Here is a 72,089-nt window from a genome sequence, read left to right as displayed (position 1 = left end):
CGGGTCAGATACAGCAATGAGCTCTCCGAACCCTTCTCCATTGACAATGGAGTGAAGCAAGGCTGTGTCCTCACACCAACCCTCTTTACTATCTTCTTCAGCATGATGCTGAAACAAGCCATGAAAGACCTCAACAATGAAGACAGTGTTTACATCCGGTACCGCACGGATGGCAGTCTCTTCAATCTGAGGCGCCTGAGAGCTCACACCAAGACACAAGAGAAACTTGTCCGTGAACTACTCTTTGCAGATGATGCCGCTTTAGTTGCCCATTCAGAGCCAGCTCTTCAGCGCTTGACGTCCTGTTTTGCGGAAACTGCCAAAATGTTTGGCCTGGAAGTCAGCCTGAAGAAAACGGAGGTCCTCCATCAGCCAGCTCCCCACCATGACCACCAGACCCCCACATCTCCATCGGGCACACAGAACTCAAAATGGTCAACCAGTTTACCTACCTCGGCTGCACCATTCCATCTGATGCAAGGATCGACAAAGAGATAGACAACAGACTCGCCAAGCCAAAGCAAATAGCACCTTTGGAAGACTACACAAAAGAGTCTGGAAAAACAACCACCTGAAGAAACACACAAAGATCAGCGTGTACAGAGCCGTTGTCATACCCACACTCCTGTTTGGCTCCGAATCATGGGTCCTCTACCGGCATCACCTACGGCTCCTAAAACGCTTCCATCAGCGCTGTCTCCGCTCCATCCTCAAAATTCATTGGAATGACTTCATCACCAACATCGAAGTACTCGAGCTGGCAGAGTCCGCAAGCATCGAATCCATGCTGCTGAAGACCCAACTGCGCTGGGTGGGTCACGTCTCCAGAATGGAGGACCCTCGCCTTCCCAAGATCGTGTTCTATGGCAAGCTCTACACTGGCCACCAAGACAGAGGTGCACCAAAGAAGAGGTACAAGGACTGCTTAAAGAAATCTCTTGGTGCCTGCCACATTGACCACCGCCAGTGGGCTGATATCGCCTCCATCCGTGCATCTTGGAACCTCACAGTTCGGCGGGCAGCAACCTCCTTTGAAGAAGACCGCAGAGCCCACCTCACTGACAAAAGACAAAGGAGGAAAAACCTAACACCCAACCCCAACCAACCAATTTTCCCTTGCAACCGCTGCAACTGTGCCTGCCTGTCCCGCATCGGACTTGTCAGTCACCAACGAGCCTGCAGCAGATGTGGACATACCCCTCCATAAATCTTCGTCCGCGAAGCCAAGCCAAAGAAAAAGAAAATCTGCAATGATATGGTTCCAGGATGCTCCATTTGACTCTCTGGGCATCATTGATCTTTTAAAAGTCTGTACAAAATGCTCAGCTTCACCATTGGTATAAGGGTGGTATGGGGCCGATAATATGTGTTTCACATTGGGTTTTTTTAAGGAATCGCTTGAAAGCATCTGATACAAATCGAGGCCCATTATCCGAGACCAGCTGTATTGGCAACCCATACTCTGTGAACACACTGCGTAATTTCTCAATGGCCTTTGCTCTTGTTGTTGATCACATCAACCACTCAAATAGGACATTTGAAATGTGCATCCACAATAATTAGGAAGATTTCTCCCATGAATGTACATTCCGCAATGGTGGAGAAATGATGGAAAGTCCTTTCAGTGCAATATGGCCCCAGTGATAGTGTGTGACACCTCAGGTCTCATGTACCACTGAGTTTTGTTGCAGAGAGCCTTAAGATAAAACTTTATTTGCTGACTTTACTCGATCCCCCATGTAATGGGTTTACATAGGACGTAGAAGAAGAGATGACTCACGGAACAGTTTTCCAGTATTTATTTGCTCCTTTTTAGAAGACAAAATAACACAACCATTGGCTTCTGAGTTTTCTTCATTTTCTACTCATTTTTTTTTCTCTTTAGCAAGGTAACAGCAGTGTGAGAGATAGGAAGGGTGGGGCTTAGGAGGTGCACAAGAGATGTGCACTGCTGAACTCATTCCCACCGGAAACATTATTAAAATGACAGCAAATACAAGTAACTCACTGGGATAAAATTCTCAAATATAAAATTGAAAATAGAAATTATTGAAACCCATTATTAACTCTGTTACACCCACACCACTCTCTGTAGAGAATTTGTGTCAATCCTCAATCCAGGTTCTGGGGTGAGGTCCAAATCAGAAGTCTACTCATTTGAGGAAATCAAACTTTTTCTTCAGCCAATTCCCTTTATTACACACAAGCTTGTGGGATGTCCATCATCTTTATAGAGTATTGAGGAGCAATCTGAGCATACAAATGCATGGGGTTAAATTCTCCAACACTATCTGACATTAACCAATCTCAAAATAGTCACTTCCTTGGCAGCAAGCATTATCCTATTTGCATTAATGTCCATCTGCATAATGTGGACCAATCACATACACATGTCCCCCTCTTCTCAGGTATTTTTTACAGTTTTGTTTCTCCTAATTCTTATTAATCATAGGATTTTAGAGAGAAATGGAACTGTTGAAAATTTATCAGCTAGGCTGTTGTTATCAAGCAACTAACATCTTGGAGCCTCCCGCAGATATTAGTCAGGGCTAGTGGAATTTCAGTTTAGCTGTCACTTCCAGGAAACACACGTCCTGTGCCCCTCCTCCCCCCCCCCCCCCCACACCCTCTCCCCTTACTGCCCTTGCACCTATCCTGGCATAAACATTAACAAAGTTGTATTTGTGCATTACTATTTAGGTTGATTAATTAATGTGTTAATGTATTTGATGTGCTAATCAGCATCAATCTAAACTAGAAAGACCCTTACTTCTACAACTTTTCTCATCTGAGACCTTTCACTGCTTGTACTTTATTTTGCCATTTAACTCCTCACCCCCCAACTCATTCTCAACTCACATACATCACACATTTGCATGTTTGTTAAAGCCACTATGGTATAATGAAAATAATTTTGAATCAGTGTGATGCAATCAATTACAATGAAGCTTTTCCCTAAATGTTATCCATAAAGTTACTGTCATATATTGGATTGAGGAACAGAGGGGTGAAACTCTTGAGTGGAATCTGCCATCAGCCACTTTCAATGGATTAAAAGGATGCACTCAGTAGAAGCTACCCAAATGGAAAATATGGAACAAAATATGGTTGCAATGAAAACTAATAAAAACTCACTAGCAGTCACTCGCACCTCTTCATGTTTGTAATTTTCCATGTTGACTTGGAAACCCGCCACTGCACAATGGGGATGTGCTGCCTCAATGGTGGAAAGTGGCTCAAGTCTTAATGCAGAGAATCAGATATCCACTCAGAAATTCCACAGTGAAACTCTTACCATTGATGGGTATCTCTAGACTGCCAGATACCAACCTGTGTGCCAGGGGCAGATCTTGAGATCTTGAGAGAGCGTGGGGTCTCAGTTCCCACACTGCCAAAGGATTCTTCTAGCATACGATTGTCAACAGGTGCTTGTTTAGTCTCGCTGTTTATGCGTCCAAGGCCGGGGATTGGGAACATTACAAGAAATCCAGGTATGACCTGCGGAAGCCCACCTCTGAAGCAAAGTGGCAATTCTGGAGGAAACTAGAGACAGAGACATGCCAGCTATGGCAGGGAGTGCAGGCCATTACAGAGCGAACACTATAGAGGGCTGCAATGCTTCACTACCTTCTATGCCCACTTTGGGAATGAGAACCAAACGGTGCTGACGAGAATCCCTGAAAAGGCTCAGGACCCTGTGATATCTGTCTCTGAGGGCGACGTCAGAGCATCATTCAAGAGGGTGAACCCGCACAAGGTGTGTCAGGCCTTGCCATCAGGGTACTGAAAATCTGTGCCAAACAACTAGTCGGAGTGTTCAAGGACATTATCAACCTCTCATTGTGGCAGTCAAAGGTTCCCACATGCTTCAAAAGGGCATCAATCATCCCGGTGCCCAAGAAGAGTAGGGTGAGCAGCCTCAACGACTATTACCCAGTAGCACTAACTGACTGTTTTGAAATGCTTTGAGAGGCTGGTCAGAATTAGCAAGCAATTTGCCCATCGTCATAATCGCTCCACAGCAGATGCAATATCGCTGGCTCTCCACTCAGCTCTGGATCACCTCGAAAACAGCAATTCATACATATGACTGCTCTTTATTGAATACAGCTCAGGTTTCAATACCATTATTCCCTCGGTGTTGGTCAAGAAGCTACAAACTCTAGGCCTCTGTACCCTCCTCTGCAACTGGATCCTTGACTTTCTCATCAGAAGGCCACAGTCAGTATGAATGGAAACAACGTCTCCTCCTCACTGATTATCAACACAGGTGCACTCCTAGGATGTGTGCTTGATCCACTTCTCGACTCATTATACATCCATGACTGTGTGGCCAGGCACAATTCTAATGCCATCTACAAGTTTGCTGATGACATCACTGTTGTCGGTAGAATCACAAATGACAATGAGATGTCTCAGGAAGTTTGGTTTGTCACTATAGACTCTCGTAAATTTCTACAGGTGATTCATGGAGAGCATTCTGACTGGTTGCATCACTCCCTGGTATAGAGGCGCCATCTCTCAGGTCAAGAATAAACTCCAGAGGGTTGTCAACTTGGCCTGCGACATCACAGGCACCAGACTTCACTCCATCAGGACATCTACATGAGGCGGTGTCTTAAAAAAGCAGCCTCTATCCTCAAAGACCCCCACCACCCAGGCCAGGCCCTCTTCACTCTGCTACCATCGGGGAAAAGGTACAGGAGCCTAAAGACGAGCACTCAGTGACACAAGGACAGCTTCTTCTCTGTTGCCATCAGATTCCTGAATAAGGGGGAGTCACGTGATGGAGTAGTGGCCGGTAAGGGAACTCCAGCCCTCTCCAGAAAAGTTAAAAAAAGATAGAGAAAAAACAAAGGCACAAACTTAAAAACCAAAACAAAGTGAAAGTAAAAGTGTGAAGAAAATGGCAGCGAAGAAAGAAAAAGCAAAAACAACGGGAAGAAAAGAAGAAGGAAAGACGTCGGAAGAAGAAGGTGAAGGCCTTACCTGTCCGAAGAGGCCCGCCGCGGAGAGAGAGGCCCGCTCCCACAGGTCAGTGGAGGTCCTGGGCTCGGGACTACTAAAAGTGCGCAACCGTGCATGCGCGACTCCTCGCGCATGCGCGATGCGCATGAAAAAAAACACTGACGGGAGGGGGGAACAGCTGCGGAGTCAATCTCCACAGCTGAGAGAGACACCTGCAGCACAGCAGCAGGTGCAGAACACAGACAATAACGACAACAAGAAAGAAGAGGGTAAAAAGAAAACAAGGAAACAACAGATGGTCAATCCAGAGGAAGAAGAAGAAGAAGAACAGAAAGAAGTGGAAGAAGAAAAGAAAAGCAAGACAATGGATGTAGCTTTTTTTAAAGAATATATGGAATCAGTGAAAGAATGGTAATTACAAGAATTTGATGAGATAAAAAGAAGAATTAAGAATGCAGAAGAAAGAATGAATAAAATGGAAGTGGCCATATCAGAATTGGCAAAAAGAGTGGAAAATATGGAAAAACGAGAAACATTTGTAGATATGGAAGTAAAAGACTTAAAAAAGAAATTGGAAGAATCTAATAAAAAAGCTAAAGAAGCACAGGAGCTGTTAGATCAGAAGATAGATATGATAGAAAACTATAATAGAAGAAATAATATAAAGATAGTGGGCCTTAAGGAAGATGAAGAAGGCAAGAATATGAGAGAATTTATAAAAGATTGGATCCCCAGGGTCCTGGGAAGACCAGAATTACAGGAAGAAATGGAAATAGAGAGGGCACATAGAACTTTAGCCCCGAAACCACAACCGCAGCAAAAACCAAGATCCATTTTAGTAAAATTCTTAAGATATACAACAAGAGAAAATATATTGGAGAAAGCAATGAAGAAAGTAAGAGAGGACAAAAAGCCACTGGAATATAAAGGTCAAAATTTTTTTTTCTATCCAGACATAAGTTTTGAACTCCTGAAGAAGAGGAAGGAGTTCAATACAGCGAAAACGATCTTATGGAAAAAAGGATATAAATTGATGTTAAGGTACCCAGCGGTACTTAAAATAATTATTCCAGGGCAACAAAACAGACTATTCTCGGATCCAGAGGATGCAAGGAAATTTGCAGAACAACTACAAAACAAGCAGAGAGATGAAGACATGTAATAAGAGTAAAAATGACCACGATCTATATGTATGTGTGTAAAGGGGTATATGTGTGTGTATATATATATAGTGTGCATACATGAATGTATCTGTATTTAGAGGAAAATATATAGAGTATAGACAAGAATTAATAAGGGAGGGAAATGGAATAGAGGGAATAAGGAGGGAATTAAAAGAGTGACCTTTGTTACATATGAAAATTGAAATCTTTTCTGGGGGGGGCTGGGTGGGGAGGAGTTACGGTCACTGCAAAATCAGCTGACGTTTGCGAGTGAATTCGCAAATCCAAATGGAGAGGGGAGATGTGGTTGTCCGACAAGGGATAAAGGACAACTCAGGAGGGGGAGGGGAGATTGGGGTTAAAGAAGTTTTAAATAGGAGAATAGGTAAAATGTTTGATGTTTTAGAAATGTTGTCTTATAAAGTGTTCGAAACAAGAAAGCAGAAATGGATAAGAAGGAAAGGTAATGATGGAGAAACGGAAAGGGAAGATAAACAAAGTATAAAATGGCTACGCTGAACTATATGACTTTAAATATTAACAGAATACATAACCAAATTAAAAGGAAGAAACTGCTAAATTTACTGAAAAAAGAAAAAAATTGATATAGAATTTGTGCAAGAAACACATTTAACTGAATTGGAGCTCAAGAAATTAAAGAGAGATTGGGTAGGACACGTAACAGCAGCGTCGTATAATTCAAAAGCAAGAGGAGTAGCTATATTAATTAGTAAAAATGTGCCAATTAAAATAGAAGAGGAAATAATAAATCCAGCAGGGAGATATGTAATGATAAAATGTCAGATATATTCGGAGTTTTGGAATCTACTCAATGTATATTCACCTAACGAAGAAGATCAAAAGTTTATGCAAGATATTTTTTTGAAGATAGCAAATACGGAGGGGAACATATTAATAGGAGGGGATTTCAACCTGAATTTGGATTCAAATATGGACAAAACTGGGAAAAAAATTAACAGAAAGAACAAAGTAACCAAATTTATAATTAAATCGATGGAAGAAATGCAACTTTTGGATATATGGAGGAAACAACACCCAAAGGAATAGGAATATTCATATTACTCGGCTAGACATAAAACATACTCAAGAATAGACCTATTTTTGTTATCAGCTCGTATGCAAGATAGAGTAAGAAAAACAGAATATAAAGCTAGAATATTATCGGACCATTCACCCTTAATATTGACAGTAAAGTTAGAGGACATCCCTCCAAGAATGTATAGATGGAGATTAAACTCCATGTTACTCAAAAGGCAGGATTTTAGAGAATTAATTGAAAGACAAATTAAAATGTATTTTGAAATAAACACTGAATCTGTGAAAGATAAGTTTATACTATGGGATGCAATGAAAGCATTCATTAGAGGGCAAATAATAAGTTATGTAACCAAGATGAAGAAGGTCTATAATCAGGAAACAGAGCAGTTGGAAAGGGAAATAGTAAATATAGAAAAAGAATTAGCAATGAAGGAAGATACAATTAAAAGAAGAGAATTGGCAGATAAAAAAATAAAATATGAAGCACTACAAATATATAAGGTGGAGAAGAACATAATGAAGACAAAACAGAAATATTATGAACTAGGGGAAAAAACACACAAAATTCTTGCATGGCAGCTTAAGACAGAACAAGCTAAGAAAATGGTATTGGCATCAAGGAAAAAAGACAAACAAATCACATATAATCCAAAGCAGATCAAGGAAAACTTTAGAGAATTCTATGAACAATTATACCAAACTGAAAATGAAGGGAAAGAAGGGAAAATAGATGAATTCCTAACTAAAATTGAACTACCAAAACTACAAATAGAGGAACAAAATAAATTAACAGAACCATTTGGAATAGTAGAAATACAAGAGATAATAAAAAAATTACCAAATAATAAAACACCAGGAGAGGATGGATTCCCAATAGAATTCTATAAAACATTTAAAGATTTATTAATTCCTCCCCTCCTGGAAGTAATAAACCAGATTGATAAAACACAAAGCTTACCAGATTCATGTAAAACAGCAATAATTACAGTAATACTAAAGTAAGGGAAAGATCCACTCGCACCAGCGTCATATAGATCAATATCTTTACTTAACACAGATTATAAGATAATAGCTAAACTATTAGCAAACAGATTAGCAGAGTATGTACCGAAAATGGTAAATCTAGACCAAACTGGATTTATTAAAAAAAGACGCACAACAGACAATATTTGTAAATTTATTAACTTAATTCATGCAGTAGAAGGGAGTAAAGCGCCAACAGTAGCAGTTGCTTTAGACGCAGAGAAGGCCTTTGACAGAGTAGAATGGAATTATTTATTCAAATTATTGCAAAAATTCAGTTTACCAGAGAAGTATATTAATTGGATTAAAGCATTATATAAGGGACCATTGGCGAAAGTGACAGTAAGTGGATATGTATCAAAGCAATTTAACTTAAGCAGGTCAACACGGCAGGGATGCCCACTATCACCTTTATTGTTCGCGTTAGCTATAGAACCACTAGCAGAATTGATAAGAACAGAAAATAATATAAAAGGGATAAAAATAAAAGACAAGGTATAAAAAATCAGTTTATTTGCGGATGATGTTATATTATACTTAACAGAACCAGAACTATCAATAAAAGAATTATATAAGAAATTGAAGGAATATGGAGAAGTGTCGGGTTACAAGATTAACGTAAATAAAAGTGAAGCAATGCCTATAAATAATGCGGATTTCTCAAAATTTAAGAAGGAATCACCATTCAGATGGCAAATGCAAGCAATAAGATACCTAGGTATACAAATAAATAAAAATCTCGGCCAACTATATAAACTCAATTATTATCCACTAATGAAAAAATTACAGGACGATTTAGAGGATTGGAAAGATTTACCATTAACACTAATAGGAAGGATAAACTGTATTAAAATGAACATTTTTCCAAGGATATTATACCTATTTCAGGCATTGCCAATACACCTGACAGAGAAATTCTTCAAAGAGTTAAAGAAAATAATAAGGAAATTTTTATGGAGAGGGGGGAAACCAAGGATAGCACTAGATAAATTAACAGAATGGTATAAACAAGGAGGCTTACAACTGCCAAACTTTAAAAATTATTATAGAGCCGCACAATTAAGATACCTATCAGATTTTTATCAAACAAGGGAAAAGCCAGATTGGACTAGATTAGAATTAGATAAAATAGGGGAAAAGATACCTGAACACATATTATATAAATGGGATGAAAAATTGGTACAACATGGAAGTTCTCTAGTATTACATTATCTACTCAATATTTGGAAGAAGATTCATGTAGAAAGAAATAAAACAAATTATCAATTACCAAAACTAATATTGACGCAAAACAAGTTATTCCCTTTTACAATAGATAACCTTTCCTTTAGAGAATGGGAGAAAAAAAGGGATCAAAAGAATAGAAAATTGTTTTTCAGGGAATAGATTATTATCCTTTGAACAAATGAAAGATAAATACAATATAACTCAAGATACAGTGCTGGCATATTACCAATTGAGATCCTACTTGAAGGATAAATTAGGAAGCAGTTTGAGTTTGCCAGAGGCAAGTAACCTTGAATATGTGATTACAGATACAATGATAATCAAAAGATTTATAACAAATATGTATATTAAACTGCAAGAAAAGGAGAATGAGGAAACAAATGGTAAAACTAAACAAAAATGGGAACAAGATTTAAATATAAAGATAAAAAAGGAAACATGGGAGAAGTTATGTTCTGGAACGATGAGAAATACAATAAATACGAGGTTACGTATGATACAATATAACTGGATACACAGGCTATACATTACACCTCAAAAGTTAAATAAATGGGACCGAACAGTATCTGATAGATGTTTTCGCTGTAAAAAAGAAATGGGAACAACAATTCATGCAATCTGGACATGTGAGAAAGTAGAAAAATTTTGGGAAGATCTAAACCAAATATTAAATAAAATTACAGAAAACAATATACCAAAGAATCCAGAGATCTTCCTCCTAAGTAACATAAAAAACAAAGAATTTGGAATTGATTTGGAGGATGCACAAAAAAGATTTGTTAAGATAGCTCTAGCCATAGCAAAAAAATGTATTATGTCAACCTGGAAATCGGAAGATAATTTGAAAATACAACAATGGTATATAGAAATGAATAAATGTATTCCATTGGAAAAAATAACATATAGTTTAAGAAATAATATTGAAATATTTGAACAAATATGGGAGCCTTACATGAAACACAATAGCGAAAACCTAACGGGGACATTCACTACCTAAATTAACGAAAGGAGAAGGAAATGAAAAGAATTGACTCAGTGGAATTTCTTGTTTATTTTTATTGAATGACAACATTGTTTGACTGGTTTAATGTATCCTAGATTTTGTACTTTAAATGGATGGGAGGGGGGAGGTAGGAAGGGTGGGATGGGAGGAGGGAGGGGGGGGGAGAAAATGGCACTGTATATATTTGAAAAGGAAAAAGTATGTATGATGGTTAACGTGGTTTATGGTGTGAAAAATAAAAAAATTAAAAAAATGATTCCTGAATAATCAATGAACTAAATACACTGCCTTACCTTTCGTACACTATTATTTTCATTTTTTTGTAGTAATTATCATGAACAGTTATAATATGAATATTTTCATTGTGACGCTGCTACAAAACAATGAATTTCATGATAATGAATTCTGATTCTGATACTGAGGTTGAACAAATGTCAATGTGACCATGGGCCCGATGCAATAAGCAGCAGCATGGCGCTGGAACACAACATTCTCCCTGATAGTAACAATGGTGAAGAGCCAGCTGGTCTCTCTGGGACTGGGTCAGGTAAGTGGAACCCTGCTGGATTGGAACTGAGCCTCCATGGGGGCAGAAACCTATTCCCTCAACAGCCCTGATCCTTGCCATTACATTCCACAGAAGAATGAATTACTTTCATGATCTATCTGATTATGCACCAATTCTTGAGAGAAGGGTAGCATGTTACCCTTTATCTGTTCAAGTCACATAATGGAGGCCAATCAGAAAGAGTGTTTACCCAAGAGTTTTCTCTTCAATTGTTTTCGATTAAGGGACTCATTCAATCACCCTCCTCCCTGCCTTGAGTCTTTACTGATAACTAGATGTCTTCAGTGGAACTAAAACAGTGCTTCTCATTTCCCCTTCCTGACTGTAGCCCACAAATGGATTAGCTCCACTTCTCTTTCCTACCTGACACTCACCTTCCCACCACTCATCAAATCCATCATAGGAAAGCACTAAGAAGTGTGATGGAATGAACATAACATTGCGGCCTTCTTGGATGAATCCATGGAGCAGGTGTATTCAAGTACCACTGAGTTAGTATCTACAAGTTAGCTGTGGTCAGTGTGTGTGTTCGAGTCAGAGTGTGATTAGACAAGGGTTGGGTCTAGAAATAGGATGTTCTTCATACCATTTAAGGAGGAAGTATGGCAACCTTATCTGAGATATAGTGGTACGCAGATATTACTATCCCCCTTCATAGAAATGGGTACTGAAACAATCCATACTAGGAGGGAAAAAATTGGGATCCATGAAGTGAGACGTGGCACAGACAACGTGCTCTTTAATTTGTTGTTTTTATTATTCCTTACCTTTTGTTATTTAGTCACCTCGGTTGTTTTTCCCTAGGCTTTTTCCCAGGTTTCTGCAGCGGTTGTTTGTATCTGTATAAGTTATACGTCTTTATTCCCAGTTGCATTCGAGCAAGGGATGGAGGGGGGGGGGGGGAGTGGGGAGGGGGATAAAAACAGACTCTGTCATATTTGTGTTCAAAGAGATTGTATTGTTTGTTTGAACTTACACGAGTCTTTGAAAATCAAAACTAAAATATTCAAAAAAAGAAATAGGCTGTTTTTTAAAAAAACAAACAGGTTGACAGATAGATAAAGAGAGAGAAAGGATGACCTTTAGATATTTTTGAAACTATTTATAAATTATGTCAGAGTGCCAGTGATGAATTTGGGCTGAAGGTTATTGGCTAAGATGCCAGGATTAATTGATGTTTGCATTTGTTTCAGTGAAGACTGAAACTGCCTGTAATTATCTAAGGATATATACTTGATCACAAGTTTTGGATCCATAGTAAGAGCTTTCGTAATGAAGAGCTTTGAACAAAAGTGCCACAAATATCCAAGAGTGTGACTATTGGAAGTTCTTTGTCAGAAATATTGGCTCAGCGTGCAGGGGATGGGTCCTGTGATCTCATAGTTAACAGCAATGAATTATGAATTGTGTATAAAAGATCACCTTCTGAAGGAACTCAATGGGTCAAACAGCATAATGAGAGATTTTCTCTGTCTCTCCCTCTCTCAACCTCCTTCTTGTCCACGTTATTCATAAAGACATACAAGAGACTGCAAGTTCTGGAATCGGGAACAATAAACAAGCTGCTGGAGGAATGCAGCAGGTCGAGCAGCATTAGCGGGTGAAAAGGAATGGTCAGTGTTTTGGGCTGGCACCTTTGGCTTGATGTAGGGTCTTGCCATGATATATGGACCATTCTCTTTCACCCTCTAATGCTACTTGACCTGCTGAGTTCCTTCAGCAGGTTGTTTGTCGTTCCCACTTCCAGCATCAGTGGTCTCCTCTGTGTCTTTATGAATAAGAGAGATAGGGAAAATGAAAGGCACAATGTGAGAATAGAGGGGACGCCAAAGGGGAACAAAGAGGAAGAAGAATGAACCAAAAGAGGGAAAAGATCAACACAAAGATAATGATGCTGTTTCAGTGCAGCTTTGGACAAGGGTGTCATGATAATGAATATGCATGATATGTATTAACCTGACCGGAAGTCAGATGGTATGCACTGGAGGTGGAAGGTGCAGGATGATGAAATAAGGGAAGCAGGAAAATAAAGACACTGAGATGTTCAACTGGTAAAGCATGTGGTGATGGTGTTATTAATTTCACATTTCGGGCCACAAATGTGACATTGGCGACGAGGATAAACATTTTGGATTTTAAATGTGACATTGGCTTTGAGCTGGAAGGTTTTCTTCATGGCAATCACAGGAGCTGAATTTCTAGCACTTCAAGGTGTTCCTCATTTTGACCCGACGGGTGATGCAAGCACTGTGAGTGTGAAGTGGAAGGCATGGCTGGAAGAATTTGAAGCCTATGCCGACAGTCATGGCCTATTTCTCGATAGCAGTACGGTGGAACAGAAAGCGCAGCTGAGGGCGTTACTTCTCTTCACTGTAGGACCCGCAGTTTGGGAAACTTTTAAGATGCTTTCAAATACTGGAAGGAAGGAGGAATACCAGAAAGCCGTAGATGCATTGAATGCACACTATGTGGTGACACCGAATGCTACATTTCAACGCCATTTGTTTCGCAAAACAAAACAAAAAGATGGAGAAACGGTTGCCCAGTATGTGACGAGATTGCGACAACTGTCTGTGGGATGCAATTACGTGGTAGCTGATTTGTCAACCAGTTATTGGATCAAGTTGTGCAGCACTGCAGATCAGACAAACTCAGAAGGCGACTACTGGAAAAAGGGGGTGAGTTGAAACTTACCAATGCTTTAACAATGGCTGCTGCATTAGAGGCTGTTGAGGGGCAATTTCATACCATGAAACTGAAAGACAACTCAAGCCAGCCCAGTAAAGACAAAGTTGGTCAACAAGTAAATAGGCTCTCGCATAGCCATAGCCAGCCAAGAAATATGCCGACACATGACTTGGAGTGTTACAGATGTGGAAACAGAGGTCATTTTGGAAAAGACCCATGATGCCCAGCAAAAGGCAAAGTTTGTAGAAAGTGTGGAGGTAAGGACCACTTTGCAAAGAAGTGCAAAAGCAAGTCAAATGCAAACCAGAATGGGAAAAGTACAGCTTCTAAGGGCAAAGCTTGGGGGAAAGGAAAGTATCCTGGAAAGAAAGGCACTATTCGCCATATAGAAGGTGACCCAGAAAGTGACGATGATGATGACAACCAGGATGAGCAGAAATGCTATCAGTTTACATTGAATGATGTACATCATGAGAAGGTCCCAGTGATAATTGGTGGTGTGACAGTTCCGGTCATTGTAGACTCAGGCAGTGACAGTAATGTAATTGACCGACATTTATGGGAGAAATTGAAAAGAAAAAAGATCATTTGTACATCAAAGAAGTGTTCAAAGAAACTGTATCCATACACAGCAACCAAGCCATTGCAGACCATTGGATGTTTCACTGCGACTGTTGAAGCTGGTGACAAGTACACTGAAGCAGAGTTTGTTGTCATAGACGAGAGGGGAGAACCATTGCTGAGTAGACGCACGACGCAAGGCCTGTCAATACTTCATATTGGAGCTAGTGTCAATTCAGTTCAGTTATATGAGGATATGAAGCAAGAATTCCCCGCAGTTTTCCAGGGAGTAGGAAAGCTGAAAGGTCGACAACTAAAGCTAGCAGTGGACAAAACGGTCAAACCTAAGGCACAACCAGTGCGCAGAACTCCATTTGGACTTCGTGGGAAAGTCGGGGCCAAAATCCAAGAGTTGATCGAGCAAGACATTTTTGAACCTGTAGAACATTCAACACAATGGGTCAGCCCAGTAGTGATCTTGCCCAAACCAAATGGTGACATAAGACTGTGTGTTAATATGAGGATGGCCAATGAAGCTATAATTCGAGAACGACATCCCATACCAACAGTGGAGGAAGTACTTCAGGAGTTAACTACCAGTCAGGTGTTCTCAAAAATTGATTTAAAATGGGGCTCTCATCAATTAGAGCTGGATCCAGAATCCAGGGACGTGACAACATTTGTGAATCACTGTGGATTTTACCGGTACAAGAGACTATCATTCGGCATCAATGCAGCTCCTGAGATCTACCAGTACGAAATCCATCAAGTGATTCAAGGCATTCCTGGAGTTGCCAACATTGCTGATGACATCATAGTCCATGCGGCTACAAAGGAAGAGCATGACAGACGGTTGAAGCGTGTGCTATCCAGACTACAGGGGGCAGGCCATACCGTGAATGGAGACGTGCCAGTTTGGTGTCTCAGAGATGGACTTCATGGGACACAGGCTTACACGGGAAGGACTGAACCCAGCTGATGCCAAGGTGAATACTGTTGCAGATGCATGTGAACCCCAGAATGCAACGGAGATGAGGAGCTTCTTGGGATTGGTTAATTATTGTGCAAAGTTCATCCCTAACTTTGCTACACTGGCAGAACCATTGAGGAAACTAACCAGGAAAGGTGTACCATTCCATTTTGGCTCTGAGCAGAAGGAAGCATTCACAGCTCTGAAACAAAGTCTGACAAATGCCGATACTCTTGGGTATTATGATCCGGCTGCACCAACCAAAGTCATAGCGGATGCTAGTCCTGTTGGTTTAGGAGCCGTGTTGGTCCAGATGCGTGATATGGGACCAAGAATCATTGCCTATGCCAGCAGATCTTTGACAGATGTGGAAAGGAGATATTCTCATCAGAGAAAGAAGCACTCGGACTTGTATGGGCCTGCGAGAGATTCCATGCATATTTGTATGGCATTGAATTTGAACTCATCACGGACCATAAACCTGATCTATGCCGCCAGGTCCAAACTGCGTGCTAGGATAGGTGCTCAGACTCCAACCATACAAGTACAGAGTAGTTCACACTGCGGGAAATCAAACATTGCTGATCCGCTGTCCAGATTGTTGAAACATGGATGCCTACAATCCAAGTCAGAATTGGGGACAGAAGCAGAGAGCTTTGTACGCTTCGTAGCTATTCAGTCGACACCGGAAGCTGTGACAACGAGGGAAGTCGAGAGAGAGTCTGAACATGACCCAGAACTTATGGAAGTTAGAGAATGTATCCAATGTGGACAATGCGACAAGTGCATTCACAAGGCATATATTCCCATTAGAGACGAACTTTGTTGCATCGGGTAGTGTGTATTGAGGGGGTGTAGATTGGTGATACCACAGAGGTTGAGACCAAAGATCGTATCATTAGCTCATGAAGGACACCTAGGTTTTGTTGGTACCAAGCAAAACCTCAGGAGTAAATTATGGTGGCCAGGTTGTGATAAAGACGCAGAGAAATTCATCAAAACCTGCCATGGGTGTCAACTCACAATCCTCCAGAGCCCATCCAGAGTACGCAACTCCCGACAGGACCGTGGATCGATGTAGCTGTTGATTTTCTCGGACCTTTACCAACTGGTGAGACAATCATGGTAGTGGTAGATTACTACAGCAGATACTATGAGTACTCTGTGATGAGGTCAACGACCACTGAAAAAACAATACAAGCATTGGCAGAGATCTTCGCGAGATATGGATTGCCTGTTACGCTATACTCTGACAATGGTCCACAGTTCATTTCAGAGACATTTGCTGAATACATGAGGACCACAGGTATCCACCATCATAAAGTAACTCCTAAATGGCCGCAAGCCAATGGGGAAGTTGAGAGACAAAATCAGTGCATCGAAAAACAATTACGCATTGCTCATGCAGAAGGACAGAACTGGAGAGAAGCATTGCTATCCTATGTAGATGTCTATCGGGCAACGCCTCATGCAACCACAGGAAAAAGTCCAGCAGAAGTACTTTTTGGGAGGAAAATCCACACAAAAATGCCCGAAATAAAGGAAATCAGGGATGACCAGGAGATGAGGGACCACGATGCTGAAAAGAAGGGAGCAGCAAAGCTGTATGCAGACTCGAGGCTTTGGGCCAGGTACTCAGGCATCATGCCTGGAGATAATGTTCTGGTGAGGCAAGAGAGTGGTGGTAAGCTAGACACACCTTATTACCGTCAACCCTACACTGTTGTATCTAGAAGCGGCAGTATGGTGACAGCCAAGTCTCCAGCTGGAGTCCTGTACAAAAGAAACGTGTCTGGTGTCAAAAAGTACCAATCCAGAGCGACACCGAGTGAAGTGGTTGGAAGTCCATTACGAGTTGCTCAACCTGAGGGACCAGATGATGTTCCAGAGGTAGTTACCAGCATTCCCGATGAAGTGGCCAGAGTATCAGAAACACCAGAGGCCACAGCGAGCAGTGTTTCCAGTGCTGAGGGTGAAAAACCAAGTTGCGACAGTAGCATTGCAGGAGACGGGACAGGAAACCACCTAAGCGATATGAAGATTTTGTGCCATATTTCTAATTGTGCCCGCATTATCATGAAAGTGAAAGTTTGTGATAGTTGGAACGAGTTTCAACGAAGCACAGTAATGTTGCTCACCAAGGAAGAGAAATGATAATGGGAACATTTGGACAGTGATTTGATCAATACATCATAAAGTACATGTATGAGTGCTGTATGAATTGCATTTTTGTTTAGTCGACTATTTGGTATTAAATGAAAAAAACCCAAAAGTATTGGAATTTGAACATGGGAGGTCTATAAATTTAAATGTTTACATTTTGCATATGAGGTGAGCATTGTATTAGTATAATTACAGAAGAACAGTTGAGCTATTATATTACATTTGGTTATAACATGTTTATGTTACATTTTGTGAAGAGGGAATTTGAAGTTGTTTTTGTTTTGAATTTGAAGTTGTTTTGTTGGTTCAGAAGGCAGAAAAATGCTATTGATAGTGTTAAAGTATTTACATTTAAACATAAAGATATAAAATTTATTTCTGGTGAAAGGAGGGATGTCATGATAATAAATATGCATGATATGTATTAACCTGACTGGAAGTCAGATGGTATGCACTGGAGGTGGAAGGTGCAGGATGATGAAATAAAGGAAGCAGGAAAATAAAGACACTGAGATGTTCAACTGGTAAAGCATGTGGTGATGGTGTTATTAATTTCACATTTCGGGCCACAAATGTGACAAAGAGATACTACACGAATGCTGATTTTTAAACTGTGGAATATCCTGATCTTTTCTTGAACTTTTTGATAGTGTTGGGGGAGTTGCATGGTACTGTTCTAACACTGACTACATTGGACTGCTGCTTTGAGTCAAATCAATTTATGTCAGTCAAGACTACAGGAGTGAAGATTTGAGAAGAGCCACAAAGCAGGAAGAATTAAATTTGCCAACCAACAGGTATACGTTGATGTTCAATCCAGTAGTAGCCCACGAAATTGAATATAGGCCACAAAATAAAACAGGTGCTCACTGTTTTTTAAATCATCACTCAACTCACAGATAATTCAAAGTCTTCTCTCCTTTTTGAACACAGTGACACTCTACAAGTACCAACTAATCCAAAGCTTGGTGAGGGACTTTTAGAGATGACCATTGACAAGGGTCTAAAAAGAACTCTGCTAATTGGGCCTTGAGATGATTTAACTCTTGTAGTTCAAGAGTGCGGGTGTTACACCTGATGCAAGATTACAACTTTTTTGCAGTTTTATTGAACTTGAGTCTGTAAGTAATGGAAATCTTGAAAATCTTAATGAAAGTGCTTTGGAATCTGCTTTTGCACAATACATTTAACAAATAAATGTAGCAAACAGATGCCTCTTTACTCAATGCATAGAAATCAACCTGGGACAAGGCCTTCCAAATGTCAATTACCTGCTTAGACTGCCACCTAGTGACTGCTGCATGTTACATTCCAGCTTGACTATGGGATGAATAGTTTGGAGCCGATGCAATAATATCAATCCATTACGTTTATGATCAAAGGAATATAAAACATTGACAGCCTGATACATGTAAGGGAATTCTGTTACTTTTTACTGATACATTAATTCACAATAAATTATGTAGCTGAAATACTCAGCAGATTAGTCATCTTCTGTGAGGCAGAGAGTAAGGATTTTGGGTTGACGACTGGCTGAAGATCACAAGGTGATTGGTCAGGAACTTAATTAAAGGGGGGGCTAGTCATGGACATGATCTTGAGGGGGAGGTTTATCAGGAAGATTACTCTTGGAAGCGAAGGCATCGGGAAGGAGGACAAAGGGGAATTGGGACAAATCAGTAACTTAAACAAGGATCTATCTGGTGGACCAATGGTCCCTCAAATGCAGAAATGTTATCCATTAGGGTTGGACCCTTCATTCATTCTAAAGCAGGCCTCAGATGTGCACCTGCATCAGTATTCCAGAGACCTACTGCTTGAGGGCCTTATTAGCATGAAACAACTTCACACAATTTAAGTCTGAGCAAGTGTTATATATAATTTTAAGTGTCTTTGAATACTCTGTGGCCATCATACATACTTACATCAGAATAAGATAAGAAATAGAAACAGGAGAACGACATTTATCCCTTCAAGTCTGCTTCATCATTCTTCCAGGTCATAGTGGATCGACTTCAACAACATTTTTGCATCATCTTCATGTTCTTTGAAAATTAGAAGTTAATTGTGAAGGAAAATGTACCATTGTCAGACTTCTGTTTTCATGGATAAACATACATAATGCAATTCCCAGACTGTGCAACCAAATCCTGAACGCTGATGTTTCATATTTTATTTTTTTATCTGCCAATTCACTTCTTTTAGTTGTATCTTCCTTCATTGCTAATTCTTTTTCTATATTTACTATTTCCCTTTCCAACTGCTCTGTTTCCTGATTATAGTCCTTCTTCATCTTGGTTACATAACTTATTATTTGCCCTCTAATGAACGCTTTCATTGCATCCCATAGTATAAACTTATCTTTCACTGATTCCGTGTTTATTTCAAAATACATTTTAATTTGTCTTTCAATTAATTCTCTAAAATCCTGCCTTTTGAGTAACATGGAGTTTAATCTCCATCTATACATTCTTGGAGGGATGTCCTCTAACTTTATTGTCAATATTAAGGGTGAATGGTCCGATAATATTCTAGCTTTATATTCTGTTTTTCTTACTCTATCTTGCATACGAGCTGATAACAAAAATAGGTCTATTCTTGAGTATGTTTTATGTCTAGCCGAGTAATATGAATATTCCTTTTCCTTTGGGTGTTGTTTCCTCCATATATCCAAAAGTTGCATTTCTTCCATCGATTTAATTATAAATTTGGTTACTTTGTTCTTTCTGTTAATTTTTTTCCCAGTTTTGTCCATATTTGAATCCAAATTCAGGTTGAAATCCCCTCCTTTTAATATGTTCCCTTGCGTATCTGCTATCTTCAAAAAAATATCTTGCATAAACTTTTGATCTTCTTCGTTAGGTGAATATACATTAAGTAGATTCCAAAACTCCGAAAATATCTGACATTTTATCATTACATATCTCCCTGCTGGATCTATTATTTCCTCTTCTATTTTAATTGGCACATTTTTACTAATTAATATAGCTACTCCTCTTGCTTTTGAATTATACGACGCTGCTGTTACGTGTCCTACCCAATCTCTCTTTAATTTCTTGTGCTCCAATTCAGTTAAATGTGTTTCTTGCACAAATGCTATATCAATTTTTTCTTTTTTCAGTAAATTTAGCAGTTTCTTCCTTTTAATTTGGTTATGTATTCCGTTAATATTTAAAGTCATATAGTTCAGCGTAGCCATTTTATACTTTGTTTATCTTCCCTTTCCGTTTCTCCATCATTACCTTTCCTTCTTATCCATTTCTGCTTTCTTGTTTCGAACACTTTATAAGACAACATTTCTAAAACATCAAACATTTTCCCTATTCTCCTATTTAAAACTTCTTTAACCCCATTCTCCCCTCCCCCTCCTGAGTTGTCCTTTATCCCTTGTCGGACAACCACATCTCCCCTCTCCATTTGTATTTGCGAATTCACTCGCAAACGTCAGCTGATTTTGCAGTGACCGTAACTCCTCCCCACCCAGCCTCCCCCAAAAAAGATTTCAATTTTCATATGTAACAAAGGTCACTCTTTTAATTCCCTCCTTATTCCCTCTATTCCATTTCCCTCCCTTATTAATTCTTGTCTATACTCTATATATTTTCCTCTAAATACAGATACATTCATGTATGCACACTATATATATATATATATATACACACACATATACCCCTTTACACACATACATATAGATCGTGGTCATTTTTACTCTTATTACATGTCTTCATCTCTCTGCTTGTTTTGTAGTTGTTCTGCAAATTTCCTTGCATCCTCTGGATCCGAGAATAGTCTGTTTTGTTGCCCTGGAATAATTATTTTAAGTACCGCTGGGTACCTTAACATCAATTTATATCCTTTTTTCCATAAGATCGTTTTCGCTGTATTGAACTCCTTCCTCTTCTTCAGGAGTTCAAAACTTATGTCTGGATAGAAAAAAAATTTTTGACCTTTATATTCCAGTGGCTTTTTGTCCTCTCTTACTTTCTTCATTGCTTTCTCCAATATATTTTCTCTTGTTGTATATCTTAAGAATTTTACTAAAATGGATCTTGGTTTTTGCTGCGGTTGTGGTTTCGGGGCTAAAGTTCTATGTGCCCTCTCTATTTCCATTTCTTCCTGTAATTCTGGTCTTCCCAGGACCCTGGGGATCCAATCTTTTATAAATTCTCTCATATTCTTGCCTTCTTCATCTTCCTTAAGGCTCACTATCTTTATATTATTTCTTCTATTATAGTTTTCTATTATATCTATCTTCTGAGCTAACAGCTCCTGTGCTTTAGCTTTTTTATTAGATTCTTCTAATTTCTCTTTTAAGTCTTTTACTTCCATATCTACAAATGTTTCTCGTTTTTCCATATTTTCCACTCTTTTTGCCAATTCTGATATGGCCACTTCCATTTTATTCATTCTTTCTTCTGCATTCTTAATTCTTCTTTTTATCTCATCAAATTCTTGTAATTGCCATTCTTTCACTGATTCCATATATTCTTTAAAAAAAGCTACATCCATTGTCTTGCTTTTCTCTTCTTCTTCCACTTCTTTCTGTTCTTCTTCTTCTTCTTCTTCCTCTGGATTGACCATCTGTTGTTTCCTTGTTTTCTTTTTACCCTCTTCTTTCTTGTTGTCGTTATTGTCTGTGTTCTGCACCTGCTGCTGTGCTGCAGGTGTCTCTCTCAGCTGTGGAGATTGACTCTGCAGCTGTTCCCCCCTCCCGTCAGCGTGTTTTTTTTCATGCGCATCGCGCATGCGCGAGGAGTCGCGCATGCACGGTTGCGCACTTTTAGTAGTCCCGAGCCCGGGACCTCCACTGACCTGTGGGAGCGGGCCTCTCTCTCCGCGGCGGGCCTCTTTGGACAGGTAAGGCCTTCACCTTCTTCTTCCGACGTCTTTCCTTCTTCTTTTCTTCCCGTTGTTTTTGCTTTTTCTTTCTTCGCTGCCATTTTCTTCACACTTTTACTTTCACTTTGTTTTGGTTTTTAAGTTTGTGCCTTTGCTTTTTCTCTATCTTTTTTTAACTTTTCTGGAGAGGGCTGGAGTTCCCTTACCGGCCACTACTCCATCACGTGACCCTCCTCCCCTGTACGCTGATGTTTCATGGAATTACAAAGTGTAACAGGAGGGCATTCAAACCCTTGTGCATGGTGTTGCTTCTCTGGAAGATTAATCCATACCTTTCACCTTTCTGGATCATCCTGCAATTTTTTTTCCCTTTCACGTACAAACCCATCTTCTCTTTGAAAGCCATGATGGAATACTACCAGAAAGTTACTTTCCAGCTAGTGCATTTCAGATTCAAATAATTAATTTTGAAGATCTGTTGGCATTTAGTCACATAAGGAGATAAGAAATAAGAGCAGGAGTATGCCATTTGAAGCATCATGGGTGATCTCCTTGTGACTAAGCTCCACATACCTGCATTTTTCCCATTACCATTAATTCCCCTATTGTACAAAAGTCTATCTAAACGTGTCTTAAATATATTTAATGAGGTCCCCTCTCATTGTTCTAAATTGCAGATATTTGTCGCAGGCAACTCAACCTCAATCCTGGTGAGATCAACCTGTTGAACTTCCTCTGCACCGCCTCCAAATCCAGCATTTCCTTTCTCAAGTAAGAAGACCAGAATTGCACACAGTACTCCAGATGCAGCCTCACCGGTACCCTGAGTAGTTGCAGCAGAACCTCCCTGCTCTTAAATTAAATCCCTCCAGCAATGAAGGCCAACATTCCATTTGTCTCCTTGATAACCTTCTGTGCAAGCAAACCAACCTTTTGCAGTTCTTGCACAACCACTCCATGGTCGCTCTGCTCAACAACATGCTGCAATGTTTCACCCTTTAAATAATAATCAGATCTTCTATTTATTCTTCCAAAGAAGAGGACCTCACATTTACCAACATTGTACTTCAACTGCCAGATCTTTGCCCACTCATTTAATCTATCAATATCTCTCTGCAGACTCTCTGCATCTGCACAATTTGCTTTTCCACTCAGTTTAGTGCCTTTAATAAACTTAGATACATTACACTCAGTCCCTTCTTCCAAATTATTCATGTATATAGTGAACAGTTCCAAAACTAGCAGGAACTCCTGTGCCACTCCATTTACCACTGATTGCCAGCCAGAGAAATGCCCATTTATCCCAATTCTCAGCCTTCTATTGGTTAACCAATCCTCTATCCATGCTAATACATTACCCCCAAATCCATGTATCCTTATCTTATGCATGTCTTTTAAGTGGTACCTGTTCCCCTCTGTCCACTTTGCTCAATATATCCTCAAAGAACATCAGTAAACTTGTCAAACATAACCTGCACTTATTCTGAATACTTATTGCATCTGCCTGATAAAACAATTTATATCCAAATGTCTCGCTATTTCTTCATTTATAGCTTTAAACATTTACCCCACTACTGACATAAAATTTAACTGGCCTATAGTTACCTGCATTTTGCCTACATTCCTCTTTTGTTTTCCAAACCATCTGTTTCTGCTAACAATCAGTTTTCCCATGCTTTCTACTATGGCCTGTAAGTAGAGGTGTGAATAAATAATTTGAAGTTGCAAAATATAAAGAAAGCTTGGCTTTTGCTGATAACAAACTAAAACCATTTGAAGAGAGAGGATGTTAAATATAATAGAGTCACAAAAATGGCAAAGTACATTAATTCAGACAGCAAAAGATCTCTCCAAAGGAAAGCTGAGCTGAACTCGATTTGAGTGACCAGCAGATGGAAGCAGAAACCAAATTATACTTTATCTGTCTTCATCTGTTACAACATGGTAGAATTGCTTCTAATCTTGTTTCTAATTTCCACCCTGGTAGTGAGGTTCCTCCCCACCACCACCCCACCCCCTCCCCACCAACCCAACCCAGGCCAGGTTCTTTGCAGAGAAGAAATGAAAGACGGAGACAACCTGGGGAAATGTTGCAGACAGAGAAAAGAGATGTAGTGGGCAACTCATCCATTCTCTCAAATGGTAAAAGGGCAAAGCACTAGACAAACAAAGATTTACTTTGCATTGTCAAGATGCTTTGCTAAGAGATATATCCTGTTTTAAACTTGAATTGAGCTTCAGTTCCAGATCTTATCATCCATCACGACTTTCATTACTTGCCTCTGCTCTTATCTCAACCCTTGCTGGAGAATCTAACAACAAGGAGTATATGACAAAGAGGAGGAGGAATTCCTACTGTTAAGATTGAGAATTACTGGAATGCTTCACCAAGGGAATTATGTTTGTTAAATCATTAAATATAGTCAAGGATGGTGATGAGAGATTAACATAGAGAGAAGCCAAGGATAATGAGGAACAGACATTAAGATGCAGTGAAAGCCAGGATCTTAATGAATGCAGACCAGTGGTGGAAGCCATGTGACCTACTTCTGTCCCTATGTCTTTTGTTCTGATGCTTATATGCTCCCTGTTGCTTTAAAAAAATATATTTTAAATGTCTGGGTATCACTGGCAAGGCCACGATTTTATTGCCTGCCCTTAAATGCTCTCAAGGAGATGGTAGTGAGTTGCTTTCTTGAACTGATGTAGTCTGTTTGGTCATTATTGCTGGACAGGGAGCCAGGATTTAAATCCAGTGGCAATGAAATAAACAAATATACATTTCTAAGACACAATGGTGTGTGCCTTGAAGGGAAATCTGAAGGACTTTGCTGATGGATGGAAGGTGCTATCAAAGTAAATTAGGTAAAGAACCACAGTACATTCTATAAAAGTCTCACACCTCAGACTCTGTGTCATTCATAGGAGGAATGAATGTTTAGTGGGGTGGATGGGCTCGGATTGTGTTCTACTTCTTGAAGTTGGTTGAACCCACCCTGTGCTGAGCCCCATATGTTCGTCACTTGCGCACAGACCCTTTCCAATTCTCTTCTTGCACATCCCATAAAGATGATAGAAGCTTGGCTCTTTCTCCTTGTCTATTACACTCTCTCTATTTGCTGACTGGATGAAACAAATTGTACAGTTCTCTGAAGCAATTGAAAATAAATAATGTTCCATGCATATTCTCCTCTAATGTTTAAACTTGCCTGTTGGTTATAAAAGGTTACACCTCAAAGGAAGTACTTTATAGTCTTCAAAGCTTCATTACCACAGAAGGGTTTCCATTATTTGGACTGAATGTTTTATTATGTTTCATATTCTATCAATCATATCTTGTCAAGTCAGATGCCAGAAGCAGCCAGAGATAGTGAAGTGCATTCAAGGTGAACATTGGATTCTCCAAGCTCATGTGCAAGAGTGAAGATGGCTGGTGCTCTTAAAGGGATACATGACAAAGTGGAATGTGATGTGCCCAGGAAAGGGTAGGCCAAAGGAATACTATTAGTTTTATCTACAGGTGGATCATAAAAGCACTTAAATAAGTGATGCCCAGTAATAACTTGAGAGGCTGAGACTGAGTCACTGATCTACAGGCTTTTATTCACAATGGACAAAAGACTTCATCTGGTGTCATGACCTAGGCTTTCTGGGGAAGGGTTGGGGTGATGGAGGCTTTATACAAGGTCAAAGGAGGGAGGGGCCGCAGATACAGTCATAGGACGGGGCGAAGCCAGTAATCAGGAAATTAGGAATACAATACAGTTCATCAGTTTCACCACATTCACCCCTTGTTTTTTTTTAATCATCCGGCTGTGTGATGTGGGCACAAAGTCTTACATGTTAAGTCAGTCCGGTGGCTTGATCTTTTGTACTGACCAGTGGAACACTGGATGTGGGGTTGCGGTTGTGGCCGCTGTCTCATCCCAGACCTCCAGCACTGTGTTGTCCTGCTGGGGGCATGGCAGCTCAACCGGAGTGACTGGGGTGGAGGGAGGGTACAGTGGTACATATTGCATGACTGAGGAAGGAGGGGGATGCTCCTTGGGTCCTGGATGGAGACCATTTCCTTGCACCCATCAAAGCATTAACAAGCCATGAAATTCCAGATCTTTTCTCTCTCTTTAATTTCACTACTGCACCTTATCACATAAACATCAGGAGAGAGTAAGCAGTCTTGCTATGACCAGCGAGGAGATGCCCCTCTGTAGTCGACCACAATACAAATGAACAAAATTGTTTCTAAAGATATACATGGAGAAACTAATTCATGATTAAAACACATCCATCAGATCACCGGATAAGACTATCATTGCATCTGTATATTGTGTATGATACAAAAGTGAATAAAATTCAAGCTGCTGTGAGTAGCAACCAGTGATTATCTTCAATAACTGAGAGTCTAATGGATTATTCTGGGTGGGACCTGTTCCGGGGAGACAGTTTGCATCTGAACTGAAGGAGAACTAATATTTGCAGGGGGATGAGAACCAGAGTGCCAGAGCAGATAGAGAAGTGGAGGAGGGAATGGATGATGTGAAAAAATACAGAAGTATTAGAAGTCAACGGTTGTTCATAGTGGAAATGCTCTCAGGTGGATCTATTTCAATTGAAGTTGTAGGAAAGGCCTATGAGCTTAGAGTGTGGATTGCCATGTGGAATTGTTAACATTGTGGACAGTAGCGAAACTTAGTTGCAGGAGAGACAGGACTGGCAGCTTAATGTTTCGGGCTTCCATTGCTTTAGAAGCAATGGACAGAGGCTAATGAAAGGGGAGGAGTGACATTGCTCATCAGGAAAATATCACATCTGTGCTCAGACTGGACAAACCAGATGGCTCATCTACCGAGGCTATATGGTTGATATTGAGGAACAGGAAAGGTATGACCACACCCATGGGGTTATATATAGACTACCCAATAGTCAATGAGAATTGGAAGAACAAATCTGCAGAGAGATAGTAGGAAATTTTAATTTTCCACATATTGACTGGGACTCCCATACGATAAAAAGGCCTGGGTGGCTTGGAGTTTGTCAAATTTGTTTAGGAAAGTTTTCTAAATCAATGTATAAAGATACCAACTAGAGAGACTGCAATACTGGATCTCCTATTAGGGAATGAAACAGGACAGGTGACAGAAGTGTGTGTAGGAGAACATTCTGGATCATAATGAGATTAGTTCCAAGTTAATTATGGAGAAGGTTAGGTCTGGGCCTTGGGTTGAAATTCTAAACTGGAGAAAGGCTAATTTTGAGGAAATGAGAAAGGATGTAGATTGCCTGAATTGGGATAAGTTGTTTATGGGCAAGGATGTTCAAGGTAAGTGGAAGACTTCAAAGGTGAAATTTTGAGAGTAAGGAGTTTGTATGTTCCTGTCAGGATTAACGATAAGATTAGCAGGCATAGCAAATCTAGATTTTCAAGGATATTGGGGATCTGGTTCAGAAAAAGAGAGAGATTTATAAAAGTATGGGCAACATGGTGCAAATGAGGTACTTAAGGAGTAAAAATGCAAGAAAAACCTCCAGAAAGAAACCAATAAGGCTAAAAGAAGACATGAGGGAAAATCTTTATGGTTTCTACAGGTATATTGAAAGTATAGTAAGTGATAAAATCGGCCCCCTTGAATATTGAATATCAGAGTGGTTGGTTTTACGTGGGGCCAAAAGAGAGCGGCGGGGGGGGGGGGGGCGGGAACATCTTAAATACTCTTTTTTTAAATATAATCGGTATTCATTCAGGAAATGGATTACAAGGAAAGGTTAAACAAGTTAGGACTTTATTCCTTGGAGTGTAGAAGAATGAGAGGAGATTTGATAGAGGTATTTAAAATTATGAGGGGGATGGATACAATAAATGTAGTCTTTTTTTATATTGAGGTTTGGTGAGATACGAATCAGAGGACATGGGTTAAGGATGAAAGGGGAAAAGTTTAGGGGAACATGAGTGTGAACTTCTTAACACAGAGAGTGGTGGGAGTGTGGAATGAGCTGTCAGCTGAAGTGGTGAATATGGCCTCAATTTTATCATCTTAGAAGAATTTGGACAGGTACATGGATTGGGGAGGTAAGGAGGGGTATGGACTGGGTGCAGGTCAGTGGGACTAGGAAAAAAACTGGTTTGGCACTAGACGGGAGAAAGGGGCCTGTTTCTGCACTTTAATGTTCTATGGAGAACAAAGCAGCACCCTTGACTGGCACCCCATTTATACCTCTCACCATTGGTATACTGTGGTCACATAATGTACATCCATAAAATGCACGGACTGCTACTTAGCTCGGGTGTTCTGATTGAATCTCTCAACATCAATTGTCTGGAAGAACAAAGGCCAGAGGCTTTGGAAACAGCATCACCTGCAATTCTCTCTCAGTCACAGAGTTCCTCAAGGAATTGTTTCTTTGCTCAAGGTTCCAGCATCTGTTGCTTTTATGTTTCTCCACTACTCTGATGTCAGCATTCAGGAAGATGAAATAACAAAAACTCTTGCAATAGATTGAAAGCACATAGAATGACTTCCACCCTTATTGTAGTCACAAAGCATCCCATCTTTAAAAGGTGCAGCCTGTCTTTAATCAGAAGAAACTCCTTTTTCCAAAAAGAAGCTGTGGTGGTACACCACCAGCCTACTGCACCTGGCCTCCTGTCAATCAGTCGCCCTGAATGGATCAAGCCCCACCCGGTCAGGTGTCAATCACCCTCCGGGATTATAAGCCAGCGCCGGCCTCCCGAGGCCTCACACAGAGTTGCTGCAGCCATAGCCAGCCTGGCTCTGTGTGAAGTCTTTGTGGATTAAAGCCTGTTGTACAGTCTTTACCTTGTGTGTGTCTGATTCTGTCTAACAGCCCACCACAGAGGCTCTATTCATGATAAATTATTTACAAAAAAGAAAATGGTTTGAAGTTTTTTACCCCACACCCTTTGTGTCATATTCATGCATTTTCATCAATGTACATTGTTACACAAGTTATTTAATTGCACCAATGCATTACTGTGGCACCTTGTCATTACTTCCCTGTGTGGTTTGAGGATATTCCCCTTGGTGACAGCCCCCCTCCCCCCACCCAATGCCTGGTGACGGAAAGACTGTAGGCTGGGTCCATCAGAAGAAATAAGCTTAACAGATACGAGTACCTTGATGATGCACAATTACCGGCACTGTTAGCCTGAGTGCTGAAATCTATCAAAGTGCAGGCTTGCAGAGTGCTGTGTTAACCTTAGGTCATATTTTCCAGCTCTATCCAATTTAATCACTTCCAATTGTTTCTTTAAAATGAAGACTGCCTGTCATAAAGGGTAATTTGTTTTGCTCCGGTCGTTTTACCTGGAGGCCCGAGAACCGAGAAATATCAACTTCCCATTATTGCTGATGCGGATGCTCATTTTACTAAAAATTAATAGTAAATAAACAGCAGGGAGTTAGCAACACTTCACATGAACTAAAGATTATGCAGGATCAAATGGTCCCAGAGAGATATAATGGGTGCGGTAGATAGAGGGGAGCAGATGGATGTTGTTTACTTGAATTTCCAGAAGGCTTTTGATAAGGTGCTGCATAAAGGACTAATACACAAGATAAGGAGTTGGGTGGTGATGTATTAGCATGGATAGAGGATTGGTAAACCAATAGCAAGCAGAGAGTTGGGATGCAGGTTTCTGGTTGCCAATCAGTGATGAGCAGGGCACTGCAGGGGCTGGTGCTGTGCCCACAACTGTTTACGATATTCATTAATGATCTGGAAGAGGGGACGGAGTGTAGTGTATCTATATTTGCTGATGACACTAAATTGACTGGAAAAGCAAATTATGCAAACAATATGAAGAGTCTGTCAGTGATATAGGTTAAGTGAGTGGGCAAGGGTCTGGCAAATGGTGGACAATGTTGGTAAATGTGAAGTTGTCCACTTTGGAAGGAAAAATGGAAGATCAGAATATTATTTAAATAGCAAGTGATTGGTGCCTGCTGCTGTGCAGAAGGACGTGGGAGTGCTTGTAAATAAATTGCAAAATGTTGGTTTGCAGGTGCAGCAGGCTATCAAGAAGGCAAATGGAATATTAGCCTTCACTGCTAGAGGGATTGAATTTAAAACCAGGGAGGTTATGCTGCAGATGTACAAGGTACTAGAAAAAATGCAACTGGAGTATTCTGTGCAGTGCAGTTCTGTCGTCACCTTTATTTATTGTTCATTCCATACTCTCACAGTAAAGACAAGATAGTGTTTAATCAGGACCATGGAGCATATTTACATAAATATAAGTTGGAATAGAAGTTAAACACATTAAAATATTAAGATATATACAGGAAAAGTCCACAGTACACTATTCACATATGTTCTGGGAATTCAGGAGCCGGATGCCTTTTGGGAAAAAAATATTGCTCAATCTGGATGCAAGGGCCCGAGTGCTATGATATTTCCTACTAGATAGCAGAAGAAATATCAGTTTACATGAGGGGTGTGTGGAGTCTTTCATAATGTGAATGGCCTTTTGCCTGCATTGAGTGTAGTAAATGTCTTTCATGGTAGGAAGTGGGCCCCCAATGATCTTTTCAGTGGACTTCACTATCCTCTGGAGGGTCATGAGTTCCAGGGTGGTACAGCTTCCAAACCAGCTGGTGATGCAGTTGCACAGGATGCTCTCAATACATCCTCTGTAGAATGTAGTGAGGATGGAGGGTGGGAGATGAACTTTTTTCAGCCTTCACAGGAAGTAGAGGCACTGCTGGGCTTTCTTGGCTATGGAACTGGTGTTAAGAAACCAGGTGAGATTCTCCCCCAAGTGCACTCTAAGGAACCTGATATTCTTGATGACCTCAACTATCGAGCCATCAATGGTCAGTGGAGCATGGCTCCCCTGGGGCCTCCTGAAATTGATAACTATCTCTCTTGTGTAATTGTTAGAGTGCTGCTTCTCAAAAAATCTTGAAACAAAGTTCAGATTTCAAATGTGGATTAAAAAAATGCACTTCCTCCTGTGTAACCATTAGAATAAAAGAGCAAGAAGAGACTTGTAGATCACAAGAGATTTGACTTTGTCCTCAGCTTCATACCCAAGTGAGCTTTTGATAACTTTTGCAGTTCCATATGCAGCTCCCTTGACAACCGTCTCAGATGCTGTGTCAAAAATTCTGGAGGCTTTATTTAAGAGTTTACATTATATGCTTCAAGCCTTTGATGTTCAGCCTCATACCTGGCTTTAAACATGGGGTAGTTGATTCATATTCAAGGAAGCACACTGATTTTCTTTCAGATCTTAATGAAGACTGCTTTGGAAAACCTTAGCCAATGAACACATTGTTATTGGACAGGATCAGGAACGAGGTGGAGTCTTTGGAAGATTCATGAGAATAGTTCTGCGCAGACAGCCACACATTTGCCTCCTGCCCCAATGTCCCTGATTGTCCAGAAACGTTTATGTGCAGGTGTCTGCTATGTTCCGTGTAGATGGAAGATTTTCAAGTCCCTTTTCTCACAGGCATGGATTGAAAATGGACGTCCCAGGAGTATGAGAAGTCGATCACAAGAATGTATCTGCATACTGCAGTGGGATTTCAGTCTCAGCCTATCTCTGGGGGAAGAGCAGAGGCGGAGCATGGGAAGGAGTACTGGACTCATCCATATCTGGACAGACTCAGTGCAGCAACTCACTGTGACATTTCACTTGTTCATCCAGTTTCTTGAAAGGGACCCCCCCCCCCCCCCCCAAATGTTATCCCTTACATCAGCATGCATAAGAAGTCAATTCCTGTTCTATCCCTCTACTGAAGAAAAAGTCAATTTCAGGTTTTACCACATATCCTCCTGATAAAGTCAGATGCTTGTAGCAATAATGTATAACTCCAGGTGAAAACAAAACACTGGTCAAAAGGCTAACTGAAATTTCTATCCCAAGGCACCATGTTAGAACTGAAACTTTCGAACAGACCATTGGTTTGAAAGGAAGTCCTGAAGTATTTGTTTATTTAAAAGACACATTTTCCATCTGGTTCATCCAATGTGACAATAATAACAAAGTTACAAGTCATTGGATAGCTAACAAGATGAATCTGCTATGCCTAGCTTTAGCCTTCATGGGTGTATTAGTAGAAATTCATCAAGTCTTAGACTTCTCCATCTGACACAATCAAAAGGGAAAATTGTTAGTCAAATTATAATGGACATGATTTTTGGATGATAAGTGAAGAATGGAAAGAAGGAGAGGGAGGGTGAGGGTGTGGGGGCGACTGCAGTTAAGGTTAAAGAAAGTGTAAGGAGTCTGAGACCAAATAAAGTGAGTGGGCAGAAAGGGGAGATTAATATTAAGTAAATTAAAGTTGATAAATAAGAGAATTCCATTGGTATTCAGCAAGAAGAAAGATATTGAGGAAAGTGAGATTATTGTGGAGTATGTTAATACTCTAGGCCATGTATATATCAAGAGGATGTGTTGGCACCGTTGAAAAACATTAGTGAAGTCCAAAGGGCCTGATAGGATTTATCTCCAGTTATTGAGTGAAGTTTGTGGCGAGATTGTTGGTGCCTTGACAGGGATCTTTGTATCCTCTCTAACAACAGGTGAGTTCACAGAGGTTTGGAGAGTTGCAAATGTTGTTCCTTTGTTTAATAAGGGCTATGGGGATAATCCAGTAAATTTTAGGCCAGTAAGCATTAGATCAGGAAGCTATTGGAGAGGGTTCTTACATTTACCTGCATTTGGAAGAGCACAGGTTTATTTAGAATGCTGATTATATCTTGGTGCAGGACAGTTTTACAAACAATTGAGTTTTTTTTGAGGAGTGATAACGAAGATAAGTGAGGGTAGAAATGGATGCTGTCTACATGGACGTTAGCAAAGTGCATCATAGAAGGCTGATCCAGTAGATTAAAACACATAAGCCATCTTTACCACCCTACCTCTGAGAATAATGAACTTGCAGCCCAAAATTTTTCTGAACATCAACACTCCTAAACACTGCTATTTCCTTCATACTTTCCCCTTAAATTTGGCCAGTGAATGCCCAATACCTCACACTTATCTGGATTAAACTCTTATCATTTTTCCACTCATAGCCAACTGATTTGTATCCTGTAAATTAAAACACATGGGATCTATGGGGATCTGTAATTAGATTCAAAATGGTTTGGCCATAAAAGGCAGTGGGTAGTGGTAGAGGGATGTTTCCCTAATTGGAGATCTGTGACCAGTAGTGTTCTACAGGAATTAGTGCTGGGATCTCTGTAGTTTGTGAGATTTCATATACACACACACACAGCACTCAGATTATACAAAATCGTCAGGACTGGGCCTATTTCAGATAAATGATATTTTCGGATAACAGGTCATTTAAAAAAAAACAGCCCAGTAGCAACAGCAAATCACTTGAAACAGTGTTTAAACAACAAGGAAGACTTTTAAAAGCATCAAATAATGTTTAATTCTCACCAAAAAACCTGAACAAAATAAAAATAAATCCAACACCAAAAACTCAAAATTCTACTCAGAGGTTTTCCAAAATTTTTTTCAACCTGTGACATCAGTTCGGCTCCGAAAAAATTTTTTTGATAACTGAGGATTTTGGATAATCCAATTTTGGATAACAGTAAACAAAATTTGGTGGAGGAGCAAAGAAGATTGTCAAAGGATATAAGAGTTAAAATGATGTATGGAGGGAAAGTTTTTCATACAGGATGTCTGGAATGGGCTGCCAGGGGTTGTGGTGGAAGCAGATATGTTAGTAACATTTAAAAGGTTTCTACATAGACAAATATTCAGAGAACCATACGCATTATGAGCAAGCAGGCAGAGTTGTAGGTTAATTTAGTATCATATTCTCACAAACATTGTGGTTTGCTCCAGGTTTTCTAATAATATTCAAGTGCTGAGCTTTGCAATTTGGTTCTCTTTCTCCAAGGCTTAGTTTCAATCTGGATAAATATTGATCAGGTATTTGGCTTTGCTTGTAGCATTAGGAACCAGTTGGCACTCTTACACTAAAACAGCTGAATGATTTCAAATTTTTTTTTTTTTAAAGCATACTTGGCTCCGGTGTGTTCCAATGTGGTCCTTTACACTGCGTTTCAGTAAGTTTCCCTGGATCCGAAGTTAGTTCCGAGTACTGAAAAGATCCAAAAACCAAACTTTTTACGGCACCGACATGACGTCACAAAATGAAAAAAAATATATCACCCACTTGGCCCCACGTGGGGCTTTGACGCTTTGTTGGCGCCATTTTGATAGCAAAAGAGAGTTTGCGTGTGATGGACTTATTGAAGGAATGTACTGTGCAGTATGGCTACAAAAAAATTGTCCCTAATTTCTAGTGGACGAGCCAGACATCAATGCTGTAATGAGAATTGCTTTGAACAAACTAAAAATATAACTAACAGCTATGACACCAAAAACCCTGCAAATTTCTACAGTGGTGTGGTGGAAAGTGTGCTGACCGGCTGCATCACAGCCTGGTATGGGAACATCAATGCCCCTGAGTAAAGTCCTCTAAAAGGCAGTGGACACAACCCAGGGCATCACAAGCAAAACTCCCCACTATTGAATACATCTACAGGGAACGCTGTCGTCAGAGGGCAGCAGCAATCATCAAAGACCCATACCACTTGGCACAGTGGACACAACCCAGGGCATCACAAGCAAAACTCCCCACTATTGAATACATCTACAGGGAACGCTGTCGTCGGAGGGCAGCAGCAATCATCAAAGACCCATACCACTTGGCACAGTGGACACAACCCAGGGCATCACAAGCAAAACTCCCCACTATTGAATACATCTACAGGGAACGCTGTCGTCGGAGGGCAGCAGCAATCATCAAAGACCCATACCACTTGGCACAGTGGACACAACCCAGGGCATCACAAGCAAAACTCCCCACTATTGAATACATCTGCAGGGAACGCTGTCGTCGGAGGGCAGCAGCAATCATCAAAGACCCATACCACTTGGCACAGTGGACACAACCCAGGGCATCACAAGCAAAACTCCCCACTATTGAATACATCTCCAGGGAACGCTGTCGTCGGAGAGCAGCAGCAATCATCAAAGACCCATACCACTTGGCACAGTGGACACAACCCAGGGCATCACAAGCAAAACTCCCCACTATTGAATACATCTCCAGGGAACGCTGTCGTCGGAGAGCAGCAGCAATCATCAAAGACCCATACCACTTGGCACACGCTGCTGTCATCAGGTAAGAGGTCTAGGTGCCACAAGACTTGTACCATCAGGTTCAGCAACAGCTGCTACCCCTCCTCCATCAAACTCCTCAACTACAAACTCAATCAGACTAATTTAGGACTTTATTAATTTTCTTTTGTTCTCACAGTTTACATTAGTTATCTGTTTACAGTTCTTTTATTTGTTTACATGTTTACACTGTGTGCATTTTAATTTTTGCACTTCCAATTTGTGGTTATTCTGCCACACCTGCAGGAAAAAGGAATCTCAGGGTTGTATGTAGTATCGATGTATGTACTCGGACAATAAATCTGAAATCAGAATCTCAAGGCTCCAGTTACAATTTCTTAAAATTATATGTAATCACCTCATGAGGATCACCACCATTTGTATGCCAGCATGCATGGGAAAGCAAGTTCAGGATAGATTAATGTACAACATCCTTGCAATTTCACCTCCACACACCATCACAACTGATTTTCATCTAATATTTTGTCTTCTTTTCTGAAAATGATTAATCAGAAACTCATTGTTTTAAGCTGATGGCTTCCAAAAATCAGGCAGAGGGGTAATTTTCCCCATTTACTTTGCATCTTTATTTTCAGTAAAGATTGTTTTTTTTTAAATATAAATGCATGGTAGTTTGTTCTTTGTTAAGATGAAGGGAAGACAGGCTAAAGAGCATGTCAAATAACAATAAAGTTATTAATCCTTTGCGATAGGATTACTTATTGTAGCCCTGCTGTAACTAAATACAACATCAACATTGATTCCAAGAATGTCTGTAGCACAGAGGGAAACCATTTGGCTCATCGTGGCTGTGACAGACAGAGTTACTCAACCAAATCCCAGCACCACCTTCAAAGCTCTACATGTCGCAGCTCATGAAGTATAGATCTGAATATTTTTGTGAACGTGATGGCAGTTTCTGCCACAGGCAGTGAGCTCTCGACTCCCAGGGTGAATATTTTCTCTCTCATCTCTAATTTATACACTAATCATTTAAACTCCACCTGATCTCATTTTTGAGCCTTCTGCTAATGGTAATTATTTACCCACTAAATGTTTTAAATAATTTTAATCAATCTCAACATCCTAATTTGCTTATACATTTCTTTTTCTCTTTGGCTTGGCTTCGCGGACGAAGATTTATGGAGGGGGTAAAAGTCCACGTCAGCTGCAGGCTCGTTTGTGGCTGACAAGTCCGATGCGGGACAGGCAGACACGGTTGCAGCGGCTGCAGAGGAAAATTGGTTGGTTGGGGTTGGGTGTTGGGTTTTTCCTCCTTTGCCTTTTGTCAGTGAGGTGGGCTCTGCGGTCTTCTTCAAAGGAGGTTGCTGCCTGCCAAACTGTGAGGCGCCAAGATGCACGGTTTGAGGCGATATCAGCCCACTGGTGGTAGTCAATGTGGCAGGCACCAAGAGATTTATTTAGGCAGTTCTTGTACCTTTTCTTTGGTGCACCTCTGTCACGGTGGCCAGTGGAGAGCTTGACATATAACACGATCTTGGGAAGGCGATGGTCCTCCATTCTGGAGACGTGACCCACCCAGCGCAGCTGGATCTTCAGCAGCGTGGACTCGATGCTGTCGACCTCTGCCATCTCGAGTACTTCGACGTTAGGGATGAAAGCGCTCCAGTGGATGTTGAGGATGGAGCGGAGACAACGCTGGTTGTATACTGCAACAATATTTCACACAACAGATTCAAGCTAAGAATATAACAAATTTCAATGATTCGAAAAGGATTTATGGACATCTATATGATACTAGATACCTAGCACAATAAAAGTTCCTGATTTACATTATTCATTCTCTTTGATAGTTGAAACTCGTCTTGTAAGTTTATTTGCAATGTTGACTTTTCAGTGACAGCAACTTGGTTAGGTTTGCTATACAACAAGGTGTTAGAGAACTCAGCAGGCCATGCAGCATCAATAGAAAGGAAAAGATAACCAATGCTTTGAGCTTGAAACCTTTGTCAAAGTATGAGCGAAAAAAAAACCTGACTAAAAAGGTGGGGAAGTGGAGGAAAGGGCAGGGGGAGGAGCACAGACTGACAGGTAAGAAGGGGTCATAAGCGGGTATAAGAGAAAACAGCTGAGAATTGATGAGGGGAGGAGTGCGAAGCTAGAGGAAAGGAGACAGAGGGATGGAGGAGAGAGAGAATCAGGGAGGGGTTTAATGGAAACTGAAGTGTCAACTTTAATGCCCAGATGGAACAGTAGGTGCTGTTTCTTCAAGTTTTGGGTTGCCACAGTTTGGCAGTGCATGAGACCATTGATAGATATGTTGGGTGTGGGAATAGAGTGGCATTAAAATGATTGGCAAATGGGAGGTCCCTGTGTTGCAGCAAACAGAGCAAAGCTGCTCAACGAAACGATCTCTCAGTCTGCGCCAAGTCTCTCTGTTGTAGAGAAGATCACAGTGGGAGCATCGGATGCAGTAAATGTCCCCTGCAGATCACAACTGAAACGTTGCTTCACTCTGAAGGACTGTGTTGGGCACCTGAATGGTGCTGAGGGATGAAGCACATGCATAATTGCCACATTTCACAGGGGTATGTACTAAGGGGGCAATTAGTGGGAAGGGAATGAGGGGACAAGGGAGTCCTGGAGGGAGTGGACCCCACGGAAAACAGAAGGGATGGGAAGATCATTTTGGTGGTGCAATCACATTGTAGGTGGAGTAAATTATAGAGGATAATATATTGGATGTGGTGGCTGGTGATGACAAGGTGAATTAATTGGCCAGAAACATTGGTTATCCTTTACTTTCTATAAATGCTGGATGAATTTCTCCAGCACAGTTCTGTGTTGCACTCAACCATAGTGTTCCTTGCAGACTTGTTTAACTCAGGTATACATTTTGCTTTTGAGTGAACTCTGGCCTGTGTATACTAGATTACCACCATTGCATTTCCAGTTGGCCTGGTGATAATTTTAACATGACTGAAAAAATCCCAAATAACATTATTTTGTTTGTTGCTTTAAAGTGTACAAATCAATAGACTTGAAAGGCTGTCGCACAGCTTGCCAGTGATGTGTGCCCATTGAAACAAGTGGCTGTTGGGACTCAGAGTTGTTCGTTACTTTTCCAAATCCACACTGTCCCACAGAATTTATAGTGGTCGTGAGAGCAAATGGGCCTGAGGAAAGGGGAGAAGAAAGGAGAAGCTGGGTAGGGGCTTGAGAAGTGCAGTAATGAGATTGAAACCTGGAAAGAGGAAGGTGCAGCAGAGCCTGAATGAGAGTTTGTGGTTGGTTGGTTAAAAACTGGATGCATGACCATTGGGGAAGGCCATGGGGGAAGGCCATGGGGGATGGTAGTTGGATCTGATAAAGTGGTGGGATACTGCTGGGTAACGTGTCAAAATTGGGACCTCAGTATGCCATATGGAAGTGCTGCTGGGTTCTGGGTGGGAAGGTTTGGTTGAGAAGCAAGCCTGAAAAGAACAGTCAAGCCAGGAAAAAGAGAAGGAAGTCTACTGGAGTTGTACTGCGACATGCATAGCTACCAAGGAAGTGACTCAATGGATTCATAATTGTCCCAAAACTGTAGAGCCATGTATGCTTCTTGAGTCCTAATTTCCTGCCAAAATTTCCAAAGGAATGTTGTGTAGGATCTAATGCTATTCTTTTGAGTGATTGATACAGAAATTGTATGAGATTGCAATTGAATTATGCTGCCTGAATGTCCTTAGTGACCTCAAAATACTGGCACTCTGCTCTTTTCAGAAGAATAACATTGAAAAATTGCCACATGTTAACATTGAGACTGAAATGCATACATTTTTATTGACATTTCCAATATTTGACCCTTGCATTTACTTACTTGCTATGGTAGGCACTGAGGGATTGTTGTCACAAGAACAATTTAAAAATAGTAAACAAAATAAATTGGATTTACAAAGAGTGTTTCATTGCTCTTATTTAATAGGTTTCTTATTAACTTGCTCATAATTATAGAACTTTAGTGGAAAGGCTTCCAATTTGACCACTAAAAGGATAAAAAAAAACAATCATACTTTACCGTCCCATCTATTGAAATAATGATTGACTCCGTTGTCCTTTAATTATGAAATTTTAAAAAAGCAAGGTCTGCTCCTTCAATCAGAATAGAAGTGTGGGAGTTGTGATGGGCATTCAATTTCAGCTTCAATGAATAGTTTAAGATACAAGCTGACAAACCCTTTGTATAGCTCAAAATGTGAGATGACAAATCTGCTGGGACAGGGTGAAAGTGCGATGACTAACGCTCTGCAGCAGTGAACACCCACACCTGTTATACTTAATGTTCCAGCATTAAAGGCAGGAAAGACTTAATCATTGTTCAATTGATTAAATAGCATTCCACTTTTGATGCAGCTGAATTTCTACCCAAAACCTCAAATCAGCAACTCCCATACAGATAAATAATCAATTGGTTATGAAAATGATCTCCTAGAAGGATGGACTAGAAATAATTTGGCCCATTTTGACTCCCCTGCACATCTATTGGATTTATAATTGGAAGGTTGTTTTTTAAGCATTTATTCAGTTCCCATTACAAAAGTGATACAATATGTGCCATATATCATTTAAATTATTAACAATCTTTTCTTTTTAATTGTTGTGCAACTATGAAGGAATCAGAATTTATTGTCATGAACATGAAACCAAATTTGTTGTTTTGAGGCAGCATCATTTCTATAAACCACATTTCAAAGTAAATAAAAATAATGCAAGAAATAGACAAAGTGAGGCAGTGCCTATGTTTCATTGCTCATTCATGAATCTGATGACACTGGGGAAGAAGCTGTCCTTGTGCCACTGAGAGCACCCCTGAACCTCCCCCCCCCCCACCCCGATGGTAGTAGGGTGAAGAGGTCATATCCTGGGTGGTGGAGGTCCTTCAGGATAGAAACTGCTTCCTTAAGGCACCACCTCTTGTACAGGTCCGCAAAGGAGTGAAGACTGGTACCTGTAATGTCGCTGGCTGAGTTATCAACCCTCTGGAGTTTTATCCTCTTATACATCAGATTCATTACAAATCAGTAGCTTTTGTTACTTGAATTTTAGACAAACTCTCTGCATGATTTGTTAAAAACATTGTTGAACTGGTAGAAATACTTTCAGAATAGCTGGATAACGCAGAACAAATCTATAACGTTTATGGTATAGAACCTTCTTAACCGGATTAAAAATCTCTTTTCTTTAGTAAAGTTTGACTCAGATCTGGATTAAAAAAATCTTATCCCCTTCATATTTCAAAGGTCCATCCTCTCTAGCTCTTCTCATCACTAGTCTAAGAATCTTCTAACCTGGTAGTTTAAAAATATAATCAGGGTATGTTGAGGTCTCTGGCTAGGACCCGGCTTTGATCTCAAGGCTCTATGAGCTCTCTCAATTGAAATCATATCCTTGAAATGTTCTTCCAAAAATTTTCAGTATCAATTCTTGGGGGAAAAAAAAAACAAATTGAATCACATCTAGATCATCTTCACCTTAGGACATCCCCACAATTTTAAGATTGTTCCTTGTGCTGTAATTTTCCAAAATGTCAACTTTCTCAAGCAATTTTTCATTTTATAGAGATCAAACTGATCATTGCATCATCATTTATATTTGATCTTTCGTCAATACATTGTACTTCATTATGTAGTTCTTGGATTTTCTCTTCCACTTTATCAACTCTCTGTGAAAGATTATTTAACACTTTTGTCAAATTTGTTCTGACTTTCAGTTCTGCAGTTAAAAGTTTAAAATTACTCTCCAATGCATCAGAAAGTCTATTTTAGCTTCAATTTTATTCATTTCTTTTTAAAAAATAATTTTCTGGCCTCCAAATCTTTCTTCCTTACTTGACGTTGTTTCTTCACTTTTAAACTCTTCTGAAGCCTCTTCCACTGGAGAAGTGTCACCTTCGTGTTCAGAAGTGGAAACGCTGAAGCAGCCCTTTAAGGGACTTGATTTTTTTTTCTTCTGCCACACGCATGCGCAATGACGTTTTAACTTTTCCTCTGGAGGAAGGTCCCTTTTCTGGGTCCTCACCAGCAGGTCCAGAACTAATGTCAGCAGCCTGTTTCATTGACAAGGTAAGCCCAACTTCTCTCCTTTTCTTCTCTAACTTTTTTGTGGGTGTTGTCTTCTTAGCTTTTTCTTTTTTGTTGGGTTTTTTGCTATTAATGACTTTAGAATAAATTTAAAGAATTTTTTATAACATTAACTTTTTCCAATATGCACTATGTTCAGTTAATCCCATGAATCAGTAGGTAGCATGGTGCTCTTCGTGGCATCACATGACTACCCCTTTCTCCACTCTCAATAGCCCAATTTTCCTAATGCTCCTGATCTGAATATTATTGATGCAATTTTTAATTTACAACCTTCACAGAAAGTTTTAATAGCTACCATTTATGATAGTGATGTAATAAAAAGCATGGAAACAAGACTTATATTTTTCAATGTCTAAAGAGATTTTGGATTGGATCTTTACCTCAGTTATGTGCTCATCATTCTCTCTTACAATTTAAAGTATTCCATAAAGCGCACATGTCCAAAGGTTAACTTTCTCGTATCTACCCAAATAAGAGTCCTCATTGTGACTGATGTAACAATGGGGATGCTATATTAATCCATGTCTTTTGGTCTTGTTCAAGCCTGAGAAGTTACTGGACAGAGGTTTGTCAGACTTTATCAATAATTCTCGACTTAGCCTAATCCTTTAGTTGCTCTTTTTGGCACTACTGGAGAGAATGGTATGACTTTAATGTCAACAATCACCAAATAATATCTTTTCCTTCCCTCTGGCAAAACCTGCAGTACTACTTAGGTGGAAGGATGCTGCTCCACCTACTCATGCTCAATGAGTAGGTGAAATCATGTCTTGCCTTAATCTAGAAAAAAAATCTGATGCTCTTAACTAAGGTGAATGTTCAAAATATATTGGGACCATTTGTGAACTATTTTCAGAATTTCTAGAAAGAGTAACAATGTTAATGATCATTTTAATCTCCTTTTCTCGCACTTTTTCTGAAACAGTATTAATCTTCTTGCCATACAACTTCAGTCTAGAGTGTTGATAATTATAATATTTCATATCATTCTTTACTTTCTTGTTTTGAAGTGATTAGTGATTAGTTAGGGTACTGATAATAGCTTTGTATAAAGTGATGTGTTACATTTTGTATTTATTATGTATCCCACTGTTTACATGTTTTATTATTAAAAAATCAATAAAAAGAAAAGTACTTAAAAGGGCAAATTGTACATTATCATGTTTTTGAGTTCATTCCTTCATTATCACTGCCATTATGCTTTATCGGAGCACTTTCACCACAGGACTGCAATGTTTTAAGACGACAGTAAATAATCTTAAGGCATCTTCAGTTCAGCAATGAACAACTTTGTCCACCTTCTGAGAAAATGTAAGTGGGCACAGGGCAGGTCAGAACTTGGAGGGGAGACTGCCTAGGAACACCAGGTCCTGTAGGTTTCTGTGAGGGGCACTAGACAAAGTGGCGACTGTCTGTCAAATGGTACCCAAAGGTTAAAGAATTTCATGCATGTTACATTCTAAATGTAGTATTGTGTGAATACTGAAATCTTTACCAAAAGGGTAAAAGCAAGACTGAGGCCATAAAGGTATTCAAATTGAAAAATTTCCCTTCTGTTGCAAATAATTGGACAAATCTAACACAAATTTAAAGTGTTCACTGAAACTTTGGGTGAAATCAGGAAGACAAGTTTATGAAACAACTTTTATATCAGAGGAATGGTTTTGTCAGGGCTTCCACTTAATTTACCATCTGCTTTCCAGTGATCTGAAGTGCAGACCAATTAGTGACTGGTGAATGTTCAGAAATAAAGGTTACCATAAGCATGAAGTACTCAAGTCACCTTGAGATCAATTAACATTTTATAAATGGAATAAATTGCATCTCCTGAGATACTGAGGTTGGCATGTGGCTCCCAACAAAAGGAAATCACTCATCCTATCCCTCAATTCAAGAGTAAATTTTGCAAAACTGTCATTTTGATTAAAAATGCTGTTAGATAATTACATACTGTATAATTCAGCATACAAGGCCACTCTTGCAGCACCCAAAAAACAAGGATAATCTTATAGGCCAGATACAAAAAGGTGACCTTAAAAGTTCTACTAAAATTGGTTTCATAACTCACTCAGACCCCACCCTACAAATTTTTAAGATACTGGTACATTAGAAATTTTTAAAATTGTTTTATATAAAAACATCCAAATTCCTTCAAAAATCACCATCATCGCCTGAGGCAAAGAAATCAGGAAGCACATATGGAACCTCACTGTTTACACAGTCATCCTGCAGGTCCCAGTCTGAGTCTGAGAAGTCGGCTACTGCATTATTGTCAATGCTATTCTGCAATGTGATTTTCGAGCTCTGGCCAATGAATGATGCCTCTTCTCATCGAAGAGGGTTTCTTTGGCATTTTTCTTATCTTCATTCTTTCTCCACTCTCTTACCATTTTCTCAGTTATGTCAAATGTCCTGGCAGCAACACAGTCGGTAGATTCCTTGGCCACTTCAATGACTTTAAAAACTTGCTTTATACTTTTTGTTTTGCTGGAGGCTCCATGATAACAATGACCTTCTGGCCACGCCAAAAAGCTCAGTCAACGCATATTTTTGGGGGGTCATCTTATACACCCAATATGATTAAAACCATGAAATTCAGGCTGAAATTGGTATCGTTTTATCTGAAGGTCATCTTGTACGCTGAAACATACAGTATTTCAAATAAGAATGACAGTGAATTGAAAGCAGGCCTGTCACTCACTTTCTCTTCAGCATTCAACAAGTTTTTGCCTTTTTTTGAGCCTACTTTTATGACCTGCTGGATGGAGTGATGAGTGAACTGGAATAGAATACTGTGGCAAAGAATAATATTATGAATGAATGAAACTGTCCTATTGAAAAGTAAATAGCCACTGACTTTACCATGCTGCCTTTTTGTTGCTTCCTAGTCTTTCGTAACCATTTTCCACATCGATAGGATTGAAAGGAGCAGCTCGGTGTGTGGAAAACTGCATTCACACACTTCCCACCTCAGTTGATCACATTAGTCCTCAAAAGTTCTTTCCAGCAGGCACAAGCATCCCTTGCCAACGTAAAAAGTTCTGTTTCCCCCACACACACACTCTAAGATACACCCACATCCGTGCAACAAATGACATTAAAAACACTTGAAGAATATTGATGAACTGCAAAAGTGAACAAGTCTCTCACCTGATGGATTGAGAGGGATCATCGCTTTCACAGACCCAATTTCTGGTGGACCTTTGCAAGCTGCTCCAACCAATTTTCATTGCATGCTTTGACCTCTCCAAACCTGATCCACAACACCATCAGGTAGTCAGATCCATCTGTGAAAGGGATAGTGGACTGGTCAGACGAGCTATCAAAGAGCATTTCTTGCTCCTCTTTCAGTTTATCATGATGCCCGATAAAGACTCAAAAAGGCCATAAATACTAATCAGTTTGCAGACCAATCGTGTGTCTGAATAGAAGATGACAACATTGTCCATACACAGGGAGCCCTTGACCTGATTGCCTCACTGTCTGGCAATGTCACTCCTCTTTTGCCATTATCATTCAGTAAAGAGCTCTATGAAGCACACAAATAAGACTGGAGAGAGTGGGCAATCCTGCCCAACTCCAGACATGATGGGATTTCCATCAATTGATTTAGACTGCCTTATGGATATCTATGCAGAGCAGGTTAATCCAAATTCAGATTTCCCCCCCAAGGACAATTTTGGAGAGCACATCCATTATTTGTGTGATATCTGGTTGAAAGCCTTCTTTTGATCCAAACAGACAAGGTAGAGGTTCTTCCACCCCCCTCCCTTCCTACATGTAGGTGATGGCATCTCTGAACAGCACAAGGCAGTCAACTTAATTAGTGTTAGTTTTAGACAGAATTTTGTAATCAATGTTTAACAATGATATGGTTCTCCAATTCCTTCATCCTTCTCTTTCTCCCCCCCCCCCCCCCCCCCACTTTTTGACTTACAGATGAGGGTGCTAATGCCCTTCCTCATGGAGTCTGACATATTACCTGGCAGGAGCAGAGCATTGTATAGTTCCAGCAGGTCCAGGCCCACAGATCCATATAAAACTCATCCAGTAGGCCATCACTAGCAGGAATTTTACTCGACCAAAGGAATAGATGGAGTCCTTCAGCTTCCACAGAGAGACGGTGGACAAGGGGTGTGCCAGATAACATTAGCATCAACTTTTCTATTAGCTCCCCCCCCCTTGTTGCTCCCATGCCCCCAATTCCTATTTCCTTCATCTAGCTCCATCTCTCATTCTCTTTCCTCCAATTTTGCATTCACAGAACCAGAACCCTCCTCCAATCAATTCTAACCTTACCGGTCTTGTCCTTCTATTCATATCCAATTAACACCTTTTATCTGTTGGCCTGGGTTCCTCCCCCTGCCATTTCTTCCTCAGCCTTTTTATTCCGGCACCTGCCTGCCTTTGTTCATACCTTGATGAAGGGGTCAAGTCTGAGTCATTGTGGTTATATATGGTATCTTTATAGGCCTCTGAAGGAGGTAACAAGGAATTAGGCTCACAGACCCAAACTCAGAATCAGTTCAGTTAGGTGATTATCAGAATTTTTACAAGGAATTTCAGATTCAGTACATGGGTGGTCAATTGCTGAAGAAAAAGGCAAGGTTAAAAAAAAGTCCAAAGATCAAAAATACTCACAAATAGGCCAACACCAGGAAAGAATGCTGAAACATTTGCAACGAAGGGATAAGATGAACTGTATAAAAGAGAAGAGAGCACACAGCTTATATACACAAGGGGAGGGGAGGATAACAAGATACAGGTGGGTAGTCAGACACAGATGAAACACATTAGGGGAGGGTAGGCAATCACACAGGAGGGAAACTGGATAGAAAATGACTAACAAAGGGAGTGAAAAGTAAAAACATAACCAGAACAGACAGCAAGTCCCTCAGGAGGACAAAAGATCTGGAACACCGTCAGGCTGGCAGTGAAGGACGAGCAAAGATTCTCCTTTTCCTGGAACCTCTTTGTCTGGATGGTCTTGATGAAATGCTGCAAATTTGAAGCGATGGACATCTACTGCCTCCAAGGATAGCAGCCACTTCAAGGTGACATGCCAAACTCCTCCAGTGTTTTTGAGTGTTTACTAAAAATGAAGCATGGTATTCAACTTCGCAGGTGTTGGGGAACTAGTACAATAGACAAAATTGCTCGAGGAACTCAGAGGGACATGCAGTATCCTCAGAAAACTTTAAGCAGTTTGGAATAAGCAATAGGCTATTGCTTTCTATGGATGATTTTTTGAGTGCCTCCAGCACTTTTGTGTTTTATTCAAATTCACACTTGTGTTTTAAGAATAATACAGGCAAAAAAAACAAAGGAAATTTACTCCAATTCATTTAATACAAATGGAATTCCCATCCTTATCCATGTTTTGTTAACTGCAGTCAAGTTACACCAAAAAATTTAAAACAAATAATTATGGCAGGCTCTGGATAACCCCTTCATATCAGTGGATTAAACATAAAAGAGATCAATAGCATCTAGTATAGCTGTTTGAAAAATTCCTTGTCCTCTAATCACTGAATTACAAAATGGTTAGAACATGGAAAGAAACCATTCTGCTCATTGAACTCTGTCAATAGTAATCCACCCAGCCCCTTAACCACTCCACAAAGCCCTTCATTGCTTTCCTTTCACCTGCTTATCCAGCCTCATTTTGCAAGTTACAATTGAATCTATCTCCAATACATTCCAGATCCAAGCTATTCATGTTAAAAATAGCTTGTCATTTAAAAAAAAAACATTTTAAAATTTAGACATACAGCACAGTACCGGGATCTTTTGCCCCACGAGCCGGTGCCGCGTCATTAAATTTAATTGACCTACAACCCCAATGCATTTTTTTTTTGAAGGGTGGGAGGAAACCAGAGCGCCCAGAGAAAACGCAGGCAGGCCTGGGGAGAACGTGCAAACTCCTCACAGACTGTACGGGATTCAAACCCCAATCGCTGGTGGTGTTGCTGTTTTCCACTAACCACCCTTTTGATTCTTCATTCAATGTTCTGAGTTTTTGACAACAGTTTCTCTCTATCTATTCTGTCTCAACCTTTTTCTTTCCACTCACATACCACTTTAAGTATGCCATCGGTGCTCTGTAAGGGATTGCTTAAGGTGGCATGTGAGTGGGATGGGAAGGTTGAGAATCACTGCTCCACACCCAATTGTTACTGAAATATTTTGATTGAGAAAATTGTCATTGATCCATTTCCTTTGGAGTTATGAAACCGTGCACATGACGAGTCAATTAGGGACGATTAAAAGAGTGGTTTTCAACCTTTTTCTTTCCACGCACATACCACTTTAAGTATGCCATCCATGCTCTGTGGTTAGTAAGGGATTGCTTGGGTGGAAAGAAAAAGTTTGAGGACCACTGGACGCTTCTTGAGAGTAGATAAATCTATCACATTTCATCTCTTTACTATTCTAAAGCAAACAACACCATTCCTTCTGTCTATCCAAACAACTAAAGTCCTCATCCTTGGAATCATTTTGGTGAACCTCTCCAATTTTTTATACTTTCCCTAAATTATGGAGACAAGAATTAGATACAATGCCGCATATACGCGGGTCATAGTCAATACTGGATAAAAGTTGACCCCAGGGCTCTCCGGCGGTGACAGCAGCGCAGCGGACCTCGGGCTCCCCGGCGGTGGAGGTGGCGGACCCCGAGTTCTTGGGTGTGGGAGCATCGCTCCTTGGGGTCCTTGGCGGCTGTGGACCTCGGGCTTCCAGACAGCGGTGAGCGGGCGCAGGGTTCCCGGCGCCGGCTGCAGCGGCTTCCCTGGCAGGAGCGAAGCCTCAGCTGGGAAGTGTCGGTGATTAGCGGGAGCCAGTATTTATTTTAGGTGAGAATTAAACATTATTTTCATGCTTAAAATGCCTTTCTTTGTTGGTTGTTGTTGTTTAAACATTGTTTGCAAGTGATTTGTTGTTGCTACTGGGCTGTCCTTTAAAAATGACCTGTTCTCCAAAAAAAACCCATTTATCCGAAATGGGCCCAGTTCCAACATTTCAGATAATCCGAGTTGTACTGTCATTTCATATATATTTCTATTAAACAGCGTTTCTTTAAAAGTAAATGTGAAAATGACATGGCTCTAACTTCTTAGTCAGTTTGCTGTATGTCCTGTATGTCTAATTCTGTATGTCTAATTTCTTGCTGCTGGTGTTATACAATTATGACTTTGGTGTATTTTTATTAAATATTCAATGGAAGAGCATGTCCAGCACCTTCCCTTAACTCATTTAGTTTAAAGTCGTATTTACCAAATAAAATGCACTAAATTGAACAAAGTGCGACTGAATTATTGCTTTACTCAAAAGACCTAAGTAAAGGACAGCACCATTGGCGTAGTGCCTTTACAGCGCCAGCGACTGGGACCAGGGTGGGAAGGGCACGCTGTCTGTATGGAGTTTGAACATTCTCCCCATGTGTGTTTTCCCCAGGCACCCATTGACCCACCAATCGAAATGAACTGGGTTTGTAGGTCATTTGGGGGTAATTGGGCAGCACTGAGTCATGGGTTGAAATGACCTTTTACGGTGCCGTCTGTCTAACATTTAAAAACAATTAAAATAGTAGAGGTGGAACAAAGGGACAGGATGGAATAATGTGGCGAATGAGGGGCACCTTAGATCAGTATAATCTTCTATGTAATCTGTTGCTAGTGGTAACATCTCATCAGGTCAGAGTGTTCAAAAAGGAAAAAAAGATAAAAGAAAAAAAACATAGAAAAACTAAACACTAAGTGATGCAGTGAAACCAGAAATTCTGGGATTCACACTACAGAGAAGAGGTGGAAAATCTCATGAAATGGTGCAAGAGCAACAACCTGATCTCAAAGATGAAGATGATCATGGATTTCAGGAGGACCAGGAATGACTCCTTTCCATTACACATCAACAACTCTGTAGTGCAGAGAGTTGAGAACACCAAGTTCCTTGGCGTTCACTTAATTGGTGACCTATCGTGGACACTCAACATCTCCTCACTTGTCAGGAAGGCGCAACAGAGACTGCACTTCCTGAGAAGACTGAAGCGGGCAAGGCTACCAGCCATCATCACGTTAACCTTCTACAGATCTATAGAGAACATTCTGGACAGCTGCATAACAGTGTGGTACGATTGCTGCAGAAAAATGGATTAGAGGTCAATCCACAGGACCATAGGAGGGCCAAAGAGGATGTCTGGAGTTTCACTTCCTTTCCCCCCCTCCCCCCCCACCCCTCCCCACCCATATCAACATGATCTACTGAAATCATTGTCTGAAGAGGGTGTGTAAAATCATTGAGGACCTCTTCCAACCTGCACACAGCATCTTTCAGCTGCTCCTGTTGGGGATGAGATACAGGAGTGTGAGAGCCAGCACCACCAGGCTGAGGAACAGCTTTTTCCCCGTGAGCAATGAGAATGCTGAACGACGAAAGGAACTGCTCACACTAACCACCTGATAATCTCATATGCACAAAGTATCATTTATTTGTATAGATAAAATACTTTTCCTGAATATATATTTGTGATATATCTGGGTGGGAGTCTGCATGCTTTGCGCCAAGGACCGAGGAATGCTGTTTCGTCAGGTTGTACTTGTATAATCAGATGACAATAAACTTGACTTGAATGTCTGCAGACTATGTGATTGTAGTAAGTACACAAAAGTGCTAGAGAATCTCAGCAGGTCCCATTGCATCCATAATAAGTAAGGATTTATAACCAATGTTTTGGGCCTGAGTCTTTTGTCAAGGTTTTCTCAAAAAGCAGGCATGTGCTTGAATGCAAAGGTGGGGGGAGGAGGGAAGAAGGGGCAGGGGGAAGAGCATAGTCCAACAGCCAAGAGGCCATGTGGGTTGGAGAGAAAAGCTGAGAGTTAATGGTGGGGGGGGGGGGGGGGGTTAGATCTATGAATGCAGAGCTGAAGGAAAGGAGACATAGGGATAGGGAGAAGGAGAAGCAATGGGGGCTAATGGAATCTCTCTGGCAGGTTGAATTATGATGAGTTCCTTGACCTCCCTCAACCTGCAAACTTGTGGATTGAGCTTGATCAAACTCAATTCACTTAAAGCCATCATAAGAAAGCCTAAATTTGATCTCAAGCCTCTGAAATTAAAAAAAAAATTCTTAATTGTCTGGACTTATGCAGGAAAGTTTGCAGACCCTGTGATTGTACTGCAATACACAAAAGTGTTGGAAAAATTCAGTAACGCAGCATCCATAGGAAGTAAAGGGAATAACCAATGTTTCGGGCCTGACCCCTTCATCAAGGTATGAGCAAAAAAAAGACCTGAATAAAAAAAGCTGGAGAGGGGAGTGAAGATGGGATGAGGAGAGGAGCACACACCAATAGGCCATAAGTGGATATGGGTGTGAGGACAGGAGAGAAAAATGGTGAGAAGTGATAGGAGAGGATAGATCTCTGAATGGAAAGGGGTGGGGAGCTGGAGGAAAGGAGACAGGGAAAGAGTGAAGCCCCTTTTACATTTGCAACTCTCTAAATTGGCCATTTAGTGTCCTGGAATATGAATGGTGTTTTTGCTGTTCACATGTGACAACTTTTAATTGGGACACTTCATGCATTCACACTTGCAAGGAGTCATCCCTGGGGTTAGGACTGTTCTACTTTTTACTGGTGATCATGACTCATTGAGCAATGGTGAACCTGCCCTAAATCCTTATTATGATTTGATATTTGAACAAAATTAATCATGCCTAATTATAATCTAAGTTCTTCTTTGGCTTGGCTTCGCGGACGAAGATTTATGGAGGGGGTAAAAAGTCCACGTCAGCTGCAGGCTCGTTTGTGGCTGACAAGTCCGATGCGGGACAGGCAGACACGATTGCAGCGGTTGCAGGGGAAAATTGGTTGGTTGGGGTTGGGTGTTGGGTTTTTCCTCCTTTGCCTTTTGTCAGTGAGGTAGGCTCTGCGGTCTTCTTCAAAGGAGGTTGCTGCCCGCCAAACTGTGAGGCGCCAAGATGCACGGTTTGAGGCGATATCAGCCCACTGGCGGTGGTCAATGTGGCAGGCACCAAGAGATTTCTTTAGGCAGTCCTTGTACCTTTTCTTTGGTGCACCTCTGTCACGGTGGCCAGTGGAGAGCTCGCCATATAACACGATCTTGGGAAGGCGATGGTCCTCCATTCTGGAGACGTGACCCATCCAGCGCAGCTGGATCTTCAGCAGCATGGACTCGATGCATCGAGTATAATCTAAGTAAGCTTTATGTAAAGCACAGTATGAACCCTTCAGCCCCTGTTGTTGTCATGCCGACCTATATAAACCTTTATAAGGGACTGTGAGAAAGTGCTAGCAATAAATAGCAATGGTGGACAAGTTTTAAACAGTGTGGGAAATTTGGTACTGCTATAGCGCACAATGTATAAAAACATTGAGAAAGTTAGTAGCGCAACAAGCACAATTTAAACAGCGTGGGAAAGTTGGTAGTGCTATCACGCACAATTTATAAATACCATGGGAAAAAGCGATGGCAGGCCTGCCCTCCCAGAATTCCATGGGGCACAGAAAGGATTGTATGCACGGCTGCATGCATAGAGCACTTATGGAGGGGTTTCTCTGCCTCAGCATACTGGGAAGACAGGTCCCCCATCACTTTTTTTTCCACAGTTTTTATAAATTGTGTGCTATAGCGCTACCAACTTACTCAAGCAGTTTAAAATTTGTCTGCTATTTATTTCCTCTCTCTCTCCCACTTCGACTTTCTCATGGCAATGTTTATGCCTTCATTTTAATTTTCCTTAACATTCCTGCACAAAAACTTGGATCATTTCTATCCCAGAATGCAATTGCCCATTCTACACTTGCCTGAGTGCAACGACAGTGTCTGCAAACGCCAGGGATTGTACTTGGAGTCGAGGCTGTCTATCCCCGGCATGAGATGATATTATCTCACTCTGGCATTGAGAAGATTTTGCTTTCACACTATACCATTTTTTGGCTGATTAGCTGTTAATTCCTGGGACCACTTGCATGTGTTAAAGGGTCTTAAAAAACAGGGAAGGGGTCTGACAGAAACTGGAGGTCAATATCAATGTTGGATAGTGCCCAGATGAAATATTAGGTGTTGATCTTTCAATTTGCAGGCAGCCTCAGTTTGACAGTACATGAGGATATAGGCGGGCATATCAGTGTGAGAATGGAATGTGGAATTGAAATGGTTCACCACTGTTATTGCAGCAAAAACCAAAAAGGTGCTCCACAAAATGATCTTCCAGTCTGTGTCAGCCTCCCTGATGCAGTGGAGACCACATTGGGAGCACCAGATCAGTGGTTTTCAAACTTTTTGTTTCTACTCGTAGACCACCATAAGCACTCCTATGCCATCGGTGCTCTGTGATTAGTAAGGGATTGCTAAAGGTGGTATGTGAGTGGGAAGGGAAGGTTGAGAATCACTGCTCTAGACCCAATTGTTACTGAATTATTTTGCTTGAGAAAAATTGTAATTGGTCTATTTCCTTTGGAGTTATGAAACCGTGCACATAACAATGGTTTTCAAACCATTTTCTTTCCACTCAAGTACCATCTTAAGTAATCTCTTATTAATCACAAAACACCAATGGCTTAGGGGATTCTTAAATTGGTATGTGAGTGGAAAGAAAAAGTTTGAAAACCACTGCAACAGATGATCCCTGCAGATTCACAAGTGACATGTCAGTTCACTGGAAGAACTGTTTGGGGCCCAGATGGTGGTGAGGGAGAAGGTGTGGGCACCTTCTTGTTGTCATAGTGATAGGGTCCAAAGGGATGATTAGTGGAAAGGGATGAGGTAGTAGGTAAGCACAAGGGGAATCCTGTCCTTGTTGCATCTGGGGACAGAAGGTCCCAAAGCAGTTGTGCAGGAAATGGAGGATATGCAAGTGAAGGCCTATGTAATATGTTAATACCCTGACAAGATCTTCCATCAGAGCTTGAAGGAGGATAGTGCAAAAATTGTAGGGGCCCTAGCAAAGGTATTTAAAAGATTCTTAGCCATGGGTGAACTGCCAGAGGATTGGAGAAAAGCGAATGCTGTTCTATTGTTTAAAAAAGATTCTAAGAATAATTGTAGGCCAGTGAACCTGACATCTGTGGTGGGTAAGTTTTTAGATAGTATATCAAGACCAGATTTGTTAGTACTTGAATAGACCGGGACTGATTAAGAATAGTTAACATAGCATTGTGCGTGGTAGATCATGTCTAACCAACATTTTTTTTGAGGAGGTTACCAGGAAAGGTGATGAAGGAAGACTGTGGCTGTTGTCTCCATGAACCTTAGTTAGGCTTTGCCAAGGTTCACCATGGTGTTGTGCTGACCTATGTAAAATTACTCCACAACAATCTAATCCTTCCCTACCTCACATTCATAACCCTCTATTTCATTTTCGTTCATGTGCCTATCTAAGAGTCTTTTGAATGCCCCTATTGTACCACCACTCCTAGCAATGCATTCTAGGCACCTTCCACTCTGAGTAAAATAAATTGCCTTTGACATCTCCACTAAATGTTCCTCCACTCACTCTCACATTAAACAGATGCCCTCCGGTATTTCCTGATGTCACCCCACAGAAAAAGTTGCTGGCTGTCCAGCCCATCTTAGCCCATTATAATCTTATATCCCTCTATCAAGACACCTTTCATCCTTTGTTGTTCCAAAGAGAAAAGCTGTTGCTTTGTCAACCTTGCTTCATGTAATGTTAGCCAGGCAAATTCCTGGTAAACGTTCTCTGCACTCTCTCCAAAGCATTTACATCTTTTCTGTAAAAAGTGACCAGAACAGAATGCAAAACTCCATGTGTGGCCTAACCCAAGTTTTACTGAGCTGCAACATTACCTCAATCCCCTGACGAATGAAAGCCAACACACCATATGTCTTGATCACCCTAATCAACTTGTGTGGCAACCTTGAGAGATCTATGGACCTGGACCCCAAGACCCTATTCTTTTTACAGGCAAGCCAATTCTGAAATCAAATAGCCAAGATTTGTTCGATCCCATGCCTCACGACTTTTGTAAAGGAGGCATGAGATTGAAAGAACCTTGAGAGAGAAAGATGTATGTTCAAGTTGGACTCAGAGCTCAAAATCTAGTTTGAAACTTTTGTACACAAGTGTACCCTGCTTTACGAATACTCGAATTATGCTCGCTTTTACAAAAGGATTTGAATGGGTTTTCACTTTTACAAAAATAGCCTTCAATAGTAGTGAATGGGTCTTCACTTTACGCCATTTCAGCTTACGAAAGGTTTCATAGGAATGCTCTAGTTTTGTAAATCAGCGTATACCTGTAGTACTGATTTTCAGATGCATCCTGAAACCAACTCTCCACCAATACAATCAATTAAGTTTAAAATATATCAGGGCACTATTTCTAAGAACTGGAGAGATCCCTGGTGTCTTGGGCAATATTCGTTCTGCTCTTTGCATCACTCAAATCAATTTCTAGTCATTATCATATTGCTATGGGCAATAATTGTCTTTTTGGTTATCTACATGTCAACTGCACTTCAAAAGTACTTGACCTGTAATGCTCCAACATTAGAAAGGACAATGATTAAATGCAAGTCTTCTCTTTCATTATTTCACCTGAGATGTTAATCTGTTCTGATGAGCATTTCAGTATTTCATTTAAAGAAGCATGATGTTTCTATCTTCTCTGGTTCTACCTGTGTGTTGGCTGACATGCAAAGACCACCTCATGTCTCGATGTCAGTGAGGTCTCTTGCAATGGAGAAGGAGAGCTTGAGCCAGATGAAATCTAACCATACCTCCGTGCATCAACGGTGAATTAGCTACCGGCATCCTGCTTCAATGAAGATAAGCAGTTCATCCGGTATTTTGAAGATCCAGTCACTTATTGAGCCTCCAGTTCTGCTTTCCCTCAGGACAAAGTGGAAGGAGAATGGATTATTCAAGTTAAGAGCTTTGGTTTTGCAGTGGTAAAGATAATGGAACCATTATACACCTTAAAACTTTGGGACTTTTTCCTCATGCATTCTTTTATACATACATTCCAAAGTTATCAGTGACTCAGCCCTCCTTCAGACTTTATTATCTGTAGTGTTTCCCAATTATGGAAAATCATTTAAACTAACATGAACTTGAATATTTACAGAATAAACACATGCTAAATGTTTTGCTTTGTTCCTTGAGGTCTAATTGAGTTTCCAGTGCCATACAAATATATCTCTCAATGGATTAACAAATCCTCTGCAATATTAAATCCCAACTTAACATGAAATGAATGACCTCATATACATATTTTGCAATATAATGGATTAATACAACTCTTTTGGAAGCATATTTTCTTTTTAATCCTGAAATGCATTCCAGTTTTGCTTATTCTTCTTTGCTGCCTCTTCAATCACATGGTGTGGCATGAGAATTTCAACTTCTTTCCAACATCAGCAATACAAATTCATCCTTCATAACTTCACTTTTGTTTCACAAACTCTGGCATAGCTACCAAACAAATGGACTGTCATGTGATCTATTCACTCTGGGGCAGATTTAACCAGGAAAACAGGCATATGATCAGAGTGCAGTTTGAAAAATATTCCAATGAGTTAACATTTGAGTTTCAGCTGCACTGCCCAATTATACCAATTAACCTACAACCCCTGTAAGTTTTTGAAGTTGTTTGTACTGAGACCATAGCATGTGTTCTGGGTATATGACCTCTCTGAGTTATTGGTCTTGATTCCTTCTTAACCACCATGAATTCACAGAGGCAGAGAGGTTCTGATTTACTCGATTGCATAAAATTATAACCCTTGTTGAACCTGATCTGACCTGGATTTATCTTGTTCCTTTGTTGTGCTGGATTAGAATGTTGGATCTCCCTCTTGAGCAGCACTGAGAAAACATCTTCATTTGAGGGAGTGCAGTGGATAAGAAGGTAGTCCACCATTGTCTTTTTGAACCTTGATGTATGGATATATTCCCTATGCTGTTAATGAGAATTTAAAAAAAATTGTTTAGACATACAGCATGGTAAGATGCTCTCTCCACTACCGAGTTATTAATTTATGAAGGAGTGTGGTCATTCCTGGTCCTCCTGAAGTCCACATTCATCTCAATCTTGTCGACGCCGAGACTTAGGTTGTTACTTGCATCCCGATTTTCACCCTGATACCCATTGGTTTTAGTTTAGTCAGGGTTCCTTACTGCCATACTCCATCAAATGCTTCCTTGATGTCAGAGGCACTTACACTCACTTTACCTGTGGAATTCAGCTGCAGATGTAGTATGACACTTTCTACATTACTTCACAAGGTGGCGAGTGACCCACAGTTGTTTTAGAACTTTACTTACCAGAGGTCAAGGAGAATGAAAGGACATCTCTTTAAATGGTACAAAATTCTAAACTGTTTTGGCAGATAGAAAGCAAGAAGGATGTTTGCTCCAGCCGGTGCATGTAGAAACATGAATCACAGTGCCAGGATATGGAGCAAGGTGTCTAGGACTGAAAGGGGGAGATATTTCTTCACTTAGAAACTGGTAAGCTGTAAATTGATTACTATAAACATTTGCTGAAGTAGATTCACTGAATTTATTAGTTAGGAGATAGATTTCAAGGAACAAAAGGCATCAAGGGGGAACAGGGAAGTGGGGGAATATGGTTTTAGATAGATGATCAGCCATGATTGCACTGAATGATGATGCATTCTTGAGTGTCTGAATAGGTTACTCCTCCTTCTATTTTTCTATGTTTTGATGTAATTGTTCTGCCAGGTAGTGAACTCAAAGCTAATGTGTGACCACACCGTCGCCCACATTTCCACCCATACGAATTTTACCTTCGTGGATCAGGTCAATTGACACAGATTCAAATGATAATGAGTTTATTAATTTATTGTCATATACAATGTATACATGTATCAAAATTCTTACTTGCTGCAGCTGAACATGTACTTTGTTTAAAAAAAACTAAAAACAAAGACTACAAATGTATTCGGAAAAAAAATCAACACTAAATGTTCAAATGCAGTATGTAGAAGAGAGCACAAAACTTTTCACTTCTTTGAAATGTTACAAAGTGTTTCCATATTCTTTCTTTTTATGCTACCTTAATAATGATTAATTCTCATTGATATTGTTGCTACAGATTTTTTTTTCAGGTCAAAACTGCATCAGTACTGAGGGTTTAAAGAGGAAATAGCCAATGTAAAGTCATGAGGGGAGGATTGTGGCAGGAGCTGGCAAGCAATAGGTAGATCCAGGTGAGGAGGGATTGATGGGCAGATGGAGTCAGGAGAGGGAGGGAAGGGGTGGGGGGGGGTTGATCATGGAGACAAAAAGGGTTGCCAAAAGGAAGGTGATGAGTGGAACCAGATAGGGGAGGGATAGAGGAAAGGCAGGAACAATACAGGGAGGGAACAGAAGAACCAGTGGGAGGGTGTGTGAGTGATGCACCGAAGGATCCAGGAGGGGAAATGGAAGGAAGCTTGAAGGGTGGTGAGAGGTTTGAAAAGGAGGGAATTTGTGAGAGGACGTGGGTGACCAGAAGGAGAGACAAAAAGAACAGAGGGTGCAGTTTACCTGAAATTGGAAATTCAGTCTTCATGCAAATAGATTGAAGACTACCCAGGCAGCAACTGAGGGGTCATTTCTCTAAGGTTTCAACTCACGGTGGAGGAGGCTGACAACAGGCGGACTAAGATGAAATAATGGTGGTGCTAGTGGGGGGGGGGGTGGTGAGGTAGTTAAATTGGGTTTCAACCAGGAGCACCAGGTGACCATTGCAGACAGAGTTTAGATATTCAGTAAAGTCATCACCTTGTCTGCGCCTGGTCGCGCCATTGTTGAGGAGGTCACATCTGGAGCATCAAATTCAATGGGCTTGCTTGGAGGAGGTGCAGGTGAACTTTTGCCTCATCTGGAAGGGCTGTTTAGATCCCTGAATGGAGGTGATGTTTCAGACTCCAGAACTCTCTTGGGTCTTCACACTGTCATCCATTCTGTAACAGTGAAAAGTGGTAATGTTAGCCTTGGCAATGAACCAATTTTTTGAAGTTGGTTCACACATAATTTCACTGCAACAATCAAAGAAAACCATCTGCTCTAATCTTAAAATATGCTTCATAGTTAGAAATATTTTGTTCAGATTTTTGGATAACATTTCATGTGTTATCAGATGACTTAAAACATGCTTTGCATTTCCTCATTGAGTTTTGTTCAACCATTCTGCAATACCTATAGGTGGAACAGTGGCCCAGCTAGTGGAGCTGTTGCCTCAGCTCCAATGACCTGGATTTGATCCTGTCATCTGGTATTCTCTGTCTGGAGTTTGTACCTTCTCCCCATGACTGCCTGGGTTTCCTCTCCCACATCCCCAAAATGTTCAGGTTGTTAGTTAATTGGCAGCAGTTAATTCCCTCCTAGTGCACAGATCAGTGGTAGAATTTGGAAGCAAAGTGTGGAGAATAAAATGAGTGAGGTCTGATTAATGTAAATGGTGCTCCCAGGTTGCTGCAGACTTAATAAGTTGCAATGATTGCATCACTCTTTGACTCCATAACTTCTGAATGGTCGATAGAACTTGCATCAAGGTTAATACAGAACCTATTCAGAAGGCTGCAGTTTTTCATATGAATTTTGTGGAAAGCTTTTGTTGCATTTTCCAAGGACTTTATTGGTTTCGCAATGAAGTTTGAAAGACAATAATATTCACTTGTTTAGATCTTGTTCCTACTGCTGTTGTCATTCATCATTTTTCTCCTAAAGATGAGTTGAACTTCGAAGGACATAATTCATTTTAAATACTTTACCTCAAAATTGCAATGTGGCAACTGTGTCGCATTGAGAAATGAAGAACAAAATGATCAGACATAGTCGAAGTTCAGTACAAGTCATTTACTCAAACAGTCACGCACAGCTTTTGAAAACCCTGCACGTTCCAAATGATGTAATCGCATTTGTGATGTCATTTGGAATCTCCCGAGCCAGTTCGATTAAGCCTCCGTTGAACTGCTACGTGCCCCCCCACCCCCCAGAACTGGTGATAGGGTCTAAACCTCCGGTGACTTTACTATCCACTACTCTTGGGTGTTTATCTGTGCCTTCACATCGGGGATCGTGGCAAGGGCCAATCAAGTTCGAGATGAGTGTGCTTTAGTCAGTCATTTGTAAATGTTTCTGAATACACCCCAATGTCCAGTACACAAGTTGTGTGATTATTTTGTAGCACTCCGTAGGGGCCCTCGTAAGGTCTCTGTAAGGGTGGCCTGTGTGCACCTCTACACACAAACACACACTCACAGTTCCAGAGTTCCTTTGGGATGAAGGGTGTCATTGTTCCATGCCTTGACATGGGAACTGGGGGCAGTTTTCCAAGCTGGTCCTGCAGTCTGCCTAAGACTTCAGTTGGTGGCATCTCTTGTCTGCGTGCTGTGGGGACGAACTCCCCAGGTACAATGAGCAGGGCTCCATAAAACAACTTGGCTGATGAGTTGAGATTCTCCTTGGGTGCTGTTCTTATTTCCAGGAGGATCTAGGGCAGCTTGTCCACCCAATCAGGTCCCTGGACCACAGTGCAGCCTTCCATTGTGCCAATGGAAATGCTCCACCAGGCTATTTGACTGCTTCGGGTAGTAGGCTTCTCAGCAGGCTCGACAAAATGTGCCAGAGTGCATAGGGAAACTGTGGGCCTCTGTCGGAGGTGATGTGTGTGGGTAGCCCGAACCGAGATACCCAGGCAAAAATAAAAACTCTGGCGCATGAATCGATCAATGAGTCTGCCATAGGAAGAACTTCCGGCCACCTAGTGAATCCGTTGATGACTGTTAACAAGTACCTAGACCCTTGTGACACTGGAAGTGGGCAGACAACGTCGACATGCACGTGGTTGAATCTGCGCTGCATTGGCTGGAAAGGCTGAAGCGACATCTTCACATGCCTTTGCACTTTTGCAGATTGGTAGTCTGTACATGTCTTTGCCCAGTACATGGTCTGCTTTTTGAGTCCATGCCATACAAACTTGTCGGGTATAAGGTGGACCATTGCTTGAATGGAGGGGTGAGACAGTCTGTGAATGGCATCAAAATCTAACATCTCCTTGCAGCAGGAACAATAGGGGGAAGCTGACCTGTAGAAGCATTGCACAGGAGAGTGGTACCTTATGGCCCAAAGGCTACATCCTCAAGTTGCAGGCTCTTGGCAGCAGTTCCCTAAGCCGGGATTTTGTCATCCTGGAGCTGAGCGTCATGTAGTCTGCACCCAGAGAGAGGACACATACTGCTTGAATCAAGGAGTGGGGCAGAGCATCACCCACCACATTATTTGACGTCTTTGGAAAAGTGAACGCTAGCGATTTGTGGTCAGTAAAAACTGAAGTCCTTGCCTTTCAAAAAACAGCGGAAGTGCCTGACTGCTAGGTACAGTGCCAGCAGTTCCCTATCAAATGTGCTGTATTTTGTTTCCAGAGGGCGGAGGTGCCTACTAAAAAACGCTAGAGGTTTCCATTGTCTATTGATGCACTACCCCACCTTCTGCCGCATCAGATGCGTCTATCGTCAAGGCAGATGGTGCATCCACATCCCACCTTAATCAAACCTTACTAATCACAGAGCACCTATGGTATAGGGAATTCTTAAAGTGGTATGTGAGTGGAAAGAAAAAGGTTAAGATATAAATTGATGAGCCATTTGAGATACATAGGTTTCTCATCCTTGTCACATGTCTCTGAATAATTGTGCAGTAATAATTGTGTGTGTCATCCCCCAGCAAAATCTAGTGCATTGTTATAAATAGCAAATTATGGGCCTCACCCTGAGCAATGCCTTAAGACTTCTACTCACAGTTCTTTCCTTTGGAAAAGAAAATGCTGCCAAGAAACATAAGACAAAGTGACACAAGATTCCGAGTTTACCGTGAGATTTCTTTGACAAAAATTATCAAAGAAATTTCAGTCAAAATTTGGGCTGTTTCTTTAAAGTGGGCAAATGAGGTCATTTCTAGCCCAAAGCAACAATAATGATCCTCCATTGTCCCTTTAGCTTAATTAATTTGGAAAAACTTAAATTAAATTCATTTTGGGTAATTTATTTGCTTGTGCAATGCCTTTGGGGAAAAGCAGGTAGCCTTGTTCATATATTTCAATTGCAGGACTGGATCAATATTCCAGAACACTTTGTTGATGCATCCTTCAGTTTCAAAGCCTTCAGTAAATGTAGTAGCAAAATAAAACTAAGAACACAATGAGAATTGGGTAGGCTGACAAATATCCTTATATTAAAGCAAACTTAGAGAGCAGCTCAGTGAGAAAGAGAGAGAGTAGTAAACAAGAAGAATGAGAGTCAGAGGGTGAGAAAGGGTGAGAGGGAGAGATATTGGCAGGGGAGAAGAGAGATGGTGGGATGGGAAGAGGGAGAATGTTGAGTGGGAAGGAGTTTGAGGACAAGAGAGGGAGAATGGAGGGAGAGGGATTACAGCAGAGGAGAGTGGGAAGGAGAAAATGGGGTGCAGAAGAGAGGCAAAGTGGGAGACAAGAGAGAGAAAGAGGGTTAAGATTGGGGAATGAAAGACAGGCAGCCTAGGCAGCAGCAATGTTGGACAGGAGATGATTTCACTGAGCATACAGATCAGGGAATACAGGGAGAAAGTCAATGTCAAACTGCATGGCATCAGGCTTATGCATCAGCCTCTGTGGAACAGAAAATGTTAGAATCCCTCAGCAGATTAGGCAACATCTGTGGAAGGAGAAACAAAGTTATCATTTCTAATCAATGCTCATTAAAACTGGGAAGGAGAAAAGAAATTGGATTTAAGTTGTTGGGAAGTCAAAGGAATAGATGGCAAGGAAAGGAAATATCCATGAATGTTTGAGTCCAGGATTAGGGTGATGAGATATTACTGGGGTGGTTGCTTGTAACAAAATATTATAAAGGTGTTGCAAATGGCAAGTCATTGTTTGCTAATAAAAAGGGTCTGCTCCCTGCTCTCCTCTTCTGCTCCATCTCAATGGCATGTTCAAACTCCAGGCAGTGCACCAGTTACATCCCTAAATGTTCCAGACCCCTCTCTCTCCAACATCACTGACTCACTCTTTTTCAAAAATGTCATAGCTGAATTCAACTTTATTCTCTGCCTTATTCAGTGCTACAGTCAGACACTATCCTTTCCTTTCTGATGTCAAAACTTGAACAGCTTGTGAATTCCTGATCCCGCGCACATTTTTATGACCCCACTCTCTCCAAAGTTCTTCCACATCCACTCTAAACTTGCTGTCTCTGGTCCTCAGCAGAGGGGCAGGATATGGGGCTCAATGATCTAGGATTCCATTGTTTCAGATACAACAAGATGTAGGGATGACGGGTGAGGGATGGCATTGCTCACCAAGGAAAATATCACAGCTGTGCTCAGACAGGACAGAACAATATGGTTGGAGCTGAGGAATGAAAAGGTATGACCACATTATTTGGAGTTTATTAAAGACTGCCCAATAATCAACGAGAATTGGAGGAGCAAATCTGTAGGGAGATAGCAGACACCTGTAGGAAACATTACATTGTGATACTGGGAGATTTAAATTTTCCACTTATTGACTGGGACTCCCACACTGTAAAAGGGCTGGATGTTTTAGACTTTGTCATATGTGTTCAGGAAAGTTTTCTAAATCAATATATAGAGGTACCAACTAGAGAGAGTGCAATACCAATGAGTATGATGTCAGTAGTAGATAAATTATTGTAAGGTGTCCTAACAGATTGTATATCCAAGTATTTGGATAGCCAGGGACTGATCTATATGGTAAGCCTACCACACATTAGTGTTAGGTTTAGTATTCAGCCAATCTTATAGTGTTTGCAAGGAGGTTACCAGGAAAATTGATGAAGGAAAGGCTGTAGATGTTGTCTACGTGGATTTATTTAGTAAGGCCTTTGAAAAGGTTCCACTTAGGAGGTTAGTCAGGAAGGTTCAGACACCCTGGAGTCATGGTAAGGTAGTAAACTGGATTCAACATTGGCTTTATTGGAGAAACCAGAGAGTGGTAATGCCTGATTGCTTCTCAACCTGGAGGCCTGTGACTAGCGGTATGTCTCAGGGATCAGTGCTGTTTCTTGTCAATGATCTGATGGTTATGTGGTAAACTGGATCAACAAATTTGTAGATGACACTAAGACTGGAGGGATTGTGGATATTGGAGAAGGCTTTCAAAGGGATTTGGACCAGATGGAAACATTGGCTGAAAAATGGCAGATGGCACTTAATGCAGCCAAGTATGAGGTATTGCATTTTGGAGTGACAAACAAAGAGTAAATGACTGGGCAGGAGACTTCCCAAGACTACCATAGAAGAACAAAGCAGGAAATGCCACAGTAATCCCTCTAGGGTTGACATTTTCTGTGCAACATACAATATACTGATCTGTGCACTTCCATTACATAACATATAACATAACATAACAATTACAGCACGGAAACAGGCCATTAGGCCCTTCTAGTCCGCACCGAACCAAACACCCCTTTCTAGTCCCACCTCCCTGCACAATGCCTATAACCCTCCATCTTCTTCTCATCCATATACCTGTCCAACCTTTTCTTAAATAATACAATTGACTCCGCCGCCACTATTTCTCCCGGAAGATCATTCCACACAGCTACCACTCTCTGAGTAAAGAAGTTCCCCCTCATGTTACCTCTAAACCTCTGCCCCTTAATTCTTAACTCATGTCCTCTTGTTTTAATCTTTCCTCCTCTTAACGGAAATAGTCTATCCACATCCATTCTGTCTATCCATTTCATAATCTTAAATACTTCTATCAAATCCCCTCTCAACCTTCTACGCTCCAAAGAATAAAGACCCAATCTGTCCAATCTCTCCCCATACTCCAGATGCTTAAACCCAGGCAACATTCTGGTAAACCTTCTCTGCACTCTCTCCACTCTGTTTATATCCTTCCTATAATTAGGCGACCAGAACTGCACACAGAACTCCAAATTAGGCCGCACCAACGTCTTATACAATCTCAACATCACCTCCCAACTCCTATATTCCATGCAATGATTGATAAAGGCCAGCATACTAAAAGCCTTCTTCACCACCCTATTCACGTGAGTTTCTACCTTCAGGGAACGATGTCCCATTACTCCTAAATCTTTCTGCTCTTCTGTATTCCTCAATGCTCTCCCATTTACCACATATGTCCTATTCTGATTCTTCTTACCAAAATGAAGCACCTCACACTTATCAGCATTAAATTCCATCTGCCATTTTTCAGCCCACTTTTCTAAGCAGCCCAAATCCCTCTGCAATCCTTGAAAACCTTCTTCATTATCCACTATTCCACCTATCTTAGTATCGTCTGCATATTTACTAATCCAATTCACCACCCCATCATCTAGATCATTAATGTATATAACGAACAACAATGGGCCCAATACAGATCCTTGAGGCACAGCACTGGTCACCGGCCTCCAACCTGACAGACAATTATCCACTACCACTCTCTGGCCTCTCCCTTTCAGCCAATGTTCAATCCATTTGACTATCTTAAAATTTATACCTAAAGACTGCACCTTCCTAACTAACCTTCCATGTGGTACCTTATAGAAGGCCTTACTGAAGTCCATATAGACAACATCCACTGCGCTACCCTCATCAACATTCCTAGCTGCAAATTGGAAGACCCCACAGGAAAGTACCTTTGTTTTTTACAAAGTTTAAAGTTTCTTTAACAAAGTGTCACAAAAGAAATGCAGCCTCATGTAGATGCAGGTGGAAAATGTTGATTATGGTATCAAGGCCCTCTTCCTGATTATTGCTGGATAGGGGAGGGAGATGGGTGGGGTGATAAAGATATTTGGCATGCTTGCCTTCATTCATCAGGACATTGAGTACAGGAGGAGAGTACTTCAACAAGACCCTGGTGAAACCACACTTGGTTTATTATGTGCAGTTTTGATGATCCAGCTATAGGAAAGATATCATTTAGCTGGGAAGGAAACAGAAAAGATTGATAAGAGTATTTACCAGGACTAGCAGGCTTGGATCATAAGGAGAGGCTGGATAGGCTTGGACTTTTCTTCCTGGGTGTAGGAGCCTGGGTGAGGATCTTAGTGCTTTAGGTTATTTGGATGTAATTGGGTGGCACAGGCTCATAGGTCGAAAGGGGCTGTTACTGTATGGTAATGTTAGCAACTCATTTGTAGCACTCTGGTTTGAACTTGTATATTTGATCATGTAATCAAAAAGAATAACCGTCTTTTGCATTCCCTAAATAGTCATTATCGACATGACTAACTTGTGACTACAAATTGCTAACAATGGTAAATTGACCTCCAGAGAGTAGTCTTGTCAATAGAATTAAGGATATTTTTCATTCAAAAGATAATTCCAAAGTCTCTTTCCCAACATGAGCACAGATTCTCAGTTTTATCGATGTATATGATTGTTTTTTTTCTTGCTCATCATCCATTACCTGATTAATATTTGCTCCCAATTCACAATTGGAACATGTTGCATTGTACTGAACCAATGAAAAATTGACTTAGTTTCTTCCTATGAATAAAAAAAATGTAAAACAGGTGAAGATGGAATACAAGAGTAAACTAGCAACTAATGTAAAATCTGACAGGAAAAACACTGGTCCCTTAGAGGACAAGACTTGAGAATTAATAAAGCAAGAGATTCAAAATAATTGTTGCTTTAGTCTACATGGTAGAAAATATGTAAAAAAAACCCCACGCCAATAGTAATAGATAATCAAAAGGATTTAAAAAGAAATACCTTAAAACAAGCTCTAATATGAGAAAATGTACTTAACATAATAATGGAGGTCAAGACAGATAAATCCCCTCATGGTGTTCACACCAAGGACTTAAAGGAAGTGGCTGCAAAAGTAGTTGATACATCCAAAATTCCCTCGATTCTGGAGATATCCCAGAGGATTGGAAAACTGCATCTACTGTATAGATTCTGGAGATATCCCAGAGGATTGGAAAACTGCATCTACTGTTATAGATTGTGGAGATATCCCAGAGGATTGGAAAACTGCATCTACTGTTATAGATTGTGGAGATATCCCAGAGGATTGGAAAACTGCATCTACTGTATCGATTCTGGAAATATCCCAGAGGATTGGAAAACTCCATCTACTGTTATAGATTCTGGAGATATCTCAGAGGATTGGAAAACTGCATCTACTGTTATAGATTCTGGAGATATCCCAGAGGATTGGAAAACTGCATCTACTGTTATAGCATTTCTATTCAAGAAGAGATTTGAAGAAACTTGTCAACCAATTACTGACATGAAGTTGCTGAAATATATTATTATGGAGTTGAGAACAGGTCACTTAGAAAATCAAGTTGAGAAAATGTAATTTTATGAAAAGGAAATTGTGTTTGACAAATATGCCAGTTATTTGAAGATATAACAGAGAGAATGGATAAGGGATAATGAGTAGGCAATTCCACAAATCATTCAATAAGGTGCCATATTAAGGGTTACTGCATAAAATGAGGATGCATGGTTTTGGAGGGAAGAAAGTGGCATATAATCTTCTTTCTTTGGCTTGGCTTCACGGACGAAGATTTATGGAAGGGTAATGTCCACGTCAGCTGCAGGCTCGTTTGTGGCTGACAAGTCCGATGCAGGACAGGCAGTCACGGTTGCAGCGGTTGCAAGGGAAAATTGGTTGGTTGGGGTTGGGTTTTGGGTTTTTCCTCATTTGTCTTTTGTCAGTGAGGTGGGCTCTGCGGTCTTCTTCAAAGGAGGTTGCTGCCCGCCGAACTGTGAGGCGCCAAGATGCACGGTTTGAGGCGATATCAGCCCACTGGCGGTGGTCAATGTGGCAGGCACCAAGAGATTTCTTTAGGCAGTCCTTGTACCTCTTCTTTGGTGCACCTCTGTCACGGTGGCCAGTGGAGAGCTCGCCATATAACACTATCTTGGGAAGGCGATGGTCCTCCATTCTGGAGATGTGACCTACCCAGCGCAATTGGATTTTCAGCAGCGTGGATTTGATGCTGTCGACCTCTGCCATCTCGAGTACTTCGACGTTAGGGATGAAGTCGGTCCAATGAATGTTGAGGATGGAGTGGAGACAATGCTGGTGGAAGCGTTCTAGGATGCCGGTAGAGGACCCATGATTCGGAGCCAAACAGGAGTGTGGGTATGCCAACGGCTCTTTATACGCTAATCTTTGTGAGGTTTTTCAGTTGGTTGTTTTGCCAGACTCTTTTGTGTAGTCTTCCAAAGGCGCTATTTGCCTTGGCGAGTCTGTTGTCAATCCTTGCATCCGATGAAATGGTGCAGCCGAGATAGGTAAACTGGTTGACCGTTTTGAGTTTTGTGTGCCCGATGGAGATGTGGGGGGGGGCTGGTAGTCATGGTGGGGAGCTGGCTGATGGAGGACCTCAGTTTTCTTCAGGCTGACTTCCAGGCCAAACATTTTGGCAGTTTCCGCAAAACAGGACGTCAAGCGCTGAAGAGCTGGCTCTGAATGGGCAACTAAAGCGGCATCGTCTGCAAAGAGTAGCTGAATGGCAAACAAACAATAGGGAGTGACGACCCATGATAAATGCCTTTTTTTCAGATTGACACTCACAACTAACATGGATATCACAGGCATCAAGGCTGAGATCTCAATTATCTGCAATCTATATTAATGTTTTGGATTAATGTGCTGAAGTCCGATTTGTTTTTGATGCAAAGAGGGTCCCACTCTCAGATAATGACCCTCAACACACAGAACAAAAATACCATGCAAAGGGGTACAGTATGATTAAACGAGTCACCAAGAAACTGCAGATGAAGAATAATATTGGAAAGTGCACAGTTACCCACACTGGAAGAATGCAAAAATAAATGGAGCAACATGTACAGGAAACACAAGATATGACCCTGCAGGTATGGCAAGTTATTAAGATGGCTAATGGAATGTTGGCTTTTATTGCAGGGAGAATGAAGTATAAATACAAAAGCTTTGATTAATTTTACAGGGGGCTGGTGAGTTGGCACAAGTATTGTGTACAATTTTAGTCTATAGTCGATAAGGACATACTCAGTTGGGAGTTAGTGCAGAGATGGTTCATTAAGATGATTCATGAGAAGAAAGGGATTGACATGAAAAAATATAGGAAGTACATTGGGCATAGTTTTCTGAGATTAATTGACAAGGTAGATGCTGAGATGTTTCCTCTAGCCAGGATATCAAGTTCCAGTTTATTATCAACCGATTGTACAAATACAACCCGATGAAACAGCGTTTTCCAGTCATTCGTACAATATTGCAAACACACATCCATACATAACATATGTACAGACAAATGATACTTACTGTATGTCCTCAGTATAGGCATATATAAAAACAAATAAATATTGGATCCATGTAGAAATCTGTTACAGAATAAGGGGATGAGGAGCAATTTCTTCTTTGAGACGGCCTTGAAATTTTAAAATTTCTATTCCACTGAACAGTTAAGGTGGGAGAGGGGGTGGCAAACATTGAATACATTCAAGGTAGAAAAAGACAGATAGATAAACTACATGAGAGTTAAATAGTTGGAGGAGACAGCAGGAAAGTGAACTATATTTATTTTTTATATTTTATTTTCTATAATACAGCATAGTCAAAGGCCTTTCCACTGCATCAAACTTGTTCTGCCCAATTATACCCCATTAACATACTAGCCCCATAGGTTTTGAGAGGGTGGGAGGAAATCCGAGCATCAGGAGAAAGCCCACACAGGTCACGGGGAGAACATACAAACTCCCTACAGACAGTGCCGGTTAGAACCCAGGTCTCTGGTGCTCTAGTAGAATTGCCACTCTTCTTGAATGGCTGAGAAAGCTTGAGGGAATTATTGGCTCCTGTTTCTCATGTTCTCACATACACGGACCACGTGGTATTTGCTATTCCTTGCCTCAATTCCATTTTCTTCAGTGTTTGATGTTTTGGTTTGATTCCGTAACAGGATCAGGCATAATAAATCTCCAACGGGACTGTACCATATTTCAAAAAAGTTGTCTTAGTTGGTAGGATCCAGTCGGGAACACATCATTTGGCTGATGAACTGAATGGACAAAGGGGTGAGTGACATTTGTTTACCATCTATAATTAGGTACGTTTGGGGCAGAGTCAGGAGAAATCTAAAAGAATTAGAATGGAAAATGGAAGAAGAGATATAGTGAGCATGTGTCTGAAGCATGTGACATGGGTGAATGACATGGGTGTGACCAGACATAGAACATAACTGCACAGTATGGTTGGTGTATGGGTGGCACGATTAGTGTAGTGGTCAGTGCAACACCTTACAGCACCAGCATTTCGGAGCATGGTTCGAATCCCACTTTGTAAAGAGATTGTATGTTCTCCTCGTGTCTGCGTGGGTTTTCTTCAGGGGGCTCTGGTCTCCTCCCACCATTCAAAATGTACTGGGGATGTAGGATAATTGGATGTAAATTGGCCGACAAGGGCTCGTGGGCTGAAATGGCCTGTTACCGTGCTGTACGTCCAAATTTAAAATTTAAGTTTAAAGTACAGGCCCTTTGTCCCACAATGTGGTGCTGATCTAAATATATATTTACTCTCCAAAAAAACTAACCCATCCCTCTATCGTAACCCTCTATTTTTATTTCATCCATATGCCCCAATTGTTTCAACTCCCACCACCACCCTTGGCAATTCATTCCAGGCACCCACAAATCTGTGTGAAGAAAACATACCCCTGATGACTCCTCTGGCATTTGCTACCCTGGGAAAAAGATGCTGGCTGTCTACCTTATCCATGCCTCTCATAATCTTGTAGGCCTTTATTAATTCACATCTCATCCTTCTTCGCTCCAAAGAGAAAAGCCCTAGCTCTGTTAAATTTGCATCATGACATTTTCCAATCCAGGCAACATCTGGTAAATCTCCTCTACACCTTCTCCACAGCTTCTACATCCTACCTATAATAGGGTGACCAGAATTGAACCCAATATTGTCTAAATTAAAATCATTCCAAATTTGGTCTCACCAGAGATTTATAGAGCTGTAACATTACCTCAACTCCTGAACTCACTCCCCTGACTAATGAAGCCCAGTATACCATAGACCTTCTTAACTATCCTATCAACCTGTGCCGTATCCTTGAATGATCTACAATTTGGAGCCCAAAGTCCCTCTGTTCTTCCACACTTTTAAATATCCTATCACTAACCATGTCCTCTGTCTTCAAGTTTGACCTTCCAAAATTCATCACCTGGCACTTATCTGGATTGAACTCCATCTGCCACTTTTCTACCCAACTCTGCATCTTGTTTATATCCTGTTGTAAACTACAGCTACCATCAACACTATCCACAACACTCAAACATTCATATCATCTGCAAACTTACTGACTCATCCCTCTTCGCTATAGCAATATATGGTGTTCGTTGTCGGTATGGATTTTGTCACTGAATGCAGGGTGCTATCGGAGACAGGAGACTGGTTCATACTTTGTAGAAGTTTAACATTCAAGATTCTTTGATTGACATGTAACACAACATGAAATTTCCTTTGGTCTACTGGGGAGGGTTTAAGTAGTTTGGCAGGGGTGTGAGAACTTGAATGTGAGTGTAGAAAATAGGGCAGAAGATCAAAAGCTTGATACTGTTTGTTCTGAGTTTGTAAGGAAGGACAGGAATAAATGGAGCCATTTAAAGGGGTTGAAGTGCGTCTGTTTCAATGCTAGGTGTATTAAGAATAAAGGGGATGAACTTAGATCATGGATCAGTACGGGGAACTATGATGTAGTGGCCGTTACAGAGACTTGCTGGAGGAAGGACTGATGCTGGTAGCAGGGTTTAGGCATTTTAAAAGGAATAGGTTGGGAGGCAATGGAGGCAGGACAGGAGTAGCATTACTGGTCAGGGATAGTATCACAGCTATAGAAAGGGAGGATGCTGGAGATGGTGGGTGGAAGTCAGAAATAGGAAGGGAGAAATCACCGTACCATGAGTGATCTGTAGGCGCCCAAATAGCCATCAGGGCTCTGAGGAGCAGCTAAGCAGGCAGATTTTGGAATGGTGCAGGACATACAGGGCTGTAGTTTTGGGTGATTTAAACTTCCCTGGTATTGACTGGCACTTCCTGTTGCAACTCTACAAATCTGTGGTGAGACCAGACAGAGTATTGTGTGCTCAATCTGGTCACCTCATTATAGGAAGGTTGTGGAAGCTGTGGAGAGGGGGTGCAGAAGAGATTTGCCAGGATGTTGCCTGGATTGGAAAGCAAGTCTTATGAGGCAAGGTTAGCAGAGCTGGGTCTTTTCTCTTTGGAGCATAAAAGGATGAGAGGAGACTTAGAGGTCTATAAGATTATGAGAGGCAGAGATAGGGTGAATAGCCAGTACCTGTTTCCGAGGACAGGAATAGCAAACAACAAGGACATGAGTGCAAAGTGAAGTGAGGGAAATTTAGGGGAAACATCAAGGATATGTTTTTTTATGCAGATAGTTGTGGGTGCCTGGAATGCCTTGCCAGGGATGGTGGTGGAGGCTGAAACATTAGGGGTATTTAAGAGACTCTTAGACAGGCACATGGAAGGAAGAAAATAGAGGGTTACTGGATAGAAAAGGTTTAGTATTTTTAAAAAATTATATGGGTTGGTATAACATTTTTGACAGCTG

At 40.8% G+C, this 72,089-nt stretch overlaps 1 long non-coding RNA gene across 1 annotated transcript; it reads right to left on the bottom strand.

Annotated features, from left to right (window-relative positions):
- Positions 1-35,474: 35,474 nt before the first annotated feature.
- Positions 35,475-56,430, bottom strand: LOC138737491 (uncharacterized). The gene is made up of 3 exons (XR_011340973.1): positions 56,284-56,430; positions 44,646-44,782; positions 35,475-37,079 (listed from the first exon to the last, which is right to left on the bottom strand). It is a non-coding gene; the product is annotated as an uncharacterized lncRNA (long non-coding RNA).
- Positions 56,431-72,089: the final 15,659 nt, after the last annotated feature.

The sequence above is a fragment of the Narcine bancroftii genome, chromosome 6, assembly GCF_036971445.1.
Source record: "Narcine bancroftii isolate sNarBan1 chromosome 6, sNarBan1.hap1, whole genome shotgun sequence".
Classification (NCBI taxonomy): Eukaryota; Metazoa; Chordata; class Chondrichthyes; order Torpediniformes; family Narcinidae; genus Narcine; species Narcine bancroftii.
The sequence above is the reverse complement of the archived record's forward strand: the minus strand, read 5'-3'. Positions and strand labels throughout refer to the sequence as shown.